Source organism: Aythya fuligula, chromosome 2 (assembly GCF_009819795.1).
Source record: "Aythya fuligula isolate bAytFul2 chromosome 2, bAytFul2.pri, whole genome shotgun sequence".
Classification (NCBI taxonomy): domain Eukaryota; kingdom Metazoa; phylum Chordata; class Aves; order Anseriformes; family Anatidae; genus Aythya; species Aythya fuligula.
Genome location: NC_045560.1, coordinates 69,448,318 through 69,520,178, shown reverse-complemented (window position 1 = coordinate 69,520,178; position 71,861 = coordinate 69,448,318). Strand labels below are relative to the sequence as shown.

At 42.0% G+C, this 71,861-nt stretch overlaps 1 protein-coding gene across 3 annotated transcripts; it reads left to right on the top strand.

The window, feature by feature from the left end:
- Positions 1–32,102: 32,102 nt before the first annotated feature.
- Positions 32,103–70,814, top strand: DSP (desmoplakin). 3 transcript variants are annotated; one of them, XM_032182741.1, is made up of 24 exons: positions 32,103–32,296; positions 40,656–40,758; positions 42,254–42,402; positions 42,756–42,930; positions 45,591–45,719; positions 46,858–46,908; positions 47,912–48,073; positions 49,017–49,121; positions 50,358–50,453; positions 51,001–51,126; positions 52,058–52,210; positions 53,733–53,887; positions 54,462–54,588; positions 54,931–55,135; positions 55,681–55,898; positions 56,686–56,852; positions 57,175–57,313; positions 58,640–58,833; positions 59,644–59,806; positions 60,426–60,509; positions 61,297–61,404; positions 62,061–62,159; positions 63,060–63,557; positions 66,861–70,814. In XM_032182741.1, the coding sequence occupies exons 1-24, from the start codon at positions 32,106–32,108 to the stop codon at positions 70,053–70,055; spliced, it is 6,792 nt and encodes a 2,263-aa protein (XP_032038632.1). In that variant the 5' UTR covers positions 32,103–32,105; the 3' UTR covers positions 70,056–70,814. The 3 variants fall into 3 exon arrangements, with proteins under 3 accessions (XP_032038632.1, XP_032038629.1, XP_032038631.1); XM_032182738.1 differs by having other exon boundaries at positions 32,106–32,296; positions 63,060–65,351; XM_032182740.1 differs by having other exon boundaries at positions 32,182–32,290; positions 63,060–65,351.
- The last annotated feature ends 1,047 nt before the right edge of the window (positions 70,815–71,861 follow it).

Genomic DNA, 71,861 nt, shown 5'->3' with positions numbered 1-71,861 from the left:
ATGGCTTTGGGATGGGATTTTAGACAGTACATGACAAACATGCAGCAGACTTTTTTTTCTTCTTGTATGAATGAAAACCCATGGTAAAAATCTAAAAAATTGTGAAGATGCCACTCTGCAGCTGTCCAAATTCATGGGCATAATCTACATTCTTTTGTGTAATGCAATAGATAGCAACTGCTTTGCCATAAGCACTAGCTCTAAATGCAGTTTAAGTAGTTGACAGTTGCTCTTTTTTCTCTGCCTATGGGTTGTTTATTTTCAAAGAACTGAAAGAAAAAAAGTTTGGCCCTTCTTCCTGACGTGCAACAACCTGCTTCTGATCTCTGCAGCCTGTGTGGACCTGTAAGATCTCCTAAGCAAGAACGTGAACCTAGCCTTCAGCATTGGATTTAAGACACTCTCTTTCTAATCTAGCCCAGAGATCCATGTCTGCTTTGCAGGTTGCAGAGGCCATGAGGCTGAGATTGTTGAGCAGCAATGACAGTAGGCAGCATTGCTTGGTGTTTGGTTTTGGTTGTGTTTTTGTTTTGGCTTTTTTTTTTTTTTTTTAAGATGTGTTTATATTGGGTTGTTACACAGCAAGATGACAGATGGACTCTGACCCTTCTCTTGGCATTAGTGCTGGGCTAAGGGAGTGGTGGAAATATAAAAACAGAAAGCTTGGTTCATGGCTAGCTTCTGGAAGGTCTGCGGGATGCCTAGAGACAGAAGGTTTACTTAGCATTCTTTTTCTTCAGCCTTGCTTTTCACCCCATTACCTAATCTGAGCCCTGACCCTGGAAGTTTGATGTGAACCCCATGTTCCAGGCAGGGAGATGCTTCAGATCTGTTACCAGCATTTTGGCTAGGGATCTTGACATCCAAGTCTGCAATTTCATTTCTTCATAGATTCTTCAACATGCAGGTTGGTGTTTGTAGGATACATGAGTTAAAGTCATCATATTAGTAAAGTTGCTTTTAGCCTATAAATAGTCAAAGCAGGAGAGGGTGGGCTGGGTAAACAGGCTTCTCGCTAGATCTGGTAAGGACTGAGTGTTGAAGTGAGGTCAGATGTGTTGAGACTTTTGGGGTAAGGTTTGCTCTGAGGTGGTAAGCATACCAGTTGTGGTCTGCGTGGCACCAATGATGGGTGGAATACTCAGATCTTGGAGAGCTGTGAGTTGGCAGGAATAGGTGAAGCCTGATGCTGACTAGAAATGCAGAGAGTTTGCTGACTGTTGCTGTTGAAAAGACAAATTTGGCCTAATTTGTGTGTTTAGGATAAGATGTTGCTCTTGATGCTCTTATACTTCTGGTTAGAATAGAAATTTGAGGAGTTGTTTGTCCTCAGTCCTCATCAGTCTTCTCATTCTGCAGTCCCCTGATGTGTGTGAGCTTGCTGAGTACAAGTTTGCACACGTTGTGGAGCGTTGTGTCTCTTTGGGCTACAAATTAGCCTTTGTGTGAGACTTGAGAGCTACTACTATGGGTGGTAGACCTCAGGTCTGTCAAAAATTTGGGCCCTCAAGGAAATGTAAGGGGGCAATATCATATTGCATGAAACACACTTTATATAACTTGTTTTGTTGTAATAGTGGTGAATATGAGAAACAGTTCTTCCTTGGAGATGGTGATAGCTTGAGTGATGGAGCAACAGTCTAGATGGGAAAAGCTAGAGGGGAAAGAACAGTTGAAGTAGGGGCTGCCATTTTGTGGTCCTCCAGCATCTTCTGCACCATCACTTGTTTTGCATGTTGTCACTGGTCTATCTGCAATGCTCGGAGTGCTTTCCAGTTACCCTTCTTTGTTGTTCCAACCTGACCTCAGCTCCTTGCCATCACTATAGACTAAACACTGGCTACTTGAGAGGCAAACCACAGAAACAGCAGGGAGAGCTGGAGACACTTTTCAGGGCCATTTTGACTTGTTTGAAAAGCCACTCCCCGTGAGGGTATGTGGCTGAGGTGGCAGATTTGCAGTGACTTGCCTCCATGACATCAGGAGCATCAGTGCAGCACATGGTGCAATTCATTGTTGGGGATGGGTAGGGACCAGACCAAGGGCTTAATCCTGCTAAAAGCTTGACTCCTGGTGCAACTGATGGGAGTTGAGAGCCATGCTGGATTAAAATAGGCCTGACTAGTTCATATCTTAGTAGGGGTGACAGGGACATAGTTTTCTGAAGATGTCACATTTCTGCTATTCTGACATGTTAGTATTGGAACAGCAGGAGAAAATAAGTAGTTCCTTCAAAGTTGTTACTAAAGCACTCAAAAGAGGAACAGTTCTGAAGAGTCAGTTATGCAGTTTTATTTTTTCAGTGATTAGTACAGCCTGTAAGACCAAGAAAGACTGAAAAGGAAGAAAATACCCTGTTTTTAATGACCTCTTTAAATCACCCGAAGTATTTGCATTAACATCTGTCATGTGCATAATGCTGAACTATGAGTGAAAAGACCCTGTTTTTTTCCTCAAAGTACATCAAACTCCACCCTGCAATGGAGTTACTTATATTTATTTAGAGAAAAAAAAAAAAAGGTGAATTTTGTTATTTTAGAGAGTCAAAAACAATTTGAACCTGACTTCAGTCAAAGCTTTCCAGGTACTTAGACAAATTTAAAACTTTCCTAAGATATTAGCAAGTCCTTGTCAAACATGTTTTATGGGCTATTTCCCCTCCCACATGTGAGCCAGGAACTCCCTCTCTTCTTTTTCATTTGGGGAAACCAGTTGCAATGCCCATAGACGCTACTGCAAAGTGATTTCCACTTAAATAGAAACGAGAAGTCAGCTTTCTGTGACCAACCAGCGTAATTGGTGGACTCCCTATTAAAAGAGCCTATGTACCCTGTGGCTGCCTATGGATTGCACTGTGCAGAATTAAAGGATTACAGTTTGTATTGGATTAACAATATCTGTGTTTGCTTTGCTCTGTATATGGCTTTGAAACATGTTTAATGAGTACATTTTATTGACAGTTGGTGAGCCTGGGTGGTGTGCTGTTCTCTTGCTTTGAGATGCCAGAGGAGTTAGAAATGGGAGCTGAGAGTAATGAAGTGAGTTTGGTGGCGAGGTTTAAGTGAAAAGAAAGCATGTTTTCATTGAGGCCTGAAAGTACCTGTTATTGGCACTGACTTCTATGCAGCCAGGAGAAATTATTCTATGGTTTGCACAGAAAGAAAAGGGGGCAAGTGAGGGAGAAAATTATATAGATTGCACAGAGCTGTCAGCATGCACTGTGCTATCAGCATGCATGCCTTCAGGCTGTTAGGTAGAAATGCATGATAAGAGCACCTTCAGACTTGAGCCAGCTCTTCACTGCTGCTCTTTGCTATCTCACAGTTTTGTCGGTCAGGACAGTGAAGTGATATAAGGTCCCTGACCAACACAGCAGCTCTTGCAAAAGCCTCAAGAGAGTGCTGTCTTCTGGCAGCTTGCTTTGTACGTAAGGGATGGCATGGACAAAAGATGAAAAGGCTTCTGTGGGAAGGAAGCTAATGGCAAGCACATCAAAACTGTAGCTCGTTAGGAGTGGCTTTACCATCCCAGCACTGAGAGTGATTGTTTGCTGATGTAACGGAGTCCACCCTAGGTGTGCTTGGGCAGCATGATACGCTGCTGATTTATGCCGTGAAGCACTCCCAGGGGAGCTGTAGCCTTGCATCACTGAGCGACTCCCAGGCTGCTGGATCTGGCAGCGTCCATCAGGCTGCACAAGGCACGGTGACTGAGCTACCTGAGCTTTGGATGAGTCTGTGATGCCCAAACATCTGCATTCATGCAATTGTGGCCAATGGGTCAGGGATCACGATGCTGTATTGACATGTTTGAAAGAAAAAGCTGCAGAGCTCTTCCAGCCTTTGCCAATGGCAGGACCCAAAAGCTGAATGAAGCACATGGCTAGATGGGCATGGCTGGGAGCAGCTGTGTGGTTTGGGGCCACAAGTGACCTCTGATACAAAATACTTAGAGCTCCAGTTTGGTAGCTGTCAGCATTTGTGAGAGAAATGACAGTAAAAAAGAGGTTTAGAGGAGGACAGGTGTATTGATTGACATCTGGGATCTCCTTCATGCGGGGAGGACTGGTGACTCCTGTGGGCAGGAGATGGGCAGCTGTGGAGGTAGTGCTTCCTCTGCTGTTTCAAAATGGGGATTCTTCTGCGTCCCTCTTGCAAGTCACAGTGAAACCCGTACAAATGCTACTGGCCAAATTCTGTTCTCAGTTACACCCATGCAGCCTTCCTGAAGTCAGCAATTGTCTGTTTTGCAACCGTCGCCTGATGCAATAACTTGAGGGCTGTGCATCCTAAAGGTTTAAGCTGTACTGGCATTCCCAGCTCTGTGACAGTGAGCAGTGCTTGATGTTAAATTGTTGCTGCCTGAGTAATTGGTGAAGAATAACTGAGGTCAGTGGTGTTGCATGGCTGTAGCTAACTGCGCTGGGCCAGGAGTGCTCCTCCTCCGGTATCTGTGAGTGCACTGGGACCCAGAACAGGCCGGCCCTGGCTCTCCCTCACGCCGGAATGCCATTTTCCCACATCAGACACTCCCTGCACTAATTACACCCTTTTTAGACTCGCCCTTCAGCAATTACTTGTCTAAGCCCTGCCTCAAACTGACATCACTGGAAAGTCCAATAAAAATACAGCAAGCTTTCAAACCATCCCAGGAAAGCAGAATACTGTATTATTAGTAGTAGTATTTCAATGCAGCTGTTTGTTGCTGATTTCTTAACCTTATCTCGTAATAGGAAGAGTTTGAGTTCCCTCCCAGCAAACGGCCTCCAGGGTCAGCAAAGTCCTTGTCTATTCTTCAGTGATGTGCTCAAAGCCCAAAGGGCTTTGTGGTGGCTCCTTTCTTTTTCTTCTTTCTAACTCTTCTTTGCAGTGCCAAGCACTTCCTTCTGGAAGGCCCAATCCTAAGCTTCTCAAACCTCAAAATATCAGCCATCCCTATAAGACAATTATTGTTGTCTCTTTTTTTTTTTTTTTTGGGGGGGGGGGGGGAGAAGGGAATAAAGCTGAAACATTTAACCTGAATTAGAGCAAATGTTTTTTTTTTTTTTTTTTTTTTCCATTATGATCCTGTCTGAACTGGCATCCAGTTCACTTGGTTAGCATGGAAGCAGTAGTATAGAAAAGAACATTCCAACCAAATAATAAGAAAGGAAACTACTTGGAAAAAAAAGCCAAGGAAGGTAATTGGAAATTTTTGCAGGGAAAAATTCCTGTTCTGTAACACCTGATGATGGAAGCATGAGGCTTTGCAATTGTAAACATAATTTCTTTCCACCCTGGTTGGCAATCGTATTCATTTTTTGGGTGTAACCCTTTCATGTACACAGCTGCACGCCCCATTCCCACAGCAAGGCACGCCGGGTAAACCTTTTGATCTCACATTCTAGCCTTCGCTTGCTTGCACTGTGTTTATTACAACTTTTTAAAACTCCTCCAGACCAGGGAGTGATGGATGATCCTCAAGGAGCTGCCCTCCAGATCTCTGTGATTATACAGAGCTGATGGTTTCTCCCTGACAGGTGCAGGCAAGCTGATGTAAAAACCAAAACAAATTGTTTTAGTAAAGCCCAGCTTACTTGGTGTTGCCTCTTTCCTCTGCTGTTGCTCTCAGTTCAGGAGAGCAGAGGCTTTGCCACTTCTAAAGCAATGACTTCCACTTTTGCCTCTGGCACAATAACCTCTTTGAATCCCAAATTGCCTTGTACTTGCTGTTGCCATTTGGTACTGGTGGTGGCTGCTCCTCTGGAAACCCTGAGCACAAACCATGGGAGAGACCTTTGGGTCTGCAGAACCTCTTTTTACCTTTTGATTTCTTCCTGGTTTTGTTGCATTTTGTTTTTTCCTATGGTGCTGATGCCCAGTGTGCAGCGGGCTCTGCGGGAAGTGTTAGAGTCCTAAATTCTTTGCATGCTGAAAGCTCTGGTTGGCGTCCGTCCCCAGGCCGTGCCCTGGTATGTGGCGCAGAGTGTGCAGGAGGTACTGCCAGGCTGTCCCGCAGCTCCCTTGCCCCTCAGCTGGTGGGTGATTTGCAAGCGTTCTGCTTGTTTGTAAAACACCATAAGTAAAAACAACTGTCTGCATTTTGCTCTGATTTAAGTAGTGTGAAAACTAGTTACAGAACTCAGCTCCTTGCAAAGCATGGCTGTGTTGCCTTGCTGCTCTGGAGGTTGCAGAATGGCTGTGATCAGGCAGAGCGGACTCTGGAAAGACATTAAGTGCCCTTCTCCATTCCCTGCAGCTTGAGAAACCTTTTAATTTTTGAGATGCTGCACATGTGCTCATATCAGTTTCAGGGAAATGTAAGCGCGATGGTGCACAGGGTGCTGAACTCTCCAATATCAGGGATGGCCAAGTATCTTACCCGTTTGCTTCTGTGCATTGTATTGGCAAATGTTGGTCATCTGTGGTAAGATGACACAAAGCTGTCATCTATGTATGTGATTTGTGAGCAATACAAAAAAGCACATCTCTTAAAAAAAATAAAAAATCTTGAATCTTTATGCAACTTGGAGCATGGCGCTTTCTGTGTTTTTGGGTGTGCACACATCACTTTAAGCTGCACCTTTCACAAAATACATTGTGGATTTTTTTTTTTTTTTTTTTAATAATGGAGGAAAAAACAAATCATGTCCCTAATCCATCATTTGAAGCCTGAGGAGTTTGGATCGAATCTTACTTGAAAGGAGATGATATACAAAGCACATGCGTCAGCTCAGCTACTTTTTAATCTCTGTTTCGTGATTTGTCTGTGCTCAGCAGCTTTTTTTTTTTTTTTTTTTTTTGGCTGCAACAGAAGCCAGCACAGCGCCTGAAGCACAGGCGTCACCCAAGCTACCTCAGCTGATGAAATTGAAGTCGCTTCCTGAGTGTTACTGTCCTGTGTGCTGCTGGGTGAGCCGGCTGTGCATCTGTGGCCAATTTGGGTCTGGGAGTGATTTACTGAGCTCTGAGCTGCGGCTGCTTCGTGTACAGCATCGGCTCTGGGACCACCACCATGAGCCATCACCACCGAAAGAGAGGCAGAGATTAAAGCCAGTTGAGGGGAAAAAAAAAAAAAAGGGATTGTTTGTCTTATGGTACTTCTTGGTAGGCTTTTTTTTTTTTTTTTTTTTTTTTTTTTTCCTCTTCCATTTATTCTTTTATTAAAAGATAGAAGGCTCTAACTCCCCAAAATGTCTGAGCTGGTGGTTTCCTTTTCGTAGTGAGTTACTGGGAGATGACAGGAAGATTCACAGAGGGCTGCTGTTCCAAAGCCCATGTGAGGAATTCCAAAATACAAATACAAAAAGCTATTCTTGGGAGAGCTCAGGGCTGGATTAACAGGGCAAATTCATTAGCATCCATTTGATCTCGATGATTTGAAGGCAGCAGTCCTTCAAAGCATTGGGTAGGGGTGAAACCCTGCAGAAACAATGATTTTAGAGTAGGAATCCTGTCTACTATCCACTGCTCTCTCTTAGCTATCTGGAATGTCCCAACTGTGTATCAGGAAGGTTTAAGCCACAGTAATAGTTGTTGGCGATGGAGTGCGTCTGTGTAAATATACATCAAACCAACTTTTAGTATCAATATTACCAAGGTTCCCCAAAGTGCTACTTAACTATTAGTTGAATAGTAATAGTTACTTGATATAGTAATATTGAGTATGACTAGTGTCACAGACAGATATGGGCAGTCATGCATTAACGTGGGGATATTAAAGGAGGGCTTAATACCATATTTCTTAATTTTAACAAAAACAGATGGTATTTTTCCAACTCTTGAATAACTGTAAGAAGAAAACATCTCTCTTAATGAAAACGATTCTCTGTAAAAATGTGCCATAAATGTCCTTCTCCTTACAACCACAGCTTATTAATGCAGACCTCCTGAGTCTAGTATGTGGGGTGTATTTAGCTATGAATATCTAGACAATTAAAATCTCTTTTGGTATTTTCTCTGTCTGAAAATTGAAGATAATATAAGTAATATTAACACATTTACAAAATTCAACAGTCTTGGCACAAATATGGAAGTATTCAAGAAGAAAAATGCCTGCAAATGCATTTAGTGTGAGAGTTCGCATTTTTGAGAGGAATCAGTATTACAGAATCACAGAATTGTAGGGGTTGGAAGGGACCTCGAAAGATCATCAGGTCCAACCCCACTGCCAAATATAGTACTCTAACAAATTTAAATTTATTCATGAAGATCTGTCCCCCAGTAACATTTGAGACCTGATAATAAGTGTGTAGGGGTATGTACTTAACACAAAGATGTATATTTGCAAACTCTTGAGTCGTGGGGAGGAGGGTGTGTGGAATCTGCATGTCTCTTGTGTATTTCTTGGGCATTAATGTTCCTCTGACCTTTCCTAAACCTGATAACCTTTCCATGGCTGGAGAGCCTGTCTTTTCCATGTGGACTCTGTGCAGACATTGAGTGCCCTAATCCTTGCAGAAGATGAACATTTCTCACCAGATCATAGAAACATTTCATCTGTGGTTCTGCCTGGTATCCCCTTGCAGCTGGTGTTGGGGGTTGAGCAGTAATTGGTCCTGAAATTTTAATGCCTTCAGGATGGTGAAGGCCAGGCCCCCCCTGGGATAGGGCCCTGCCACAGCATGTCAGCCACCACTGCTCTGCTCATCGGTTGCTCTGGGGAAGAGATGAAGTCTGGTGCTGTAATTACAGAAATCACTTAATAGTGACAATGAATGAGTGGAGTGGACTTTGTTTCAGTCATACAGGAGCAGAGCTCACCACTGGCATATTCAACACCAGCAGAATTGTCAGGCATTTAAACCTCTGCACCGGTGGGAGAGTGAGTCCTCCAGGAGCAGTGTGTGGGCTTCTGTGAAGAGCCTCATTGAACTTGGAAGTGATGTGCATGTGTGGATGTAGGTTTGCTTTCTAACACAAGTTAGCGGTTGGGTGAAGTGTATAAGATTTATAGCCACTATGGTGAATCCGTTGTCCCTTATGCCCTTTACAGCCATAAATACCCACACAGTGTAATTATGAAGAGAATGAAGTCAGTTAAAGGGAAGATTAGTGCAATGGTAATTAAAGAATTAGCGGAATTCAAGAAGCCTTCACCAAGTGCTATAAGAGATGTCAGCCTTTGGGGAAGGAAAAGCGGATGGAGAAGCATGGCCATGGAGGGAAGTTCATCAGTGGAGTCTCCTGTGAGTCTGTGCTGTTCAACATAAATGATCTGGGAGAGGGTGAGAAAGATCTGCAGGGGATGCTTAAGTATGAGGATGAGAAGGTTGAGGGTTGATTGTAGAGAGCTGCAGAACAACTTTGTGATGCTGACTAGCTGTGGAAATGGCAAGTTAAAATACAGTACAGAGAAGTGCAAAGTGAGGCACCTGATGAGGAAGGGGGAAATAATCCCCATGCTATGTACAGTAATGGAGACCAAGTTGGTGGTTGCCACTCAGGAAGGAGTTCTACATGTAAGTTTGAAACTGAGATGTGAAATATGCTCAATTCTCATTTTAAAAGAAAAAAAAAAAAAGCCTTATGAAAGATGAGAACAGAAAGGATGGTGTCAATATGTCACAGTGTATGTCCATGGGTCTGGGCTCTCTATATCAAAAGCAAACTGGAGAAAGTAGATTGAAATGTGTTTGGTGCGATGAGAAGTACAGAATAGCCACTCTATGAGAATTTCTTTGATGGCCTAGGATGCATCAGCATGGAAAAGAGGTGTCAGATGGCAGTCTACACCTCAAAAAAAGGAGAAAGTGGATGAGGAATGAAGGTTTACTGTGTCATTTAATGCAAGGTCTAGCAAAAGGCAAAGTTTAAAAGAAATGAATGTTGATACTTATTCACAGTATGTCTAAAGTTTTACACAGAAAAGGAGTGAATAAATTTATGAAAGGAAATCCATTACATCCAAGTCAAATCAGTCATTCTAGTATCTGCCTTAAAGCTCAGTGGATGCTGAAGAAAGATCTGGGCAGGTGTTGCTCTCTGCTTGCCTTGCACCTAAGTGACCCTCTAGGTATGTGCCCTTGAATACCCAGTGGAGTCTGGATGCTGAGGTGGTTGGGCCAGCCTTACATTTCTCATTAGATAAGCTTGTTCCTGTCTGAGCTACTGTAACTCTGCTTCTCAGTCCTTAATACTACAACTGCCATGGATGTAGAGAAAGGAATCAGCCTGAGAACTGGATTAAGTTCCAGCCATTGCCTGCAGTGATACTCCTTGGTCTTTGAAAAGAAGAGCTGTCTTTAAAAAAAAAAAAAAAAAGAAAAAGAAAAAATATCTGTGGCTTCTTACTTATTACCGTGCTTCTCCTCTGAAGACTGGTGGGGAGGAAGCAACTGGAGGGGTTCCCATGCCTCTTGCAGGCAGCAGATAGATCGCTGCTGGAGCTGGCTGCTGGCACCTTTGGCTTCACCAAATCCCACCACCAAGGGAGAAGAGCATGCCCCTGTAGCTCCATTTCAGTGATAAGAACACAGCTGACTGGAAAATGCAGCAGGGCTTGCTCCTTCATTCATACATTTTTGAATATGTAGTTTTGTACTGTAGCAAAGTTTAATGTCTTTGAACAAGTTTGGGGTCCCTTTCAGCTGCAGAGCAGCTTACTGGGAGGCAACCTGCTCCCCAAAGGGTGTATGAGCTTGGTAGCTGTGATAAGCACAATGTGGGGGAAAGGAAGACATATTGCCGCTCCCATGCACTGCTATTCAGGATGCTGTTCATCTGGGACCTGCTGGGAGCTGGGCCACAAAAGGCCTCATGAGAGAATGGCTCAGCATCTTCCCTGACCACGCTTTCAGGTACAAAAATGTAGGAGATAATTCAGGAAATCCAGCAGGGAGCTGCTGCCTGCCATTTTGCACCAGTGGGGAAAAGGAGTCAAAAGGAGAGGGCAGGGCTGGGCTTGTCAAAGCAATGTCCTGATCACACTCGAGGGTAGTGGTTCAGGATCTTGGGTCTTGCAGCAGAAAGGGCTGGACCCTCCTGAAGCCGGCCAGAGATGTGGTCCTTACCCAGGTGGAACATAGCACTGCTTTATTGGCAACCTGACCTAGCAGGTCAGGATGAGTTTTAGAAGTGTATATTTGTCCGCACAAAAATGTAATATGTTAGTGGGGGGAAAAAAAAAAAAAAAAGCAAAAAACAAACAACAACAAAAAACACAAACAAACATTTAAGAGAAATAAAGCTAGGCAGCTTCACATGCAAAATCTGGGCATTACAGTGATCACGTGGGCTTTTCCTCCTTCCCTGTTCGCGGTCTGCTTCTCTCATAATCTCAACAGGCAAAGGACAATGTCTAGCTTTTTATCTTTTCGTGATACAAAGCATTATTCTTTGATCACTATCAGTATTGTTTGCCTGGATAATATTGTCTTTTCAGGGAAAACACACAATACATGGAAAAACACACAGTAATAAAGAAAAGTAGTGGAACTATAAATGTAGTTTGGCCTGCTCCTCAGCTGCCATAAATTGCATGTGCATTGCAACTGTCTGATAAAGTACTGCCTTATTACATGGCAGAGTAAGAGAGATGTATGAGCAGGTTTCTGGAAAGGCATTAATAAGTTAAAACCAAGTGATAGGCTATCACAAAGTTGTTGGAAATGACAAACTTTTGGTAGAGGTGTTCAGTGAGATGGCCTGATGGGTGGTAAAATCCAGCAAGGGCATGATGCCTGTGAGGCAGTGCCGGGGTGGCTGCAGCCACCCTGCACACACAGCTGGTCTCCAAACATCCCTTCAGCCCGTTTGCAGCTGAACCATTGACAAAGCTGTGCTTTGAGAGGAAGGAAAAGGTGGGTTTGGTTTTTAAAGGCCTCGCTTGCGCTAGGCAGCAGGGAGCTTTGTGTGTTCCCTGCACTGATTGTGTGCCATGTGATGGGAAGGGCATGGTCAGGAGAAACACTGGACTGAAACCTGGGCACGTCTGAGAACAGTGCTCAGGGATGACGCTTGTTGGCAGGAGGCATCAACAGATAGCAGCTTGTCACACCATCAAAGGCTGTGCACCGACTGTGTTGTTTCATACTATGCTCCTTGGCATCAGGTAGGGCATACGGGTTGGTCAGTGAGCCCATCCCTGAGCTCCCTGCCCTTTCCCTGCCATGGTATGCTAATAAAAACCCTGGCCTGAATCTTTCATCTTGTCCCATGCGTTCCTTTGCTGAAGTGGAGCTAGGAGCAAGGGCTGGAGAATGAGAGATAAAGCAGGTTTGTTTATGGCTGAGTCAGAGGACAGTCAGATGCAGCGTTTTCCTTGTAACCCAGCAGCTGCATTAATCACTGGGGCTGCAGCTACTCCCAGTGATGGCCAGAAAAGGGGCTGAGTTTCACACTCTTTTGCTGATACCAAAGGATTTCTCTGCAAAGGTTCTCTCCCCAGCAGGTACAATTAGAGTGTTTTAATAGGTACACAGGATGTGGAAAGATTTTTAATTATTGTGTTTTAAACGCAGCCTAACCTCAGCAGGAACAATTGTTCTGTGTAATTTCATGTTAAACGAAACAATTTTGTACTAGCAGTGAGGTAATCAGAGCATCACTGGGCAGCTGGCTAAGAGTGTCTGTTTCTGCAAAGCAGTTATGATCTGCTAATGCTGATGCCTTATCACATTGCATACACTAATGTGGGGCTTGCTGGGGAGTTCATAGCAGTTCAGTATGGCCTGGGTATGATCACAGGTCCAATTTGCAGAAGCCTTTGTATATGCTCAAACATGCTGGGGTCATGTAAATAAGGTGTTTGTGCTTACTTAGAGAAGGAACAAATAAATCCCATGATTGAAGCCTGATGCTCTGATTTCAGCAGAATGGCTTCGGCTCCTTGCTCTGCCACAGACTTGAGGGCACGGAGCAGTTGCTGGCTGCCTCTCTCCTTTTATAGAAAGTGGGAAACAATGTCTCATGAATAGAAGGGTTCCCCTTTTATTCCCTAATGTCCTTTGACAGGTAGAATTTCCCTGTTGAACTATATATCCCAGCAGAATGAAGTTCAGCGCTTTGCCCTTTGGACTTCAGGAGGTTCCTTCTGCTGGAGCTCTCTGAGCTCTCAGCTTTACTATGAACCCATATCCCTTGTTGCTAGGCGGAGGCTTTCTAAGTGGCTGTCTGAGTTACTGTAAATCGCATGAAAAAAATACGGTTTATGATCCTACACCACTATGTCATCTTTCAAAAGCCTCCTCTTAAACCAATAACAAGGTGGATGGATAGTAGTCACAGATTATTCTCGTACAATTCTTACTCTGATAAACGAATAGGGGAAAGTGGGGTAAAAGATCATAAAACCCCAAATTCTTTACTTCTATCTCTCTGCAAAGATACCACTCCTGCTAGACCTATGATATCTGAAATCTCTTCAGAGGACAGAATTACAGAATGGTTTGGGTTGGAAGGGACCTTAAAGACCACCTAGTTCCAACTCCCCTGCCATGGGCAAGGACACTTCACTTCCCACCAGACCAGGCTGCCCAAAGCCCCATCCAGCCTGGCGTTGAACACTTCCAGGGATGTGGCATTCACAGCTTCTCTTGGCAACCTGTGCCAGTGCCTCACCACCCTCTGAATATAGAATTTCTTCCTTATATCTAATCTAAATGTACCCTCTTTAAGTTTAAAGCCATTCCCCTTTGTCCTATCACTGCATTCCCTGACACAGAGTCCCTCCCCAGCTTTCCTGCAGGCCACATGTAGGTATGTGAAGGCTCCTGTAAGGTCTCCCTGGAGCCCTATCTTCTCCAGGCTGAACAACTCCAACTTCCTCAACCTGTCTTCACAGGAGAGGTGCTCCAGCCCCTTGATCATCCTCAAAGCCCTCTTCTGGACTCACTCAATCTAATAGTTTCATGTCCTTCTTGTGCTGGGGGCCCCAGAGCTGAACGCAGGGCTCCAGGTGGGGTCTCACGAGAGCAGAGCAGAGGGGGAGAATCACCTCCCTCACCCTGCCGGCCACAATCCTCTTGGTGCAGCCCAGGACACGGCTGGCTTTCTGAGCTGCAAGTGCAGATTGCTGACTAATGTTGAGCTTCTCATCCACCAACACTCCTGGGTCCTTCTTATCAGGGCTGCTCTCAATCCATTCTCTATCCAGCCTGTATTTGTGCTTGGGATTGCCCCAGCCTGGGATGCACAGCGTCTGCTGGGCTGGTGCGGGACTGTAAGCTCTTGCTGCCCTTTCACCAGGGCATGCCCCCAGTGACGTGTCACAGCTTCTGTCCCTTTGGCTGTGCTCAGCCTCTGCTGTGAGCAGTGGCATGTTCAGCGGCCTCTAACATCAGAGCCACCTTACCGTGCTTGCTGTGGAGCCTCTTGCCAGTACCTGCATGCTCAGCAGGTCACAGCGGTTCCCCCATCCCCTCTTCTTGGGCCTCACCTTACCCTTACAATTTCTGTTCATCCGATTCCCTCATGCACATACTTTTCTTTTTCTTTCTTTCCTTCTTTCTTTCTTTCTTTCTTTTTTTTTTTTTAAAGACCTGCCCTCAAAAGGTTATGTTCCCATAATATTCACAAGTCCCATGTGCGACTGCACCCTCTGCTCCTACCCAGCCTCATTGCTGCAGAGGTCATTGTTGTTTTATTTTTATTTTTCATTGTCAACATGAGTGCCAAGTTGGGGAGTCATTTTCAGTCTTAAAGGCAATGGTGGGGAGGAGCTCAAAGGTGTGAAAATAGGAAAAGGTAAGTATTTTTTGGCACTCTGGTCCAATGCCACAGTGGGATGGACCCACTTCTGATGAGGAAAGAGGGCATTTCCTTGTGTTCAGAGGGTGGAAAGTACTCCACTTACACACGTGGTTGGCTGTGTGGGTTATTTTCAGACTTTATTGTGGTCTGCAGCTTGCTAGACCCATAAAAACAGTACCTCTTGTTTTCTGTACAGCTAACTGCTAATTACCAGCAACCATCACTTACAGAACAAAACCAGGCAGCCGTCCAGACTACATGTTGCTACCTGTGACAGCAAGCAAATCATTTAAAATTCATTGATAGCAAGGGGATGGGAGGGTGGAAGCCACCTGCCTTTCCACACCCATCGCTAAGTACTAGGACAGTCTTGTGGGAGCTGGAAGGTGCATCAAGAATACTAGAGGTAAACTCCTCTCGTACTCCTGAAAAAGGGTGTGCCCTTTGTAAAGCTCAGATCCAGTGCAGCTTTGAAAAGAGTAAATGGGAAATAGCTTCTCCTAGGGGTGCCTGACTCGCACATTGATGTGGCTTCTTGCAAAAGTGAAGATTAAAACTGCTGAGTGGTCAGCTTGAAAATCCTTTGCACTTAAGTGTGCAAAGAAAAGAGCTTTGGACAGTTTCTGCTTTGAGATAAAATTTTGGAATATGTGGAGACTAATAGGTGCCACCTACTTTTCATGCCTTCTTTGCAAGGTTATTCTGTGTCTCCTCAAACATCACCTACCAGAGGTTCTGGAAGATTCCTACCAAAAGATGGATTTCCAGGCAATTATTATTTTTTCCAGATCACTTCTAGTTAGTATAGAAGAGAAAAGGAAAACTATTCCACACCAACCAATTCTTAGTTCTTTCATGCACTGTTACAATCATATTCAGCAGGAATTTTCCTGAGATTCTTTATTGTATTGTATTGTATTTTTTTTTGTCTGAGCTACAGTTGTTTCTGAAGACCACTGTTGGATGGAGAGTGTTGAGGCTAGGTGACAGGACATCTGGACCCTCTATGTTACTTTTATGTATTGTTTTATGTATTGGGTTGATGTTAAATAGTGTTGCTCCAGAATTTGGATAAATAAGAGAGGTGGGCTGAGGCCTGCATAAAATGCCAGGGCATAAAAAATCGCACAACACTTGCAGACAGCAGTCTCTGCTATACAGTGAGTAGCTGCAGTGCAGCAAATGCATCCCTTGTGCACAGCCACTGATATCAATGGATTTAAATAAAAGATGTATTTGGTTTGGCAGGTGGAGTTGAACCCTTACTGATGTGCTCTGTGATCCAGGATCACAGGCTGCAGACAGACACCATCATCTGTGCACGTCCCAGGCAGGCTACAGGACCCTGGGGAGTGGTACAAGGCCCTCAGCTATCCCAGGTGATGCAGGAGCAGGCAGAGGGACAGATTCTTACCCCCCATCTTATCCCTTTTAATTAGTGAGAACTCCAATCAGCTTATTAAGGACTGAGGGATTTCTATTTCAAGTACTGGAGGTGGGGGTCTGCCTGTAGTTTGCAGTTCTCCAAGATGTGTTAAGATGGCAGACACAACCCAGGGCCCCACAAATGGTTCATTCTGTCAGAAGAAGGTAAGTTGTCTTGAGCAGGCTGCAGCACAGAAATGTAGTTACCTTATGATCCCAAAATGGATTTCTGTGACAAATTCTATTTTGCAATCAATGCACCTATTTCACCATGAATTGTTTCTCCAGACTCCATGTTTGTACAAACTGAGGTTGTGTGTCAGTCACTGAAATTAGTCTCCAGGTCTTTTGCATCTCAGGAGCTCTTGGTGCAGCTGTGCAGAAATGGAAGCACTAAAAATTAGGCCTGCAATGTGGAAATGCATTTAAGTTGAGCTTTAAATATAGGAATACATGGCTGATGCCAGACAGTACCTCATCTTGTGGCAAGTCTTCCCAGGTGCTGTAGGTGTGGAGTACTTCTTCACAGGCTGTGAAAGATGGAATTAATTTCCTTTCCTCATATTAAGCAGAGGAGACCAGGTCAAACCATTTCCTCCACGCCACCCTTGACCAAGAGGAGACTGGCTGTGCACCAGCAATGAGCTATTTGCAGCTCATGTAGGAGTTCAGAAGAGGTAGGATTTTACTTTCCACTGAAGGGATGATGAACACAATGGAAAATCATGCTGCGTTAGGTCAGAGGTATTTTATTGCAGAGGAAGATGGACTGTATTGCTGGAGGAACACTGTGAGGATTTCTGGCTCATGGCCGTGCCCCACCTTACCCCTCCTCTTCTCTAAAGGTGAGCTTGGCAAGAGCTGGCTTTCTGATGTGCCAGGACTCCTTCAGGATGCGATGGTTAGCCATGGCTGTGAGGGGAGGGGAAAGGCACGGTCATCCTCAGTTGAAGCAGCTTTGCTGGGATGGAGGATGCCTGGAAAATTCGTAACTGCGGATCTGTTTTTAGCTGCAGCAAGATGAAAGGCATATTTTATGAAAGTAATACATTGCAGTGTTACACGTGCAAGTCAGGAGAGAGACAGCATGCATATGAGTGCAATGCTTGCTTGTTTGTATGAACTATTTTATGTGTATAGGATCAAATGTTTGTTACTTACGCAAAGCTTAATAACAGGTCTCGAGACCATGCTACCTGGCTGTGAGCCAAACAGTGGAGGTATAATATGCTTTGGTATTTTGCTGTGGTTTTCTCTTTTGTTGACATTTTTTTAATGTACACTCTTCTCCAAGGTGAGATGCAGGATGCAGAGGTAGAGCTGTGGTAGTTGAGATGATTTAAGGGTATCAGGGAACCAAGATTTAAGAGACTAAAAATACTCTGTCAGATCAAGTGTCATAGCTGGAAAGTTACCAAGCTTTCCACCTCTTTAACCCTCTGTCTTGTCTTTTTCCCAACTGAGCCTTCCCAGATGGTCCAATACAGGACACCACTTCTCCCAGCTAGTCTTCTGCTCTGCCCACAGCTGGACAGGACTGAGGTGTTTCTGCACTGCTTACAAATCTGGTGACAGAGTAAAGTTAAGATACCAATTTCTTGGATCTGTAATCCAGATTGAGCCTTTAAAAATGATTTTTCCTCTTGAAGCTCATAACCATCCCTGCCACACTATCATCTGAAGTGGAATTGTGACTGCCCGTCTTTCTAAAAGCTACTTTCTAACTCAGCCACAAAACACAGGTTTGATTGCAGATTAGATGCACAAAGTGAGATTATGCAGTCTACCTTGTGCCAGGGACCAATTATATTATCAAAGCAGTCCCTTGTGACTTTTAAAAGTTTGTCTTTGTGGAAAATGGCCAGCTGTTTTTCAATTATGCAGGATGGAATGCGACTTAGAGTATTATTTCTCTGTTACATCTCTTGCAGACACATTACGCTGGCATATCCAACTTGATTGTGCACACAGTTTTCCTGAGAGGCAGTGGCTTGCTGACTTGGACTCTTACGGATGAGAAGAAGTGGAGAGCAGCTCCTTGCATGGTACAGACTACAGACGAGGACGGCTGCAGCTGCAGTGCTGGCAGTTCCCATCTGGATGAACAGTCTGCTCCCTTGTGCTGGGGGCACAAACTGCATGTTTGCAGGGTTCAAGGAGCTCACGTGGGCATCTGAGCCAGAGCCTCAGCTGGGAAAACTGCTCTTTCAGGTAAAGTGTAAAGTCTGCTTTTAGCCATGTGTCTATCCACGTCTTCATTGTCCCTGAAATTTTGACTTGCACTGGGTTTTGACTGCTAAGTATTACACTGTAGCACAGCTTCACTGAAGTTTAAGTCCTTAGTTTGGGGTCAAACTGCCCTCTGCTAAATTAACATTACATTCATAGTGAAGCATGAGCATTGCATGCATAGATACGCTGTTCTACTCCTTCTGGGAGCAGTTATTGTCCTCTTCCTGCAGGTATTATAAAGAGAGATTACTCATTAGGTCAGGGGAGGGCAGTTCTGTATTTCATGCACTTTTCTCAAATCCTTGAAAGAAGAATTAAACATATTCCTTTAACAGAATTCAGCTAAAACTTGTAGGAGAAATTATACAGTTCTTTTCTGTTATCCTCATAAGTCCTTGCCTCCCATCATGGCTCATCCAAAATGCATCTCTGTTCAGTTCAGGCTCCCTTCCTCCCACTGACTCCGTTACACTCCTTCTCCAGATTTTCCTCGCTCTCCGTGCAGGTTGGAGTCTGCCTCCATCACAGGCGATGCCCTGTGTGACCCCCTCTCCCCACACCTCTTCACACATTCCTTTCTTATCTGTTTTTTGCCCTGCTCCAGATTCCCTCCCGACCATAGGCCATGCATGTTTACATATCCCAACTTTATGCCTTCTAACAAAACTGGCATTCATTCTGACACCAAGTCATACGACCTTCATCTTTTTTTTTTTTTTTTTTTTTTTTTACAAAACCCTATGTATATGCATGAAGCCTTTAAACAGTGGCATCTGAAACGTTTCTCCATCTTCTCCATGTTTGTCTGCTTATATGATCAATGTTTATGTTATGTAGTTATTATGTTCTTCTGAATCTGTTCTAGCTGTATTTTGACTAGACTGTGGTGACCTTCAGGCAAAGACTCTGCTCTGCATGTTTATACATCACTAAATACTCTGTTGATGCTCAATAAATAAGAAAATTACACATCTTTGAAATTACTTTTATGTGAGGAAGCAGCTTAATAAAAATTTGCAGAGTGAGAAATTGCCCCCCACCCCTGCCCACCTTTGGAGGGGGGTCAATGGGAACTCAGCCACAGGACATTTAGGGCACAATTTTGCAATTATTGTTGCTGCATTGTAGGTTTAGATTATTAGTTCACTTTGTCCTTTTTATATATATCATGTATTGTCTTTGTAAAGTTCCCTCACTTTCTTAAGCGTTGCAGATCTGAATGACTTTTGGGTTTGTAAACCTGTAAATATCAGTACATTTTTGCCTGTTAAAATGATCTGACCTCAATGAAGCTTATTTTTTATTTTTATTTTTTCCAAAATGGGTCACGTGGGGCAACACCACCCCCTTTTAGGGGCGATACTCAGCTTCTGGGAAAGCAGTTGCTGAAGTACACTGAATGCGTGCTGCCATAGTGCTCATGTTTAATGCCTTGTGCTGTTGCAAACTTCAGGCCTGCAGAAACCCCATTGTTTATTGATGGGAGAGGCCCCACCCCAGCTGTAATTAAAGCCAAACTCATGTCATAAATTTGCTGGCATCCCAAGTGAAGCTGGTGTTCCCTGAGAATGAAGGTTATCTCTTTCTTTTGCTGCTGTTCCTTTGAACTTCCTGTGGTCAGGGAATCCTAGTGTTTTAAACTAGAAAAACAATTATGAAACCATCCCTGCTCATCTGGCCAGAGTTCATGTCTAATTAAATTTAACAGGAGTCATAATTTTAAGAGTGATTTCTCAAAAGCTTTATAACTAAAGACAATTAAGGCTTGAGAGAGTGAGCGCGAGACAGGGAGGGGAGAAAAACAGAGGCACTCCTTGGGGCAGGGCACTCCATGAGTATTAAACAGCCATGACTCATTCCTGCCTCTAGTCCCAGCAGAAGAAATACCTTTTGAATAGGTTCTGCCTGCTAGATAAAAACTTGTTTGCTGGTGCAAAAATCATACAGTGCATGTTAGAACAAGAACCTTGATGGGCTATTCCCATTAAAAACAATTACACAGAAATGGACTTTTTTTTTTTTTTTTTCCGATCTGTTAGTATAAATTGGGTGCTTTTTTTTTTTTTTAATTATTATTTTTTTAGCTGTGTCAAGGTCTGCAAAAAGAGGGGAGAAAGGGGAAGGAAACGCAGACCAAAGAATGAATGAATGAACTCAGTTGTCCTTGTGGAGCAGGATGTTTTTATTTTTATTATGTATGAAATGTATAGTAGTATGTATGGAACAAATCCATCAGCCCATTTGACAGGCAAAATCTGAACTTCTTGAGGACATGTGAAGCTAGAAAGAAGACTGCAGCAATGTAGAACACCACCATGGGGGGACCTCTAGCTCTTACTTGTGTATTTATTCTAAAGCAGCTCTGCATGCAGTACTGAAGCCTGACAGGCATCCTCTGAAGCCAGGGAATCCCACAGGCTTCTCAGAAGCGATGAAACAGAGGACAGTGTCTCTACATGTGAAGGACCCAGCCTTCCATGAACATTCAGAAAATCAGGTTTTATGACAGAGGATTGTAGGGAAACCTCCTGCTGGTACTATGGGGTGACGTGAGGATTGTAGAGGAAACAGTATTTTCACCACAAAATTGGCTCAGAGCAAGGTAGGTTGGAGCAGTGGTTAAAACGGAGCCAGCCAGCCGACACAGGTGTACCGTCATTACAGCGTTGGTGGAGACGGGCTGATGCTAAAGCAGCATTGGAATGCTTCGATGGGAGGCCTCAAGGCCTGCTCTGCACCTACGCAGGGTGATGCAGGCCTGTCGTGCTCCTCGTAAACTCACTCTGGCAGCTGTGTCCACACTGGGGACACGAGATCCTTACAGAGGGTGGGGAGGCGGCGGCAGGACGGATTGCTGACATCATGCGTCCCTTCCATGATTATCATCTGCCAGGCGGAGCGTGCCCACACTGCAGCTGAGGTGCACCTGCAACAGGGGTGGACTCGGCTGGGCTGCTTTCAGTGGAGCCAGCTTGGGTGGTAATGGCAGTGTGACGACAGCAGCACAACATCAGCACGGAGCTGCCCCAGCCTGCTCGAGACCTTGGAAGCATATTTTGGTCACCGACCACGCTAACTCCTTGCTCCTGAAGTTTTGCTGCTCCTGGTATCTGTTCAGAGCTAACGCACAACTCCTGAATGAGCCCACAGCTGGGCAGTCAACCCCAGACAGAGGGTCTAGTAATGGTCCAGTGCAACCACGTGTGGGCCCTGCCTCTTTCTGGTAGTCATCTAGCCAGAAAAGAAACACATGTTCTCCCTTTAAAATAGGACCAGTTGTGGTATATCTGCAGGTTTCTTTGATCACCTCCTTGCAGTACTGTTTTTTCCCTTCCTGAAAAATCAAAGGTTTCAGCCATTCAGTGCTGTAGGTCCTCTGCCTGCTCAGCAGCTTCCCCTGGAGCAGCTTTCCAGCTGCCCTGTAAAAAAAAATGCTTCATCTATTCTAGATGAAGCAACACAGCAAAACGAGTATCTTTGTACGACAAGGCTAAAAGCAAACCTACGTAATCAGTGGGCTGCTGAGGAAGTAAACCCTGATCACCTAGAGAAGAAAAATCTGAGTTGCCATCTGGTAGAGCATCTTGTGTCCTTGCAGCAAGGACTTGGGAATTTTGTGCCCTCTGGGAGGGTGCTCATTGACTTTCTCTGTGCAGGAGCCTGGGGGAAAACCAGTATGTATATGGTATGGACAATGGAGCCCAGGAGTGAAACAGGGAGTGAACCACAATGATATTCTGCATGTATCCTAAGGATGATGCTTGGTAGTTTTACAATGTATATGGTTGTGAATGATGGGATGATGAACATGAATCATAAATTGTGAATCAATTTACTTTTCATTTATTCCTAAGAATGTAGCTTTTTTTTTTTTTTTTTTTTTTTTTTTTTTTTTTTTTTTCCCTCTCCTTGCTAATGTTAGCTTAGCTATTAGGTTGTCTCATATGATTCCATATGATTCCTTGGATATGCTAAAATACAAGGTAGATTTTGGGAAAGTATTTCATCAGTATTCTTTCTGGGAGATTTATGGTGATTTCTAATGTATTAATGTGCTTGAATGTGGAAATAACTAACATGCACACCTACATCCCTTATTCTTCTATTACTGAAACAGTGCTTAACAATGCTGATACCTCCACCTTCTCCTAAAAGCAATTCAGTGAGAATTAACTTAAAAAAATATAAAAAGTCCTAGGGAAAGTATTGCCTTCAGGCATCCAAAAAGCAAAAGTATCGGGATTTCCACTGAGCCAGTTAGAATTGCATGTGTGCTGCTGAATAACGAAGAAGGTGATTTTATGCCCTTTGGAATAAGTAGTATTCCAGGGCATGTATGGTGTTCATGCTTCTATCAAAACTCCATGAAGGACAGTGGTGAATGCTTTGTTACATGAACAAGAAGAGGGTGCTTGGGAATGGCCAACGTGGATCTACCAAGATTAAATCATGAACCACATGAACCACAGGTCATGTAGGCTTTGTGAGACCTCTAGAGGTATCTTGTCCCACCCATGTCCAAGGTAGAAGAGGCTGCCCAGGGCTTTGTCCAGTTGGGAGTTGGGTTTTGAGTATCTCTGAGGTGGAAATTCCACAGTCTCTCTGGGCACCTGCTCCAGTGTTTACTCTTATGGCAGATTTATTTTCTCTAGTATTGAGTGGGAACTCCCCCTGCTTGACCAACCTGTTTTTTTTGGTTTTTTTTTTTTTTTTTTTTTTTTTTTTTTTGATAAGGGAAGAACAGCGGTTGTTATCTGCCTTGGCTTTAACTTAGCTTTAGACATGATCTCCCACAGCATCTTTGTATCCTAGCTGAAACATTCTGGTCTGGACAGATGGATTAATAGATGGGTAAAAAACTGAAAAAACTCTCTTGTTTGCTGAGCTTAAAGAGTTTATGTTGTATTTGGAGGCCTTTACATGCCAGAATAGATACCAGAGAACTCTGCTTGTATCTGATTTATTATCTTTGTTAGTGATGTGTAGGTTGAACAACAACTTGCACTCAGCAAGTCTGCAGCTGACACCAAACTGGGGAGAGCAGTCATCATGCTTCAGGGCAGGGCTGTCACTCAGAGGGACCTGGACAGCTGGGGGAATGGGACACCAGGAACCTTATGAAGTTCTCCAACTGGGAAGGGATAGCTCCTTGCAACAGCTCTGCAGAAAAGGTCTTAAGGATGCTGATGAGCAATAAGCTACACATGAGCCAGCAGTATGCTTTGGCAGCAAGGAAAATCAAGAGCCTGAAGCAGACTGGGCTGTATCAGCAGAGCACAGCCCCTGTACCCAGAGGAGTGGTTATTGTGATTACCCCCCTCTGTGCAGTATTCAATAGATCCCATTTACAGCATTGTATCCAAGTTTCAGCCCTGGTCCAAGAACTAAGTTAGTAAACTTGCTGCTAAGCCCCTCAGATGGTAGGGGTTTGGAGATCAGCCTCATGAGGAAAGGCTGAGGGACCAGTGCTTGTCCAACCTAGAGATGAGACGTCTTCGGGGGGCTAAGAACAGCCTGCCAGTACCTATGAGGCAGTTATCAGAGCCAACAAAGCTCTTCACAGTGGCACAGTGACAACAGATCGTAGGCATAAATTGAAATGAGAGGGTTGAACTGGGTATAAAGAGGAACATTTCTTCACGAGGACAACAAGAAGTGGAACAGGCTGCACAGTTAGGTTGTGCAGGCACTATCCTTTCGGGTTTTCAAGACTTCTCTGGACAAAACCCTGAGCAACCTGGCCTGATCTCATAGTTAATGAGCTTTCTGCAGGAGTTTAACCACAGACCTCCTGAGGCCACTTCCAGCCTGAACCATTCTGTGATTTCTTGCTCAAACTGGGAAGGGAGACTTTATCACTTAAGTTATTCATCACCTAGAAGCCCTGGTGTCGTCCCAGTGAAAGTAAGAACTTCTTGGTGTTGGTCATAGTTTGCACAGAAAACAAAAGTCCTGAAAAACTTACGGTCTGTTGAGATGAGACAGGCAAAGCGTAATAGCAAAAATATAACTGACCCAGGTTCTGGCTGTTACACGAGAGTCCCTTTCTCCTCCTGCCCAGCTCCACCACCCAGGAGCTCCCCTCGGGCACAGTGCATCGCACCACTTCCCACACACCAGAGGCAGGTGGAGTAAGCACCAGGTGCTTCTGCCTCTCTCAAAAGATCCAGGTCATGGTACCTCTGGTTCTTGTGTTAATCAGAGAGTGTTAGCTACAGAAGTACAAGGAAGCACGGTGTTACAGCTACCCAGTTCATAATTACTATTTTATTGCCTTCTTGCAGACAAAACTGGCATTTTTTCAAGGGTATTGCTAGATTCTGTCCTGGAGGAGGGGACATACCTAGCATGAAACTGGCAGCACTGGACTTAGTTTAAATTCACACTGTGTTTAACAGAGTAGTGTGGACAAGTGAAATTTCTGATTCAATTGAGGGAAATCATGTCTACAGTGTATAACACAGTGTGGTCTTCCAGTATCTGTACAGGTGTTTTGAGGACTACTAAAGCACATTTAGTTTGTTAAGATGTGTGCACAAGGAGCCATTGTTACAGTAAGATGATCTTGTTTTGTACAAAGTCATTTGGAGGTGATTTCCCAGGAATCCACGCAGAAAATAAGACCTCAGAATTGTTCCAACAAAATTAATGTTAAACAATCCTTTTTCTTCCCTGTTTCCTGTCAAAGTCTGTATCATGTTGATATTGGTCTTGCTGGCTCTGATGGTGCTAATTATGCAAAAGATTAGCATTTTTATGGAAACAGCTGACTATGTCCTAAATGAATCTAGTTCTTCCTAACACAGAAATGGATCTGAACAGAAAAAGAGTAAATCAAGTAAAAATTTTATTTCCTACATGTCTGTCTCAGAGCTACTTAGAGAGAGAAGATACTTTAGATACCCACAAACCTGTCTAAATCACATGGAGAGCTGTGGAGAAAGCATTAATGCAAAGTAGTTTCTTTAGCATCTCATATCATATTAGGGCTCTAATCCTCTGGTCTTTTTATCAGACTTTTATAATTACATGGAGCAGAGAATGAGAAGGTGGAAAACTAAATGAAATTGATTCTGGTATTTCCACTACAAGGATGGTGTAGGTGTTTGGGGGTAGGAAGTGAAGCGCACCAGCTTCTCAAACACTGAGTAGCTATGCTGGAGCAATAATTGAAGACTGAGAAGGAGAAGAATGTTCCAGTGCAAGTCTGAGTGATATTGAGGTATCACTGGAATTTGGTCTAGACAGGAGAACACTTCCATATTTACACTGTCACATCTTGAGTGGTGTGGTAATCAGAGATGTTTCACGATCCCCAGTGGCTGCCATGTAGTTTTGTGGTTCTGCTGATGGCAACTACTCAAGTTTTAAATGGGTTATAGTGATGTTTGTGCTTTTGCAGTGGAGGAGAATATAGATGTAGTAAAAGACCCTCTCATTTTTGCATTTCTGTTCAACGTGACTCAGCTGGATGGAAGAGAAAGATTGGCTTCAACTTTTCACTTCTGAATTTATCCTTAGGGACTTGTGGATCTGTGTGTGTGGAGGCTGCCTCTCTTTTCCCTTACTTGTAATGCAAACTTTATAGTAACTAATTCCACATTAAATGATCACAATAAAAAAGACTCCTAGGAATCTTTCTTAAGTCAGGTTTTACATGTTTGAAAATGCTTTTACAACACAAAGCAATTCTTAATGCTGCCCTTGCTGAGTAGCCAGAGATTCCTTTGGTTGCATACCCAACGTACTGGTTGGGTATACATGCAAGTACGTCTGGAATACACAATGCTGTGATAACATCTGGAGTTTGTAGAGTGGGAATCTTGGTAAGGAGGTTTCCAATTCTATGAGGAGATAAATCACCCTCTATATAGCCTTGGGGTTTTGGAGAAGAAAATATTCTTGTAAGGATGACACCTCTACTTCTCAGCTGGGAGAAGCAGAGCTTCTGGCACAGCAAAGAACTGAATCTTTATCTTCCCTGTTTGTTATCAAAATAGCTGTGGTATGACCCACAAATTGAACATGAAACGACAAGTCTGCTTGCGAAAACTAATGCAAACTGAGTTAATTGCCATTCTTTTGTATATATTAGATCCAATTCTCCATTGTCCTCCACGGCCTGCAGCTATTATACACCATAAAAGTTCAGTGTAGGGGACATGTGCGTGCAAATCTGTTTAAAAACTCCTATTTTTCTCCATTAATTGGTAAAGATACTTAGGACCTTTATAACTGCTCCGATCTGGTATTCACTCTTACAGGTTACAAAGTATTTTTAATTATGGTGGTAATATTTTAATGAGACCATCAGTGCCTCAAGCCAATACCATAACCCAGTTGTTTGACATGCTGGGATGACAAGCATCTGTTATAATGTGCAACCTTGCTAATGGAAGATTCACGCTAATGAGGGGAAACCATGGGTGTCTACGGGGCGAGTGTAGCAGTCCCATTTGACCCTTTGTTCCCATTTCCAAGAACGAAGGCATAAGCAGAAGAAAGGGATGAGTGTCAATAAAATCATCATGCTCCTCATCCCTTTGGGCTTGCAGATACATGGGTGTAAATTAGAGCAGCCCTGCCTGGTGTGAAGCAACTGTAGATCCCTTGAGAGCTTTCTGTTCCACTTCTCACCTGGTGCTGCGTGCAGCCCAGCTGCACTGTGGTGTCTATAGCCAAATATCAAACCAAATAATGAGGGAGGATGCACCCTGCCAAAAGTTCATGTTTTGTTAAAATAATTCATCTTCACAAATGAATGCATACTGCATGCACATCATGTGGCTGAAAAGACTTTCAACCTACTGCTATAGAATAGTTGGTCAGAAATAGCCTTGTGTTGCTGTCAGCACTATCAAGTATCTTTCTGTAAACTTCTCAAGCTCTGGCAAATGTCAGTGAGCATTGATGAAATAGTGTTGTGAAGTGAGTTTTTAAATGAATGGGAAGAATGTATAATTAAATAATCAACCTTGTACTATCAATACTAGGTAGCTCTGCTTGCAGCAACATGAAAACAAGAGTTGTGTAGAAATATTGTGTCCTTGCTGTCAGTCATGGTGGGACCATGGTGGGAAAAGGCTGTCACATGTTGGTGTCCTCCACCTGAAGCAAAACAGCATCCTGAAACTTTTTGTCTGAGTAGTCAGTCAGGTTTGGCAAGGCTGACACATCCATCACCACACCCTTTACTTCTGCATGGTATAGAAGGAATTGTGCAGTCCTAGGATGCATTTTCCCCTTGAATTAAAATACTTTTTAATTTTTTTATTTATTTTTTATCTTACCAGAAACTGGTAGCATAACACTCCATTGCATGTCTGAAAGGAACACAGATGCTGTTCAGGGCCCTGGGAATGACAGCTCTTGGCAGGCAGTCTGGGCCTTGACAAGTCACAGGTTCACGCTATGAGCTTTGTGTCAGTCACTCCCTGCCTTCCTCAACCCCCTCATGCACTCGTTGGGGCATATCTATTTTTTAAAATGGATTGTGCTGCAGGGTATTATAAATCTGCCCATAATTAGGCACCAGTTGAGTGGATTTAAGATATCTTCCCCATGACAGAGATATCTTTGAGTGAGTTGTCTGAGCCCTCTAGCTTTGTTATTGATGACATTTCAGACCGTCTCTGTAGTTGCTGTAGAGGTGTTGCTACTGGTGCCAGCTGGTGAGCCTCTCTCCCCATTGAGAAGAGCTCAGAGTGAAAACGTGGGAGTGTTAACTGAATTCTTCAGACCGAGTGAAGCGAGGAGGTGGAAATTCCTAGGATTGGCCTTCACTTCCTCAGAAACACGGACTTCACGAATGCTGCCACTCAGTTTAAGCTGTCACTTCCCAGGCAGCTGTTGCACAGGGGTGGTAATGCGCAGCAATCGTGCTACAAAGATGCACAGCTAGATAAGGGGCTTGCACGTGTAAACTTGTCCTTAGTACCCAGAACTGTAGGAGTTAGGAACACATAAGTCACATTGTGTCTTACCTTGATGATTCAATCTTTATTTGGAATTCTAGACCTGATTTTTTGAAAGCAACAATAACAAAAATCAGTTTCATATTCATATGACCATATCAGGTCATATTCACCTTTGTGCTTTGAATGTTAGCTACTATTGGTTATCAGAGTGTTTCAACTATTTCAGATTTATTTGGTTCTCCGTGCAAGGAGGGTATCAAAGAGAGGATGGCATTAAGCATGCTCAGTGCCATGTTGTGTGAAGTAGGAGGGGATAACAGTTCCTGTTAAAAGTTAATTAGCAAGCCATTGAGGGGAATTTCTGCATGCCTTAGGAATTCAGTTTATGAGTTAAAAATAGATCTCTCCATGGTACAGACAGAGACAGTCACCTCAGGAAGCTCCATAAATAATTAAAGAACCACTATCCAGTAGCCTAAGCCAGAAACAAAGATTTTGGGTACATCACTTGGGGTTGGGAGAGCCTTTTACAAAACCTAAAGAAAGACATTATGCCTACCCCCAGTATTATGTATCAAGGAGCTTCTCTCTGTCTGCTAAAGCAATGTTCAAGGCACAAATGTATCATTGCCTCCTTGGAGTTGCTTTCTGCTAACATCCTCTTGGTACATGCAGTTCCAGAGGTGGTGGGTTAGGACACAGTGCTGTAGAAAAGTCCTTGGCTCTGACTTGGTTTAAGGAGCCAGAAAGGAATATTAAGGAATATTACATCTACTTGAGAGTGACTTGCCTAAAGACATTCTCTGGAGACCCAGACAGCTTTCGTGGGATCCATGTCTTAAGAAGCAGAATTTCTGTCCCCTTCTGCTAAGGGACATGAACAAGAAACTCCAAATTACTGCATTTCATTCTCTTCTGCATCGAGTTCTCCTTGGGAGGAAAATGAAACACTGAGGCCTGCAGAGTTTACTGGACATTTGCTCTCAGAAACTCCTTGAAGTAAAGGAAAGGGACTTAGGATGTGGCCTCTGGTATGTCAGGATTGGCCCTTTCCAGAAGTAGGTGAGCAAGGCTGAAGTGGTATCTTCCAGTCATGACAGCAATATTTTCCCACAGTAAGTAGAATTTTAAGCAATACCCATGTGACTTGTTACTTCTTCAAGATAACCAATTCCACCCTGAGTAGGATCCAAGCAAAATTTACTTTGTTTCAGCAAAATACAAATAGTTGTATTTACTTATTTCTATTTCTTATGCATGAAGATAGTTCAGATGGGAGCATCGAGCTGTTCTCAGTATCCATTCAGTCTTATCCTCTCCTCTTAATTTCAGTGGGGTTAATTGTGCGAGTAGGACCAGCAGATTTGCTATTTAAGCACATTTTTCTACATATCCAGGTAACGATGACTCATTCAGACCTCTGGGTGTATCACATACATGCTGTCTCCATCACAAATAATGGAGTGCCTCACTGAGCTGGCACACTAGTCCAAGCTGAAAGGTGGGGCTGTTTGGAGGTGGTGCTAAAACTCAGGAAGAACACTAGATTAACATAATACTTTTGTATTTCTAAATACACATACATTCAAATGGACAACTTTCAAAGAGACCTGCTGAAAAAATGCTTATTGTTTGTATGTCTAAATGCAAGTGTCCAACTTGATACATCACCACTTGAAAAATCTGACCTTTAGGTATGCTGGTAGCACTAATGCTGTCTGTATTTCTGTTTCAAAAAGTTTGAACTGAGTGCCAAGGTACAAATTTCAAGTTTTCTTCAGTCTGCATCTCCCTCCTAGTCTAAATCGCTCCTCTTTCCTACTTTTTTACTTTCTTCTTTATAGCACCAAACCTACGTTTCTTTTTTTTCTTACTCATCCTTACTGCTTTTGTATTCTGCTCCCTAATGACTTGGAATGTAATGTCAAATCATCAACTCGTGCAGATATCATCTTTATTCAAAAAAGCACCCAAGTCCACATATATACACACAGATATATGTATGTATGTATATATATATATATACACTGATATGTAATGATTCATGTTATACATAGTATAGAATGTATATTACAATATAGAAGTCACTGTATGACTTCACAGATAATAGGCAACTTGCATTCTGCTGCTTTGTAGTGCTCCATACAGCTCCAAGCGGTGCTGTCAGCATGCCTTTCAGGACCAGTTTGCTTGGAAGAGCTCTTATGTCTCCACTACGCTGTGCCCACCACCACCTCCAGCAGGAGGCCAGGTTCTCATTCATTCATTCATTTCAGTTTCAGTGGCATTGCAAAGAACTGCTCACTTTCAGTTATTCTTTTCTTTTTGGAATAGTTCAGAAAATCTCGTCCTTTGGTACATTTATGTTGTTTTTGTTTACTGTTCTCTGGTCTGTTGCTCAGATCTAAAATATCAGAAAATTATTCAGTGCAGGAAAGACAGAAGTGGGCCCAAGAACTTAAGAATGATGCGAGCTGCTTGTGATCTTCTACACATTTCAAAACTAACAGCACGTGTTGTTGCAGAGCATTGGGTGACTTACATGACTGGTTGGCTTTACCATGCTTTGGGATGAATGCCGTGGGATTATCTCAGTAAAGCCTGGCAGCTTTATTTGTGGGTGACTACTTAAAATCTGACCACTTTTCCTCTGCCTTCTAACACCACGGTCAAGTGGCCAGAACAACTGAGGTAGTGTAATTTAGTACAGTTAAGAAATTGTTCCTAATTGACCCTTGAGACTGACCCTGTAGTCTATTAGTCTGTGGCTGAGAATGAAGGAACCACTGGGTATCCTATGGCAAACTGCCTTTGCTGACACACTGCACGCAAAAAATAGTAAAACTATTTTTCTCTAGCAACCGGCACTTTTTGTTGTTGTTGTTGTTTTTCACTTTTTAAAAGTAAAGCTTAACTTTTAGGCACCAAAAAAAAACTTGCTAAGTGAAAAAGTCAGTTTAAAAACACATTTCTTGATACCCTCTTTCACAGTCACAGACACAGCACGATACAAGTCACACGTTTCATTCATTTATGTGCAAGTTTCAGGACAGTTGTGGAAATGGATTGGGCTTGGAATATGGACAGTGTTCCCAGCTGTCGGACTCTGTGTGTCTGTGGATTGATTAAAATGAGTATGTGGTAAGAGTTTTGGGCCGGGGGAATGTGGCTGCTGCCTGTGGACCAGAGTCATCCTCGATGTAACCGTGCTGATGTAACTGCTGCTGTCGTTTTTGGGTGCGAGGTGCCTTCTGGAGTTGTAGGGGGCCGGGTGCGTTGTAGCTCCCCTGTGGGAGGCTGAGCGGTGCCTGGAGGTCTGTCTGAAAGAGGAAGGCGGCTGAGCTGACACAAAGTCCACCTGCAGTTTTTAATGGGGCTCCCACCTCCAAACCGAAAACTCGTGCGGGCACCCCGGCAGGTGGACGGCCCGACGAGGGGGGCCGGGGCCACGCCAAGCCGGAGGCCGGGCTAGGGAAGAAGGCAGGAGAGAGGCCGGGGCCGCTGAGGGAGGAGGAGGAGGAGGTGGCGGCTTAAAACCTCCGCCGAAAGGTGTGGCTTCGCCTTTCCTGTGCCGGCGGGGAGGGGACGGGACGGCACCTCTGCTCCTGCCACCACCACCACCACCACCGCCAGCAGTAGCAGCACCAGCACCAGCAGCACCACCAGCAGCACCAGCACCTCCCGCAGCCTCGCTCGGCGGCGCCCCCCGCCCCGCACCTCGCCTCCCCGGCTCCCTGCCCTCGCCCTCCCCGGCTGCCTGCCGCCAGCTGGGGCCCTCCGGGCGGTGAATGCCGCTCCCCCCTCGGGCCCCGGCTCGCCTGTCCCCGCTGTGCCCGCCCGGCCCCCCGTCCCGCCCGCCACCATGAGCATGAACGGCGGCTCCCACCCGCGGCTCAACACGCTGGGCCGCATGGCCAGGGCCGACTCGGGCACCGACCTGCGCTACGAGATGAGCTCCCATGTGGTGAGCGGCGGCGGCGGCGGCACCCACACGCACAAGACCTACTACTACCAGAAGACCTACGGGGGGGACTACGCCTCCGACGGGTACGGGTAGGTGCGGGAGGCTGTGGTTCGCCTCCTCGTTAGGCTCGACTTTGGGAGGGGGGCGATCAGCGGGGTGGGTGACGGGGTGGAGAGCGGAGCGGGGTCTTGGTGTCGCTGCTTGGCACAACTGAGCCATCCTGGCATGTAAAACGCCTTGTTCAGCCTCCGCTTTGGTTCGAGGCTGGGCAAGGGCGAGGCCGGCCTCCGCCTTCTGCCTCCCCTCTTGGCACCAGCACGGCGGAGACCTGGCGGGGAAGACGCCAGCCTGCGCGGATGAAGTTTTGGCAAAGCCTTTCTGGAGCCAAGAGGTGCTCCAAACCTATGAAAACCAACCATGGCAGTTATGAAGACCTGGCCGTGAATCCCCTTGGCCAGGAGCTCATAGGACTGGAAATAGGTGCCAGTCGCTGAAGGAAATGACATCGGTGTCTGATAGCCACCTATACTACTGCTGGCCGTTAGGCTTTATTTATTTATTTATTTATTTTTAACACATGGAACGGTTCTGTTAAACCTATAGCTCTGGTTATCGATGCCACTGATTTGGGAAGTGATTTGGAAGTGCTGTCATGTAATTTGTGTTAAGTTACAAGCCCTAACTGTACTGACATCCTGATCAGGTTGCAGAAGGATGAGCGTTAAACACATACAGCAAGTAAACAGCAGATGAGAACTTGCAGGCTTTATGAAATAAGCGTACCTGTAAGTGGCTGTTGAGAATTAGGATAACCCTAGTCAGTGCCGAGAGCTCCGTTTAGGTGTTTCAGATCTGTTGCCAGAGGACCACTGAATGCAGGACATAACTTGCATTCTGCCTATGTTTGTTTATTACTTTGCACAGTTCTTAGTTCTTCATTTCATTCTTGGTTTGCTGTGTGCATTATGATTAGCTGCTGCTGTAACATGCCTACCCACTGCTGCAGTCAGTATGAGAATACCCCGTCTGTTGAGGTATAATGAGATCAATTCAATACCTTACCAAGGGAGACTGCACATGCTAGGATTCCAAAACACTAGCTGTGTTGCATTTTTGAGGGTCTGTTTTGCTAGTGGTGCTCCGCTGCAAATACCTTTACTGCTTTTAAGAGACAGGCATGAAAAATAAATGGCGGAGCATGCTAATTTTTCCCTGGTCTTTTTCCAGTCTTCACTCTGGTGCAGCTACAGTGGATTCACTGGCGTGCCTTCCCTATTAGTCCTGACTTTCACTAGAGGAGAAATACTTCAATTTAGCATTCTTTGGGTTTTGTTACGTATTTTAAACTAGCTTGCAGTCTGTTAGGCTCTTATTTCTTTACCTTTCAGTGGTATCATAGCAAAAACAGAGAGGATAGGCCTGGTGAAGAGGTTAAGGATCTTCTGTCAACATAGTTTCATTTATTCTCTGTAATATAATGTTCATATCTCCTTTTCGGGAAAGTGTAACTGGCAAGGATGTTACAATGAAAGTTCCCTTTCCGTTTATTTCAAGGTCTCTGCATGTTACTAACTTCCCCTGTTAATCAGACTGAAAACCATATATGTATTTTACATACAATCTTCTCGTATGTGTAAAGGTCTCACCATTCAAAGCATTTTGAATAAGTATTTGAAAAATGTATGTGCTTGCACATTACTGAGTTGCACAGGCTTATTTTAGATTGGTGCTGATTTGAATTACAGTATGTCCCCATGTAGAAAATGAGGGATTTTTTGCCATTTGATGAAAAACGCAGTCAAGTCTGGTTTTGCACATGTGGTGCGTGCGGAAAATCCACAAAATCCTGTGCTGGTTGTGCTTGCAGGATCTTGCATCTGTTACTACCTTGCATAGTCTGTGGAATTGGTTTTAATATTTGTGTTACGTCTGATACGTTTAGTGACACATTTTAGTGGCAGTTGCTGAACTGAAAAAACAGAGGCTTCTTTTTTTCAATGGAGAAAATTACTGTACCTTAATTTTCAATGCAGTAGGATTTAGCTTAGGGTCTAGTCTTGTAAGTTTTGGGGCGTATTCTGCCAAACAAGTCTGTGCTGAGTATTACATTAGTCACAGAGCAATATAAGACGCTCCCTACCCTTAGGGCTCAGCAAGGTGCTTTTACAACATTCCCGGTTTCTTCTGGCTTGGGAACTCAGGATGAGCTTGGCCCTGAGTAGAGATACTCAGCTTGATGTTGAGTCATGCACTCCTAAACTGCCAATTAATCAGTCAAATATTTATCAATGTCTTTGCTATGAGAGATAAAATCTGATCAGTTGGGAGAGAAGACAAAAAGACAGCGGCAAGTTCAGCAGTTTTATTAAGATTTGGGGAGAAAAGAGGTCATAAGATTCATGGTTGCCAAGTGACACATTGTTGCAAAAACTAATTTATGCACAAGATTTGCTTAAAGGCTAATGGAACGCCAGCACCTTAAACTAGGAAAGGATCTAGATATTCAGATCCCAAGTCTTGACGTTACTGGCAGGGACTGCTGGAGAGGCTTAGAGGAAACAGGTCCAAAGCTGCATTTTTGCCCGTCCGATTGTCCTCGCAGTGGTCTGCAGGGTCCTGGCCAAGATGAATCACGGTGTCATGCTGGGCATGACAACTGCCCTAGTGACAAACAAAACTATCTGAAGACGGAGAGTAAAGAATGTGTCTGAACTGCCAAATGCCTGCTGTGCTCGCAAAGCGTGCCCCGCGGTCGAGCCAGCACGGAAATACCTCTTAACAGCAGCTGGTAGTGCTGCACAAGATAAGAAGGAAACCAGCTTGCACCCCTCCTAACTCACCTTTTTATAGGTACCTGTCTGAGATCGGTTCCATTGCAAGCTATTCTATGTGTCTTTGAAAGCACGAAAACGTTTGCCAGATGTATTTCAGGTGGCTGTTGTTGGAGGAGCCGTGTTGCCTCGTCTCCCCGCCTCGCCATGCTGGCTGGGCGCTGGGTCCTGCACCTCCCTCTTGCAGAGCTGGTGCTGGGAGAGGCAGCGCAGGCTGTGCGGACGTGCCTGCAGCTGGCAGGTCCTGCCCCTGCAAGCAGCGGCCTCGCTGCTGGTGATTCATACTGGTGGCAGAAGTCCCGCTCAGGGGTGTGAGAATTTTCTTCAAACAGGTGTGGCAGGGCCCCTTGTGAAACCCTGCTTCCATCGAGCTCACGTGGCCGTGGCAGTTTTAAGATTTCACTGGTGACTTTTTTTTTTTTTTTTTTTGGGCACATTTCTGAAGGGATTAAGAGCCCGATCATGCACGATGATAAACTTCAAAAGATAGCTTTATCGTGTAATGGCCTATGTACATGACCTATGCTTCCAAATATGAAGGTGTCTGAAGATGCACTGTGCCAAAGCTGATCCTAGTAGGAACACAGATGCAAAGAGAAAAGCCCATTATCAAATTATTGGTGTTTTCTGACACTTGCATTCACTGTCTTTAAGGGGTAAAGAAACCTTCTGTTATGTAGTAGTTTAATTTCTGGTTATATTTTTACAGATAGTTGATTGCTCACCTGTTAGTTGTTTCTCTCCAGAGATTATCTATTTGTCATACATCTCCTGTTGTGTTAAAACCAATTTTTTAATACTTGGATTTCCAGGTGTGCACATGCAGCTAGCAGATGGTGGGTGCGAGGTGGCTCAGCCGATAGTGTGTGCAGCATGCGTGCTGGGGATTTCCGTTCCAGTTCAGGTTTTCCTTTTAACTCACCTAGCCTGGGCATACCGGGTAATCCCTTGATGAATCTATTGCTTGTTCAAACAAGTTTCTGTGTATGAAAAAAAAAAAAAAAAGAGAGGTGCTATTGTTTTGCTCAGCTTCAGACTCTGTGTTGAGTTATGGGAGTTTTGATACTTTGGATCTGCAAAAAGACCTTTGTCAGTGGAAAAAAATGCTTCAGATTTTTAAAAGTATAAATATTTTGTGGAGCCAAAAAAATTAACAGACACTATTTTGACTCGATGTGGGCCCTCTTAAAACAGATCTTTGGGCTGAGAGTATCCTCTTTCTGTGCTTCTAAAGCATTAAGGAATCGTGAAACAGTTTCCACAGCACTGCTGGACGGATGTTCTTCTGCGTGTCCCCTGCTCCTCTGGACCCTCGCTGCCCCCCAGGTGACACAGCAGCTTCTGGATGCTGATGGAGGCAGAGACTAGAGCAGCCCCCATGTGTTTGTGGGTTTTTAACAGCAGTACGCAATGATGAAGCAGAGCATAGTTGGCTTTCCTCCTCGCCTTGTGCATCCTGTGTTAGCAACAGCCCAGTTGGACCTGCCAGGTTGGAAGCTGATTGTTTACAGAGGGTCTATCATTTATTCAAAACATGTCATTTGAGAAATATTGTTACTTCTTAAATATGTTGGTGATGGTGATAGCCACCCATGGTGTGCTTGAGGGACATAGGCACAGGTGTGCTTGAATCACTGATCGCCATACTCACAACACGTTGTGTGGCCTTGAGGGTGTCTCTCAGTCCTGCTAAAACAAGCAGAAATAGTTATTTCTTCTTTCTGTGGAGCAATGTCTCACAAGCATACCACTTCACAGTGAAGTGCAACCTCGCTCAGAAATTCAGGACTCACCAGTGTGGCAATAGCCAAGCTTGGCTCAGCAGGTATATTGCAGCAGGGAGGTGTCTCAAATATTGCCCCGTACAAAACCTGCTTGCAGCAGGGTATGGGAACAACACATTTTGCCCTGACAGGGAGCAAGCCTTTTGCTTCCTATGCAGAATGATGGCAACATGATGATGCTGTCTCTTTTTGAGTGCTCTTCTGGCAGTAGAGAGCTGCAGGGCCACATCTGAAGATCTGTAGCCTTTCCCAAATCAAAAGTGATTCTTCTGTGTTTTGAAGTATTCTCCTAGTTTTAAAACAAAGACACTATCCCCCTATTTGTTCCTTTAATAGTTAATGACTATTAAAATGAAGTCATTTTAATAATGAATTCAGTTTAATAGCGTTGTTTTGAAATTCATGACTTGCCTGCAAAATACCTGTCACAGCCTAAAATTTTTTTGAGTTGCTGGTAGAAGTAGGTTACCAGCTCAGGTCTGAAGCAGCCTAGGCTGTTTGGCTCAGCCCTGTTCCACAGGGATTGAAGATCCAAAGCAGTATGGCCATTAGTCAGGTTTTTACAAAGGTGTTTTTTTATTAGTAGGAGTCCTGGCACTTTTGTGCTATAAGTCTGGCTAAAAGTTCCAAGCTCCAGTTGGGTCCCTTTCTGCACAGGTACATGGAAGGGTTCAAAACGCTGAAAACTATTTACAGGGCGCGCTAAATCAAGCGGAAAAACTGGCCCGTGCTTTCACTGTGTGCAGTGTTTGGTGCAGCAGGTTCCCATTCACAGATTTGAGCTTTAGATGTTGCCAGAGTTAAAATCAAATCAAAATGTCATCATCATAGCACCAGTAGTTGTTGCAATGACCAAAATGTTACTTTATTCTCATTCAGTTTCATGTAAGCAAAATGAGATGAAAGGACAGATTACCAATAAATAGTCCTTTGACAATCCACTAAATCTGCCTCGTGTGAGGATTGTCAGGGTCCTACATCTTTCCGAGGGTCACAAATGTATTTTTACGTAGGATCTAGGCTACAGGGTTGTACTTTGAAAATCCAGGTTCTTTTGTGCCTTCGCATTATGATGCCACCTAGCATGTTCGTGGGTTGGGTTTTGCCTAAGTTTCTCTGTATGCCGTTGTGTTGGATATGGCATTCCTTTGTCTGGATTTTTCCTTCTGCCTGCAGGTTGGATGTCTGCTTACTCTGCGTTAGGGTTTCTGCTTTGATCTGCTGTTCCCATTGCAGGCCTGTTGTTTCCCCTGGCTGGGAACGCCATTAGTTCTCCCATTGTCATCAGCTACATTTAACAGGACACTGCCTTCTCATCCACTATCCTAGCATCACTCTCAGTATTTTGACGAACAAAATAGTTAAAATAATTAACTAACAACAATAAAAAAAAATTGCATACAGGGTGTTAAAAGCTACATTGCTGAACTACCGTGCTCTTTCTTATTTCAGTTTGTATTGCTCCAGCTTCTGCCATTATTTTTTTGTTAAGTCTTTATCTGCTAGATTGGAGAGCCTCAAACACTTTCTGCTTTCTCCTTGTGAAGGGTCCCATGAACTCTAAACAAGGAACTTACAGATCTTTATTTGAAGATCTAATTAGGGCATATTAAAGCTTCCCAGTGCAAGGCATTTGCTCCTCCCTTTAAAACACTTCTGTGGATCTGTATTCAACTATCTACAGCTTTCCAACTTTTTTATTATCTGGACAATAATGTTGGATGTAGTGTTTTAATATCATTGGGATGAACACAGAGTACTTGTAATTCTATTTTTCCTGCCGTGTAAATTATTCTAGGAGTTGGATTTATTTGAAAACACCTTTTCTCCACAATTTCTTATTCTGTTAACTGTGGCAGTCCTTGTTTAGACCTCGTCTCAGTGTAAAGTGAACTAATTCACTACCACTAAAGTGACCTTTGAGGTCAGTTGAGTTACACTGAACTCAGCAGAGATGCACTGATTTACTACAGTAGGGGTCTGATCCTCATCTATAGTTCCTTTGGCTTCAATGGACATCAGGTATTTGTAGCTGTCAGGAGATGATTAAAAAAGCAATTGAAGAAAAAAGTACTCTTCTCATGTTCTAAAAAGAGAAAATTACTTGTAAGATTCCTCTCTCTTCCTTACTATGTTTCATTAATGAGGATAATTGTGGGTATAATTAATGTAAATTTTAGATGCAGTTGGATGCTTCTAGATCCAAACACAACAGCTATGCCTAAGGAGAAGGAAGGATTTTAAAAAGGAAGCTGATGGGGGAAGCCTGGCATAAAATGAGTTGTGCAGTTTTCTTTAAGGTGTTTCCAAGGCATATGGGCATGCGTAGCACAGTACGGTGTGATGTTTATGCAGCCAAAGGGTTACAGTGCAAGTGAGGAGTTGTGTGTGTACAGCTTGTTTTAAGCCACTCAGTGATTTTTCAGTCCTGTCTCTTTGTCTTCAAAGGTTTATTCCCAGGTATTGACAGAAGCAGCTTAAAGACTTGCTCAAACTTTTTCCATTTGCTCAAGAAGAGCTGGTACGAGAATGGCAGGCTGCTGAACGACAAACTACACACGCAGCAAAAGTTCTCTTAAAGGATGCTGGTGAACGTTTCCCTTCATTGCAGTGCTTGTTCCCAAGGACAGCTCTGCTGTGTGTCATGGCTCCTTTTACCAAGTATGATCAGAGGCTGCTGAAGTCAGTTGAAAGATTCCCACTGAATCCAGATGATGTGCTGGTTCTGCTGAGTTGGGCAGGTTTGCACAGAGGCTTTTTGCTGTTAGTGCTCTGTGGAAGGCTTGGGCCTTGAGTGATTTGTAATGGAAAAGGTTACCTGCTGTGAGCATTGCAGTTAGAAAGCTAGGTAAGGCTTGGAAGTGTCCTAGTTTCTTACCGTCTCTTAGTAGTGGTTTATTTTAGTTTCACTGGCAAGTGCTTGGGTTTGGGAGCTGCCTGAGCTTGCTTGGGAGCTCTGATTCCATCAGCAGGGAATGATTCCTAGCTTCAAGCACCTCACCCACATTCAACTAGCAGTGGCTCGCTTTGGTGGCAGGGTCCCAGGATGAGCAAATGCAGGAATGACAGCCTTCTGGCGGGATGGATGCAGGAGATTATGTGCAACACAACAATAACGACCCTACTATCTACCTTGGCTTTTTACCCCACCAGTGATTTTGGTTCGGGAGTTTACCTGGAACCCCCAAACTCCCCTTTTACTTCTGAATTCAACTCCTACATCTGTTTTTGTAATAGCTTAAGCATCTTGTAATGCCTTTTTAAGACACTGCACTAGTCTTTTATTATTTCCGCTGATAAAAGGGCCCTTTGAATACTTGCATAGACTTGTGTGCTCATGTGCTTGAAGAGCAGAGGAGCCTGCTCTCCTTTTACAGTCTTAAGTTCAGTGGCTTGTGTGACAGCATGTATGATAATGTAATGTAAAGATTACATTCTAATTTATGGACTCCAAGAAAGATCATGAATAATTTATTTGTACTGTAATACTGTCAAAGTTTCATTTATCAAAGCTGCAAATACCAGTATTGGAGGAAAACCTTTCTCTTAACCACATGTGAGGTTCCATCTTCTGCTCAATCCAATGGTGAAGTTATTCCATGTCTGCTACTGCAGAATTGTGAATCTGCTGATGTGGAATCAGCATTGAACTGCAACGAAGGTGTGTGTGTATAGGGACACACAGATCAAGCACATTCGTCTCCATGAAGCTTGACTGGATTTATTATTTCATGTCACTTCCTGTAGCTGTTGGGAATTTCTACTTCACATTTCTCTTTATGATGTGTGGTTACTTTGTACTTACTTCATCTTATTCTTCTCCCCACCAACAGTCAGAATGGGACCTGTACAGTTTCCAGACGTCAGAACACCATTCAAGAGCTTTTGCAAAACTGTTCGGATTGCCTGATGCGAGCTGAACTCATAGTGCAACCTGTGAGTGCTTTTTGTTCTTAGAAGAAGTGATTTTAAATGTCACATGGAATAAATGCTGCATTGTTATCTGAACACACAGACTGTGGTTCTTCACCTCTTTTCTGTTATATCAGCTGTTTTTCTGAGGGAGCTGCCACCTTACCCTTTGAGTGGAATAACATATATCCTTTCTAGGTGTCCTCTTCTGTCTACAGTCAGTGTTCAGTAAAACTGACTGAAATGTAACTGGTTAAGAAAAGGGAGCATTTTGATTCAAAAAAAAAAAACAAAACAAAAAACCAACCAAAAAAAAACCAAAAACAATCACCACTACCAACAAAACTCCCTTTGGATTCTACTCTTTTTTTTCATTTTTAGGCCAGTGGTTGCTAATAATGTTATGGCCAATAATGTATGTGGAATGTCCTTGTTTCCTGCTGAAGTCAAAGGAAGTGTGGGGTGGTGGGCGTATCCTGCTGTTGAAGCTACAGAAATCCAGAATCCATTTGTAGTTCTTGCAGTAGAAGTGATTTAATGCACACTTTTTGACCCTCTGTAGACAGAAAATTCATGTAGGAATGAACTCTGTGGTTAGCAGTTTATTTCCTTTACAGAATATGTGAGCATGTTTATATAAAAATCAATGCCATAGTAAATACTGCCTCTTGGTAAGGATTAATATTATTCCAGTGAAGTTAAAAGGAAGCAATGTTTAATTCCAGCATGGTGCCACAACGTACATTGCTTGTTTTTCTTTTTTTTTCTGTTTTTGTGGGGGACAAAGTAACGAAGCCCATCATCATTTTCTTTGCAAAATGAAACCACAGCTGGATTATGTTTAGCTCATCATGGCTGTGTCAGTGCACGATGAGATCAAAAAGCCTTGTCTTTCTGCTGGAACCACCATGACCATGCTGGTTCACTGCACTGAGAAGACGCACAGAGAATTTGCCTAGAACTTTGGACTATGAGATAGGATGCAAGAAAATGTGACTGTGCAAGGAGCTAGTCCCAGGCAGATGGGGTGCATTCTGCATTTTACAAGGAGAGAAGCTATGGCTGTGACTCTTGGAATCTCAGAGGAACTTGTGTAAAATCAGCAGCAATATTCGCCAGCTCCAGCAAGGACACAGTGTCTGTTTCTTGTCCTCTAAACACAAAAGCTGTTCTTGCTATGTAAGATCTTAAAAATTCATCACACTGAGTACATCCTTGGCTCCACTGAAATAAAACTCCATCAGGACCTGTTATTCTTTATGGAAATGTTTTGTTGGTATTATATTTTAATAACTTCCTTGTGTATTTTATTCATAATAATGACTTTCAAATTACTATGAATCATTTATTAAATGGCCTTCTGCCAGGTAAAACTGTCAATTGGCGACCTAGCAGTTGAAACCTTTTACACTTCTTAAAAATACTTGGTCCTCATAACATCTCTTTAAATAATCATTGTATAAGCTTCAGATTGTTTTATTTAATCTCCTCCTCTTTTTTTTTTTTTTTTTAATTTTAGGAATTGAAATATGGGGATGGTGTCCAGATTAGAGGAAACAGAGATCTGGAAGAATGTTTTGCGCAGGCAAATGACCAAATGGACATCCTTGATGGGCTGATCAGGGAGCTAAGGCAGATGAACCAGCCCTGTGAAATGTATCAGAAAAGGTACTGAAAGGCCCTAAGGAAGGGCTGGGGGAGGGAATGTGACAGATAAAATTCTGTAGTGTCTGGAGTGCTCACGTTCTCTGGTGTTGCAGGCTGTGGCAGAAATCAATAAAGTGGAATGAAATCAGTTTGGTTTGGGCATGCTAATATGGAGAAAGGTTGTGCAGTGATTTCACACAGAACTTCACATCCTGGTTGTCTCCATGAAATTTCAGTCACTGTAGTTTTTCCACAGCCTATGCTGTCAGCATTTCTTTCTGAATACCTGATGATTCAGCAGGAGATACGAATTGTGTTGTTCCCATGTTTTCTGTGTTTTCCTCATAGAAACCAACTGTTACCTTCCCTTTCAGGCTGCTTCAACTTCAAGAGCAAATGCGTGCCTTATACAAAGCTATCAGCGTTCCCCGCGCCAGGAGGGCCAGCTCCAAAGGTGGTGGTTGTTATTCCTCTCAGAGTGGTTCAGGCTGGGATGAGTATACAAAACGTGTCACAAGTGAATGTTTGAACTGGATGAGACAGCAGAAGGTAAATTTCTCCAAAACCTAAAGACAATGCTAAGACCTGATTTTGCTGATAAATGTCACCTTACATGCAATAATGTTCTGACTGCCACTAGAACATTAAAAGTACAAATAAATGGTAGTAGATTGTTCCAAATTCCTCCCTCCCTCCTTTTTTTCCCTCTTATATTTGAAGCATTGTACATATAGTGTTTCCACTGAAATAGAAAAATGGATTTTGGGGTCTTCTTTTGCAGGGAAAAATTTGAAAACAAAAACAAGACACAGCTGTTAACAAAAGGCATTGGCATGTTTGCGTTGGAGATTATCACATTCAATATTTCCTTCCTTCCTTCCACAGATTTCCTTTATGCTTCATATTTATTTTAACCCTTTTAACAGATAAGACCAGCTTCACAGATCTAACCATTGTCCAGTATTTTGCAGTTGTCCTCCCTCTAATCTATTCTTATCACAATAGGATCCAGAAGGTACAGTTGATTGCCACAGGACTAGACTTTCATAAGTCAGCTTCATCATTTTCATGTGTATCTCTTGCATGCACAGAATAAATTTGCCTATCCACAGCTGTTGATGGTGTAACCTGGAGTAGAAACACACACTCAGAGCTTGTAGTGCTCTCATGCTGCTGGGGTAGAAGTTCTGTGTTTGTAGTTGGACACCACTTTGACAGACAGGGGAGGAGCAAGGAGGCCCAAGTTACAATTTGCTGACTCTCTGTAATTTGAAATTGCATTATTTTTATCTCTCTTTATTAGGTTGTTGCTTAGTGATCCTGTCATTGTTATCTGCATGTGGTGTTTACCAGGTGGCTGCTATGCAAACCAGATGAGCAGGGGAGAGCTCCGTATAGTTCCCATACTTTTATGTGAGTGTCAGTTGTAGTCTAGTCTTCCAGTGGCCTCCCATATCGTGGCATGTTTTAGAGGAAGGGGAAGTGGAGATGCACTTGAGTGCTAACATTTACAGGCATTGTGCCAGTAAAGCAACAGCAAATATGATTGCCCTTCACATACTGTGGGAGAGCAGGCTATCTGTTAGACCTGCCATGGTTTGAGGAGTGATATTGGACAGACACTGGGCCTTCTTCCAGTGAAGAAAGATGAGGAACATGTACCTCCCAGAGATGCCACGTGACTCCCAGCTGAGACACCCCTCGCTAAGCATAGGAAGCATGAGCAAACTGTGTTCACACACAATAGCTCCTATGAAAGAAAAAGGATTGTTCTCTCTCCCTTTCAGTCCCTAAAGCAAAGTGGAGGTGAGGCCAGTAAGTGCTTAGCTTCCTATTGGGCTTTTGAGTTTTATTTATATATATATATATATTCAGTGCAAAGTTCAAAATAAATTTTCCCTATACCTTTTCTTCCCATTGTATCTCACTATCTGCTCACATTGGGGCTGAGATAACATTCCTTCTAGTAGCATAATGAGATGTTAAACAGTCTGAACAGCTGTGTTTTTCTGCTGGTGTTTTTGTGTCCTCTATATCCGGATGGTTCGCTGACAGGAGAATCAGGTGGTAGGAAGGTTGGTCAAATTTCCATTGCAGAATTAGGGAAGGTGAACTGAAATCCAGACAGCCTTTGTTCACATATTGGCAGTCATCCAAGATTGCTGCTGTTGCTACAGTCTAGCTAGACTGTATAAATATAATGAGAAGGGTCAAAGTCCTGTAACTTTTAGATGTCTGAATGTAAAACGTTTCATTTCTTGGAACATTTTCAGCCTTGCCTTTGAACCCTTATGCTTGAGTGTGGTTCAGGCTTTATTGACATCTGTTGACTCAGAGATTTGGCTTCAGGCTGGTAATTATTAAATTCAGTCCCAACCCAGGAATAAGATATCGAATCCTCTATGGCGTGTGTGTGCACAATGGCATTCATACAGAGATGGATTGCGATTGTGTCTTCACACTATAAAAGGTGCTTTGGAATTTGAGGAATTGGGTTGTGAATTCAGTGGAATTTTAGATTTGCAAATAATGAAGCAGAGAATTGCAGTCAGATAGTTCTCAAGTTAGTAATTATCCAGTTGTATTACTGTTCTTTCTAAGGCTGTTCCTAGAGATTTGTACTGAATGTCCTATAATAAACCCTGCCAAAATGCAAAACAAACATATTCTATAGCCCTTTCAGCTTATCTAATACATTGGTAGGCTTCTTTTTTCCTTTTTTTTTTTTTTTTTTTTTCATTTTGTTGGACTACATTTAACTGAAGTCAGTGGAGCTGCATGAGTGTAATTAAAATGGAATGTAGTATACTGGGCTACAGAACTGTGCATTTTCACATAAGTTGCATGAGTAGCATTTGAAGTCACAATTTGTTTTCAGAGTGATAAGGATGTAACTGTACTATAGAACATAAGAGCACAGTTTAGTCCAAAGTAAACATGAAATACACTACTGAGTGTGCTTCGTCTTGTCTAATTTTAAGCAACTTAAATATTTTCTGTACTTTGTTTCTTCTACTTCGGGAGCCTGTCACACGGTTTAAGCAAGGGCAATTTTAAGAAATTTTTAACCCCTGATCTGAACTTCCCTTTGTTTAGTTTTACTCTTTATTGTATGGTCACATTTCTTTCAATTCAATTCCTTGATGCTCTGATTTAGATGATAATGTCTTTTTGGAAATGAAAGTACAAATACTGTCTCTTTTTCCTAGTCTGAAATGGAGCTAGTGAAATGGGGGTTTGATGCAGCGTCCATCGAGCAACAGATTAGTGACCATAGGAGAACTCATAACGCCATTGGAGACTATCGCTGGCACTTGGACAAAGTCAAAACAGACCTGGTAATTACTGTCTTCCCTTATACATTGCTTAATCTAGATTTGTGTCCTTGGCTTGCCAGTGTTTGACTACAGCAAGTAATGCTGAACAGCTCAGCTTTTCTTCAGAAAGCACTGATGTCATAACAACTGCTTTCCACCCTAGTATTTATTACTTCATGATTATTCAGCGTTCTGTTTCTTTCCCCAGAATTTTGTAATGAGAATTTAGTAGTTATTTAACATTTTGTTGTTCTGTACCTGGCAAATAAATATCGGGATATTTTTGGTGAGAAGAATAGCTAAGAATGATTGTTCTCACTTTTTTTAAGACAAGAAAGTTAAAGGAGAATGTGGGTAAAATACAGCCTTGAGTAATGAGGGAGTTTCTGTGAAAAAAGACCAAACTCTGGGCTAAATTTAGGGCTTTTTTTTTCTTCTCCCTCTCTTCTGAGACTTCTGGTCCACTCTGGGTTTTGTGATTGGAATAAAGAAGTCAGTGAAAGTGCAGTGGTTAACCTCTGCTGTCACCCTAACAACTAGATATTGGAGGAATGTTTACTTCATCTCCATTCTTTTCTGTTAATTCCTCAAGTGGATGAGAGGAGAGAGAGTTGGATCTAAAGAAAAGGGATTCAGTTTTGAAGCTTTGTTTTCTCAAACAAGCTGAAAAGCTGAAGCGTTGTTATTTTCTTTTCTCTTCTGTTTATAAGAAAGTTAATAATGTAGCCCTATCAAACACTAGTTCCAAGGTTGTGCAGGTTCCCAGTTAAAGAAATGGGAATAAAAATTGGAGCATGCTGCTCAGGATCACAGTTTGTATTACTTCAGTCTTCATAAAGCTTGCTTTAGGGCTAGGTGGTTCCCCACAAGCTATCTAGGAGTTTGGTAAAGAGATCAAATTTTGGAAGCTGTTTTTGTGTTACAGGGGTTATGTTCAACCTGGTTTATAACATTGTCGTGAGAAATAAGTTTGTCCAAGCCTTAGTTTTATACTTCTGGCCCTCCAGTGGTACAGATCTGCTGCTCACTGATGTCCCTTGCAGGCATCTCCAAAATACCACATGAAATTATAACATCATGGTACTGGCATTGTAAAGGAAGTACCCACAGGTAGATAACTCGTAGAAGGCACGCTAAATATTTGCTGTCTCTGTTTCAGCGTGAGAAGGCCGCTGTTCATCAGCTGGAAGAAGAATACGAAGGACTGCTGGTGAGCACAAGATGCGCTCATATGTGATACCCTCAATGATAAATGCCTTTTGCTTTCTTAACACTGGTGTGATAGTCAAGGGACACTTCAAGCTTCGACAAAATGATAGATGCATGTATAACTAATTCCATTCAAGAGTGTTTTGTCGTTTAGATGAGACTTATTTTGAGGCATGAATTTGAGATTAATTCATTACCTAGTTTATAATTGACTTACCAGGAAGTTTCTAGTTTGCAACGGGTAAAGGAGGTTGGTCACTAAGCAGGTGAAGAGTAGAACTCTACCTCCTTAATGGGAGTGAATGTGGCAGTAGAGTTAGTTTATATTAGAAGCTTAAAAAATGACTCAAATTTGTATTTAGAACCAAATTCTGTTTAGGGCTGTGCATCTTGTCCATGTTGGGTCTTCATGTAAAACACTAAGAATCTTGTGCAAAGGGTAGATGTAACCCTTAGAATTGGAAGCTGCTTCCTGTACACATTTCAAATAACAGGATATTTATTATCATACAAGGACAGAGAAGGAATCTTTTCATGAAGCATCATCTGCGCAAAAGGTGCTGCTACAACATCAAGGATATACTGTCAGCAGCAAATGCGAGTAAAAGTGATGTTAAATTTTCAGTCATTTTCTTGTATTTCCCCCCATGTCTTTTTGCTTGCTTGCCAACATGTCTGCTACGCTTGTGTTTGAAATGGCTTTAGGAAGCTGGTGACTTCAGATTGCCATTATTTTTTAAATCCAGGCACGTTATCCACTATCCATTGCCAACAAGTTTCATAGCTCTGTAGATGAAGGCATGTTATCCACTATCCATTGCCAACAGATTTTATAGCTGTGTGGTTTTGAATATTATTAGTTCAAAAAAACAAACAAACAAAAAAAAAACACACACACAAAAAAACCCACCATACATATGCATGCTATGCTTTTGTCTACCCCTTCTCCACCCAGCACACACTTTTCTGTGTTTATTGTTTCTCATTTCTGGAATTCCTTGTAGAAATACTCATTTGAGAGAATGGATCAGCTCCGTCAATTCCAGAACCTCATCCAAGCCACCAGCAGAGAGATCATGTGGATCAATGACTGTGAGGAAGAGGAGCTTCTCTATGACTGGAGTGACAGGAACACAGATATCGCCAGGAAGCAGGAGGCCTTCTCTGTAAGACAGCACAACCCCCCCGTGCTTTCTGTGGAATCTCTTTTGGCATATTTAGGGAGGAGCAGGGCAGGCATTTCTTCTCTCTAAGTACCTTTTTTTTCTTTTTTTGTCAAAACACTGTTGGATTAAGTACTGTGTGACAACCTTTTGAATCAAGATTGTACGTGAACTGGAAGATTGTGCTCACTCAACCACTTGTGGATTCTTTTGACCTTGGAAACTGACCTTATCAGTACAGTTCACTGAGAACCAGTAATCACATGTAGCTTGTGCACACAGTCATTCTGTTGACATGCTAAAGTAGGGGACTTGAATCAAGCAGTTCAGTTCTCCCTGTTATGACTACTCAGGGGCTAGGGATCTCTGTATGTGGTCCTGATCTCTTCACCAGGAACTAGGGCCATGCTGGAGGGAATTGCTCTCTCTTCCCATGATGGTCTTGCCAGCAATGCATTGAGAGCACTGTCAGAGGTGGTTTGCACTGATCCTTGTTGTCTTCTGTGGGTACAAAAGGAAATTGAGCATGTGTGTTTCTTAAGCCTATGTTGGTGTTGATTACCAAAGTAAAAAGGGAATGAAAGTTCACACCATTAAGGGGATTCTCTAATTTTTTTATTTTTTATTTTTTTACTATTTTTAAGTTCAGTTGTTCTGGATGTTGCAAGATGCAATCATTCTTGCTTCTGTCATTCCGTTTTGACAGGAAAGGCTAAATTTTGCATGCTTTGCTCTGTGAAGCATCAAGTGTAGAGACTAGAACTGAAAGGCTACATTCTTTGATTCTGCTATCTTCATGTTTAGCTTCAGTGCACTGAGTAGAATTAATATTTAATGTTAGCATGGATAATTTCATAGAGTCATAAATATCTGGAAAATTTTAAGTAAATTATTCTAAGCACTGTGCTTTTGGAGGCTTGTTTAATGCTGTGTTTTGGTTGTTTAGAAACGTATGAGTGAACTGGAACTTAAAGAAAAAGAACTCAACAAGCTAAAGCAGGAAAGTGACCAGCTAGTTCTCAACCAGCACCCTGCTTCAGACAAAATTGAGGTGAGTTAGACTTACGTGATTGAACTTGCTCCTGTAGTTACTATGTGGGAAAACTTCTCAGTGGAAGTCCACAAACGAAATGCTGCATTTGGACCTGAGAAGGATTTGCTTGCCAAAAATCGTGTCCCTTTTCATCCAGTTGTATGAACTGCTCTAATAAACATTACTGCTTTCCTCTACAAACCTGGCCACACAACGACTGCAGCTTTCTTAACAGCTTGGGGGAGATCTTGTTGCTACCAAATTTGATGATAGATGTATATAAAAATTAATACAGGGGCTTAAGGACTTGTCTAAATGTATTGAAATTGCTGTACCTCATGTGAGTTAACTTCAGTGCAGCAGAATTTATGGTAGGAAGGCATGTCATTCTTCTTCTGTTATCTTAGAAGGCATGTTTTGAAGATAGCCACACCCTTTGAGAGTTTATGTTTAATCCGGGTGCAAATACTTTCTGCAACTGAAATTTACAGTGCATTTCTACAGCTTAGCCAAGATATTTTTGCTATCATGGCTTGTTATATGCTTACATTTCAATTACAAAGGCTGTAACAATTTGGAAAATCTCATCCTATTAGGATATGCTGTAGTTGTAGTTTTAAGTGTGCATAAGAACCCTGAAGCTGAAAGAAGCTAATAGGAAAAAAACTGAGTTCTTTCCACTTTTCAATGTGTTTACTTTGTAATTTGTTATCATATTGTGTAGAATCACCATTCATAATACCCTCTGTGGTCCTTTTCTGCCTTAAAGGAAAGATCCTTGTAAGCTCCAGTAGTGAAGTAAAAAGTTGTGTGTACTTTTCTAAAGAACTTACATGAGCAGTATGCGAGAAGTTCTGATTTAAAAGTAGCCATCATAAACAATTGTGTTTGACACTGCTCCTTGGAAGGAGAACATGACAATTTGCAATTGAAATACTTTGTTTGCACTACAATTTTGTGCATTTCACCCCTTTGCTCATGAACTTCAGGCTTTATGTTGATCAAACAAAATTCACATCATGAACAAATTTCTCTCCACATCCCACAAATGTGTATTTTACTCTCTTCAGTTAGGTAGACACTTATAAGTTGGGGAACTATTTGCATGAGTTGCATTATTCTGGTCTGCATGAATTTGTTTTAGCAGACATTTCATTTGCATTTATGTAAAGCATAAATAATTATACTTGAGTCTAGGTATGGGAGAGAGATCTCTGTGAAGATTTGAGTTCTGTATATTTTTATTTTTCTTAGGCCTACATGGATACATTACAAACTCAGTGGAGCTGGATCCTTCAGATCACCAAATGCATTGATGTACATCTGAAAGAGAATGCAGCTTACTTTCAGGTGAGTAGTGATGTGGAGAATTCACACTTACTTTGAATTATACTGAATTATACTAGATTAACATTCATGAATTATTAATTTAATAAAAAAATCTTTGTATTCCAGCATTTAAGCAGTTTTCTTTTAAAAAAAGAATTTACAAATTTCAAAAAGCTCATTTCACTTGCTAACATTATTAAGTAACAAAAAACTGTATTTGCTGTTTTCAGTGTGTAAGAATTTCCAGGGCTTTCAACACATGCTGAAGTAAGAGCTTTCAGAATTTAGTTTATGGATTGTGAATGATGTGATGAGTAGTTCATAGGAGATCTGTCATGTTCCTCACAACTTTTGTTAAAAGTGGGAATCCCACCACAGGTATTTTTCTTGTGTCAAAATCTTCCTAAATCTATGCACAATTAGACATAACAGTGTTATCATGCTGTTGAAAATGCTGCTGTCCTGGCAGATGTGAGCTGGGATTTCTCATTAAAGGAATTCAGTGTTTTTAGCGGACATTTTTGTGAGAGCTGTGTGCAACTGAAATCACGTCCATTTTTTCTTGTAGTTCTTTGAAGAGGCCCAAGCCACAGAGTGTTATCTGAAGAATTTACAAGACTCCATCAGAAAGAAGTTCATGTGTGATAAGAGCATGTCGCTGCAATGCTTGCTGGAGCAGATCAAAGAGCTGGAGGTACTGTTCCACCCAACTCATAGGTTATGTTCTGTCTTGCATGGAAATCGGTTGCCCTCTTCAGATACCAAATATTAAGCCATGTGTACTACTATGGTAATAAACAGTACTGCGTGAACTTGCAACATTAATGGTATGTTCATGCCCATTTCTTAGGATAGCCTACAAATGGATCAGTATTAGTTAAATTGTGCAATGTTGTTTAGGAACTGTTGATTTTTATTTTATTTATTTATTTATTTATTTAAATCTGGAATGAGCCTACCGAATTTCAAAATTTCTGACCTTCTAACAAATTAAAAAAAAATGAAAGATTATTGTTCATAGGTGGTAGAATAGATTTTTGCCTCAAAGGATGAGTGCATTTAATAAATGATTCATCATCGTGTTATTTTATATCTCTGTAATCTCTTTGAAAGGACTGAACTCAAAGTTTTTTTGTTTTTACCAATTTGCTCAGCAAGAGTTAGCTCCTGCAATTCCAAATTGAATTTATATGAGGAAAAATAGGTTAGTGATATAAAGGGCAATTGATGAAGTCAGGGTTGAGATGTAGTTGCTATTTTTTTTTTTTAACATTCATATTACAATAATTCCTTATATTTATTCCTGTTTCTTACACCTCACTTTAACCATCTTATAGATCTGTATGAAGATCAACATAGTCTTTGCTGGAGTTACGAAGATACTTATTTTGTTGTTTCTCTTCTCTTCTTTTTTTTTTTTTTTTTTTTTTTTTTTAAAACAAACAAACAAAAAAGAAACCAAAAACCTGCAGTTTCACATTATAGGCCAAAGACTCATCCCACTGGAGCTAAAGGAAGTTTTGCCAACAGTGAGCTCCAGATGTATGCTTCTTGTAATAAACCATTGGGAACTAAATGTGGTTTATTTTTAGAATGAGTTTTTAACATACAATTAATCTTTGCAGAATGAACGAGAGAGAATTCTTGAATACAAGAGGCAAGTGCAGAGTTTGGTGAATAAATCCAAGAAGATTGTGCAGCTGAAGCCACGTAACCCAGACTACCGGAGTAACAAGCCCATTATCCTTAAGGCTTTGTGTGACTACAAACAGGATCTGGTAATGTGTTCTCCTTTTGGCTGAAATGAACGTCATATAAACTAAAACGTGGCAAATAATTTAGTAATCAAGCTACTGAGTTGATAGGTGTAACGTTTCTGTCTGCTTTTGGTCAGCATTTAAGTTTTTTCAGGAAAACAAACAAACAAACTTGGATTCTCATACATTGTTTGAGTATGTCTAGTCAAAATGATGATTATTATTGCAGTTTAAATAGCGTTATGTCTAGTCAAAATGATTATTATTACTCCGGTTTAAATGGTGTTAGCATTCATGGTTCAAATTAGCACAAGACAGGCTTATTATTAATAGGGTTAAAATTGTAATACAGATGCTTCCCAGCATCTTTCCCTTTCCTTTGATTTTCTTAAGGTTAGCACTTCATCTAACAAAAGGTGGAGGAATGTTCAATCAGTCATTTGCATACCCAACGCTTTGCAGGGGGGAGTATTAAGTTAAAGGTGGTGGTTTCTTCCGCTTTGGTACTGGAGATGCTTGGGTTTACATGTATTTCTGCATTGTTTCTTAACACCGTGCTTAGGTGCATTTTCTGCTTACGTGCTCTTTTTCTGCTCTTTTTCTTTGCTGTTTCCCAATTACCTAGTTTTTCTGCTCTTTATCTGTAAAACTTGTTTTACCTGATTCACTAGGCTGCACTCCTATAGTGACCGCTAATTGACCATTGTGATTTGCGTTTACAGTCCGGGGTTTGTGCTGTGTTCTGTACCACATTTATTCTGCAGTCACAGAAGCACACAAAGTAACTACTTGTTGCTACTGTAAGCAAAGCTAAACAAATGTAGTCAGTGGTTACCTGGCTGCTTGGCAATTGTCCTCACAGTTAAACAAGCTAAAATCTGCTCAGGTGAAGATAAGCCCAGACAAAACCAGAGATCCTGCATGGTTAGGTCAAAGCAAAGCCCGAGGCCTTTTGCTAGTAATGTCAAAAATTTGCTGGCTGTAGAGGTATGATGCAGTGAGGGACTTCTGCCATGATAAATGACATGAGGAGCTTTCCCCTCTTGGATGTGTGTGGGTTGTAAGCTGCACCATGACCACACCTGTGGCCTCAGGGTGTCAGAATTTCTGGCAGATGTAGCTGGTAGATCTAGCTCTGCAGCATTCGCTCCCAGTCCCTTCACAAGTATGGATGCATCCTTTTGCTTACATCTTGCTATGGAGTGGCTTACGAACATAAATGATTGTGTAGCTTACAGTGCCCCTGTGTCCACTCTGTATGTCACGGCAAGCCACAAGTCTGATGATCAGGTGGCGACTGCCTAGTGTTCTGTGGCTCCCACTTGGTCTTCCAGGATTTTCTTTTTATGGAAACCGAATTCGGGGGGATTGGTTAAGCTCTACTGATCTCTTGCACTAATATGAAGCCACGATTCACACCTGCACCTGGCAGCTGTGAAGCATTCCCGATTCTGTGATCTACATGCATCTTTCTTGTCTTTTCTCCTAGAAACCCCATCTTGTTTAACTAAAGGAAAAAAATGTTCTTCTGTATTTCTTACAGAAAACAGTGCGCAAAGGAGATGAATGCATCCTGAAGGACAATAACGAACGCAGCAAGTGGTTAGTGACTGGCCCTGGAGGAGTGGATATGCTGGTGCCATCTGTTAGTCTTATCATCCCACCACCCAATCCACTAGCAGTGGATCTTGCTACAAAGTGAGTTGCTGCCTGGGTTTGCGCATCTGCCGCTGGGGGTAGATAGAGTTTGCTCAAAATAGCAGCTGACCACAAAACTCAGTCTGTGTCCTAATCATAGTGCCCCCAACCTTTATAGGGTGGGGGGAGTAAAGGATTAATTTAGGGTGTGCTGTATTGTGCAAATCTACGAGCCAATTTGACATATGGGAACCAGCTCAGGTGGTGTGCTCATGCCATAGTCTCGTCCTGATTGCTCAAAGTTCTGTCTGAAAGCCTGGTTTGTCTTGTAGTTAATACTTTTTGATGTCTTTTGGTATTTAGAATTATGTGCATAATGTGCGTAATATTACTTCAGGCCCTGGTTAGCAGCAATACCTGTGTTCTTAAGCAAATTACTGGAGAGAGTTTGGAATTTTAGCTGTATATTCAATAGTATACTATTTATTCATCTGAAAGTTAAGGATATTTGCATATTTTTTTTTTTTTTCTAGTAGAGAGCAAACTAACACACTCAACCTCTAGTGGATGTTTCTTGCGATGTTTTGTAGCTATGCTATAGGTTTTGACTATGGAATTTCTTTTCCCATCTCAGAATTGAACAATACTATGAAGCTATTCTGGCTCTGTGGAATCAGCTGTACATCAACATGAAGAGCCTGGTATCTTGGCATTATTGTATGATTGACATTGAGAAAATCAGAGCGATGACTATTGCTAAGGTAAGACTCTATCAGGCCTTAGCTGTGGACCAAGGACATCATCACTGACCTATCCTTACCACATACTTGCCGTACTAGTTCCCACAATGCAAGGGCATGGATAGACACAGTAAAAGGCAAAGTTGCAATATTCTTAGGTTGTGAAATGTTTCTTTGTAGGAATAGATTAGCTCAAAAGGCACTTTGTGCACCATGCTTGTGGAGGCAGCAGGTGTAGGTTTTATTCTAAAATGAGGTTCCTCTGCTGTTCTGTAGGTAAATTAGTATGTTCCTTAATAATTCACTAGTCATATACCTTCTTCAGTTGCTGCCTTTTTTCAAAACTCCTCTTCTTTATTTCAGCTGAAAACAATGCGTAAGGAAGATTACCAGAAAATAATAACTGACCTAGAGATCCATTATCAAGAATTCCTCAGGAACAGCCAAGGCTCAGAGATGTTTGGTGATGAAGACAAACGGAAGATGCAGACTCAGTTCACTGATGCTCAGAAGCACTACCAAACCTTGATTATACAACTACCAAATCAACCGCGGCAGCCGCAGCCAGGTCTGTTGTCCTTGCAAAAAAAAAAAAAAAAACAAAACTTGTTTTCTTGCAGAGATTGTACTGCTTGGGTTTCTTTCTTTGGAGTGGAAGAGAAGGGGCTGCATTTTCACTTTGTGAAAATGTTCTCATAAACATATGGATAGAAACATGTCCAAGAACTGTAACTGCTGTCTACCAGTAAAACAAAACTGGCCATGTACAGGGAGGGGTACGTTTTCCTTTCTTCCTTCTATAGCTGTGAATCTGGGAATAGTCCTCTGAAGTTCATGGAACTTGGTGGGAAAAGGAGAGGGTTTTAATCTGTCTGTTATGTTTTCAGTTGTTAGGAAGCAAAACCTCACTACTGCATTTGAGGAAGCAAGTTTATTTTTTTCTGAAGGGGAAATTTAATTAGTTTAAACATCTGTCTACTGGTTCAGATCTCCTGTGTGTTCTCAGTTCTACAAATCAAATCAGTATTTAGGTCAGTTTGGCACTTCATTGGCTTTCTGTTGTGTAGGAGGTCAGTTCTCTGGCAGATGACATTTACACAACTAATTTTACAGTGATCCCAACTGAGACCTGTCCAGTGGGTTCCTCAAACACCATTATAGTTAATGAGAGAAACCGGGAACATGATAAACAGGAGGCCTGGCTGCTGATGGAGCTTCAGAAACTTCGGCGTCAGATCGAATCTTCAGAGATACGGATGGTTCAAAGAGCTCCACTTGGAGTGGATCAAGGGGCACTGCATGACTTTTCAGTCAGAATACAGGAATTAGAGGTAACTATGTATGTTTTTAATTGAGCTTCTTAAAGTCATCGTGACTGTCCTGCAGAGCATACTGCAATTGTATTCCTGATCATCTGGGAAAGACACACCTGCACCCTGTGCCTAGATTTTTCAATTGGAAGCTAACCATGATATTTGGATCTGTGTTTGGCTCCTTATCTGGGTGCCCAAGTAGAAAAAGTTGACTCTTGTATTTTAGAAGACTAATTCTGGCAAGCTAAGAGTACAAAAAGCCCGATGTCAAGTGGACATAAGCTCATGTTAAGCCTCATCTAGGTTAAATATCTGTTAACATCCTTTTTTAAGGACCCCACGTTGCCAGCTACTGTTGAAGTGCTGTCTGTGGGATGCGAGTGCATACTTGAGGCTTACAGACTCTCTCCCCCTTCCAACTCTTCTTAAGAGTTATTGAAGGAGACTGGAAAGAGAAGATTAGTAAGAAAAGGGAACAGATTCAGTCTGAGAAATTCTTCTGGGGGCAGTGAGGTTGCAAGAAGGCATGTTCGCTGAGAGTAGCTGGCAATAAGGCATTCTGTGACCTGCTTTCTACAGAGCTGAGTTCTAGAGTGGAAGAGGTGCTTAAAAAGAGGTATTACCTGTTATGGACAGTACAAAATAGAAACTGCAGAATGTTAATTATCTGAGGCACTGCTTCATTCTTCAATCCAGCTGGTTAGTTAAGACCAGACTATTTGGATAAGGAGACCAATAGCTTATGTGTTGTAGAATGATCATTCAGACACCAAAAACGTGTTAATCAGGCATTCTCTTTCCTTAGGGTGTGCAGAATGACTCTCAAATAATGGCTGAAACCCTCAATAAGCATAAGGACTTGCTGCCTAACTTCAGGGGCTGTGAAAAGTATGTGTACTTGCAATCAGAGATAAATGCCTTATTTCAAAAACTGGAGAATATTAATGGTGTTTCTGCTGGCTACTTAGACAGGTAAGAAAATTGAGGTTATATCAATAAATCGTTCACTTTTCATAATTCTTAGTCCATAAATCTGCGTTTTGTTATCAGTGGTATAAAATTACACCTTCTTTCCTACAAATGCTCTCCACGTAGGTAGAAACAGATACTTAAGTGAATTTCTTCTCTTTTCTGGATGACTTTTTTTTTAAAAAGAGAGAGAGAGAGAATCATGGGTATTGCTGAATTTTCTTCTGTGTTGTCTTTTCTCTTTAATGACTTCCAATTAATTAGTTAGCACCTTTCCTGTTTCAGTCCATAATGGATTTGTCTTGTGTTTTATTATTTATTGTAGCTTGAACGTACTGAGGTGTCTGCTCCAGCTTATTCTACAAACAGAGGATGTGATCAGAGTTTTTGAAGTCAGACTGTCTGAAGAGGAGACTGTTCCTTTGGATCTTGATAAAGTGGAGGCTTATCGAGCTTGTCTAAAGGTGAGAAGTGAAGACCCAAGGACATAGCAAGGCAGAATTTGTAGCCGTCATCACTAGTTGAGCTGGATGGAAACCTCCTGAAATGGAAGGATCAAACCTTCCACCTCCTAACATATTCTGACATAGATGTATGATGTTTTTGCAAATTATTGGAGGGAACATACAGTTTACTACTTTCATCCCCTGGGTGTTTCTGGCCCCATAGCAAAGCCAGGAGCATGGAAGGTCTCCATAAACCATTTCTGAACAAGATTATCTTTGTTTATTCATGTCACTTATGAAGCTAGATTTGAAGGCAATTTTTCCTTTATTGCAGAAAAGCTTGTTCTAACAAGTGACAAGTAAATGAGTGTGTTATTGCGTCCTGTTTTTGCTGTAGAGTCCATTTCAAATCTTACAGTGAGAACTTCTCATCCTAGATAAGGCAAGGAGTAATTACTTTGCTGTTCACAAAGATGGTTTGCAGAAGCAATCTTTATCTGGCATTGAGATGGTCCTTTTTTGCACTGAGTGACTTTAGTTGGAATAATTGCTCCTCCTTCCTTTTCTCTTCTTCGGTGAAGTAGGGAAAAGGTGTGTAGGTAGCACAAATGGAGCACAGCCAGGTTATTCTTCTACCATATTACCTGAAAGCTGCAAATTCAGTTGCTGGGAGTTGTTTTTAACACAAAAATAAATGCTTGAGCATATTATCAAAGGATGTAGTCATCCCCATGTCTGGGGGATCCAGTGGAGAGCACTGCCTGCATTGTTTGGCGTTACCCAACAGTATGCAAGTTTGTGAACACATACCACTATGTGTGTGTAGAGCAACATCTCTGTGTAAGATATTTATGAAAATGCAAATCAGGAAAGGAAAAAAAAAACACAACATAAACAATCCGTGCAGATCTTTAGCTAATATTAAAAAAATAAAAAAGTATTTTAAAAACTGTGTATGGCAATTCTGAGTCTTGATCCTACAGCTATGATCCTACTGCAATGAAATTTTCTAGTCATTTGCTTCTAGGAACAAGCAAGGCAGGGTATTTTTTGGGAACTGCTCAAATAGCTCTGAGAAACTGAAATGATGGCATGATGCCATCTGAAACTGAAATGATGGAAAAGTATAGCATGAGAGGGCTTTGGTTCTGTAAACTATTTGAGAATAAGTACCAAAGGGTATATTTCACTTTAAATAAGTTAACTCCAGTTCGCATCAACATACATACTATGCTGAATTAGAAACAGAGTATTTAGATCCCAACACACTGTACATGCTGTTGATAATTAAGTTTGAGTATCCTCTGAAGAAAAAAAGTATGATGTTATTATTTTTTCCTCCAGAAAATGAAAGCTGATCTAAACATGAAGAAGTCGCTGTTGAATGCCCTTGAAAATGAACTGCAGAAAATGCTTCAGATTCACTCTCAGTCTTGCCAGTCATATACCTTGTATGATATGGACATTGGAAAGTTTTCTGACAAAGTTACCCAACTAATAGACCGCTGGCAGAGGGCTGAAAAGCAGATAGATAACAGGTTTGCTCAAATTTCCTAGTAGCTTCTTCCTTATTGCTATCACTACTAAGATCATCTTAACAGTAAGTCTAAAAGAACTAATGTCTTCTGGAAGTGAAGTTGTACAAATGATGATTTGGGGGCAGTAAGACTAGTAAATTGTAAATAGTAATTGTGAATAAGTTGAACATGCTTTATAAGAAATTATGTAAGACCAAGCAAGAAAATGTAGAGCCTATGTAAGCAATCAGGCTTATTCCTAAATACCCTTTACCTGAGGGGTAAAAAAAATAAAGCACAAAAACTGAGAACTAAGAGAAAAAAATAAATATATAACTTTACTGAACTGAAGGCATATTCTGATATATATATATATATATATATATATATATTTTAATTCATATTTATATATATTTTAATATATATATATTTTAATTCAGACCAAATCTGGTCCTAGTGATAAAAATTGAGTAGTTGCTACTTGTTTTGGTGAAAATTGGGAACGAGTGTACTGAAGTCAGTTACCTTGGTTCTTACCTCTGCAAAATTTTTTTCATCCCCTACTTAATTGACAGAAAGTGCCAACCTCTGTATATTGCAAAATATTCAAAATTAAGGGACTAAAAACCCTTATTAGGTGACCATTAACAAGTACAATACTCTTCTGCGTAATATTCTTGTTCAGAATCTCCTTTTAGAGCTGCCCATTGTTTTACTTAGTTTATTACTATATTTATCAAGGTGTCTTACTACTGAAAAATGTTTAAAGAAAGAGAATGTGCTTCCCATTTTGACAGTTTTCCCTGTTTTTTTTTTTTTTTTTTTCTCTAGATCATGGGATTTAGAAAGGCAGATCAAACAGCTGAAAACTTACCGAGATCTATATCAGGCTCTTTGCAAATGGATATGTGATGCCAAGCGCAGGCAGGATTCTATTGAGTCCATGAAGCTGTGCGATTCCAACACTATCATGAGATATCTACATGACCAGAAGGTATGCAACACCTGACTGAGTTGTCTGCAATGAACTGGACTTTAAATTGCTTTGCTATTCAGAAACTACCACTATCAGTGCAGTCCTCAACACAGTGGCCTGTTTTGAATTACAATGTGCAAGCTACTAAAAAACACCACATGTAGAAGTTAGGAAAGAGAAAATATTATTATACTTGTTATTTTCTGTCAGTACTGCTACAGATTATGAACAAGACTGTACTTGTCTCCTGCACAATGACTGACACTTATACACAGCAGCTTTGAATTAATTCAAGGAACAGTATGATTTTGCAATTTATGGGACAGATTATAGCCCCCAAATAAAATTAAAAATGGGGTAAATATGTGTAAGTTAGAGTCAAGCAACTGTCCCTCCCCACCTCAACAACCTAGGTTGTTCAGTTGGTAGGCATTCTTTTGGAGAACAGCTTTCTCATATGCAATGTGCTTGCCTTTGTGGAAATGGCATTGCTACACATCATTTCAGGTCTAAACCTCTGGGTTTGCAGTGGTCTCACACTGCAGATACCTTCTGGTGGAGGCAGTGCGTAGAGGAGAGGAAATGCTGGCAAATCTGAGGGAATGCTTCACAGCTCACTTTTTTTTTTTCTTGACAGAACTTGCACAGTGAAATCTGTGGGAAGCGAGACAAAGTTGAGGAGCTTCTCAAGCATGCAGATCAGTGCTCAGCTGCAATTAAGGTACTTGGATTTCAGCTTTTTTACAGGGTGTGGTTTCTCATGGTCAGGCACATCCCCTTGTCTCTGCTCTTCTGGCAGGTGAAATGTTAGTTCTTTGGTCTGTGTGTATGCAGAAGTCGCTGGGGTAAAACACTTCTGTGTACAAAACATAAGGAAAGTAATCAAGTGTACTTGCCATTTGAAAATGGCAGGATGATTTGGGAGATATCAATGAAAGCTTCTCTTCAGGAGAATTGAAACATCCTTCTAGCCAGACCAACCTTTCCAGTTCACATCTTAAAAATAAGCTACCCATCTGTTCTCTACTCTTAGAAAGTAGGTCTCATTAGGATCTGGTCTAGGAGGCAAGATAAATGCAGATTAGCAGGAGGAATGGTCTTTGTTTCTGTGAGAAGGATCTTTCTATATATGATGTGACAAAAATGATATGGAAGAGACACAGAGACAGTCTCTGAAGTTTTGTTTGATAACACTACCTAGACTAGTTGCTCCCATGAATTTTTCCACCTCTGGAAGGATAGCCCTCAATTAACGGACCACGTATCTTGCTGTTTTTGCAAAATGCTTATGTTGTGTCATTCCCCTCTATGAGCCTTGAACTGATGAGCCTTTGTGACAGAGGTCACAAATGAGAGGGTCATTTGTACACGTCCAGAAATAAACAAGGGAGAATGTAGCTATTTAAACAAAAGAATCCCCATACAACCCTTTATTTGCATTTGCAGATCCCCAGAGAGTTCTTTGGCAGTTGCTAAATGGTTCTTAACTTTTCCCTGCTGTTTTACAGGATTATGAGCTTCAGGTTGCTTCCTACAGTTCTGGATTAGAAACATTGCTCAACATACCTATCAAGAAGTGTGTGGTTCAGTCTCCTGCAGTGCTGATTCTGCAAGAGGTATCTTTCCTTCCTCCCCCACCAGTCTTTTGAATTTACATTTATTCATTCATCAGCATGAGCAGATTTATTCATCATTGTGAGTCATATCCAGCTATATACTAATAATTAGCACTGTCATTGCTAATGTGTACTAAGCACATATGCAAAAGTAATTACTGCAGAATAGTTGCTGCAGTGCAAAATCATACTTGGGCTCATTTAGACAGTAGAATGGCCCTCAGGGATTTACCTCTTTCCTACTCAATGTCCATTATATACATGTTGTGAGAAAGTAAGATTCATGCCCCAAGTGATTTAGTCATTTTCAACCTGGGAATTAACCACTATTAAAGTTTAACTTAGGTTACTTGTGACTGTCAGACAGGAAGAGCATGAAGAACCAGGGGATGGAGCCTTGCATTTAATATCATATGCACCGTGGGGGAAAATAATATTGAAAAAGGTGTGGGTATATCAGAAGGGAGAATATGTGTACTTGGGATCCTCAGAAAGTCATGTGGAGTTGTGAGGAGGAGACTTAGTTAGCTTTTTTACTTTGTTAAGTAGCATGCGCTGTCAAGTGGACTGGAATTCTTTAAATGGTCTGAGACATAGGTATGCTCATATCTAACTCTCTAATACAAGCTGATAACAATTCCCTTTTTCTTTTCAAGGCTAGTGAGGCTCAGGCTCGCTACATAGAGCTTCTTACAAGATCAGGAGATTATTACAAATTCTTAAGTGAAATGTTAAAAAGCATGGAGGACTTGAAGGTAATCTGCTTCTTTTATTTCCTTTCTTTCTATTTTTGTCACAGGTTAGCGCTATCACTGATTGAAGACTTTATGCTTTAGTACAGTGCTAAACAGTTCACAAAACTAAACCCTGGGCTTTCTCAAGCAACAGGAGGCTCAGTGGTATGCCACAGGAGGCATGTGAGCAGTTTCATGCAACTTTTTTCAAAGAGCACAGTGTCTCGTAGAGTTACCTCCAAGGTCACACGTGAGGTGAAGAACAAAAGCCTTTGTGGTAAATAGGAGGTGCTTGATAAAGCATGCAGGAGGTTCTTCTCCTCCCAGAGTGTTGACCTCAGTAAGAATACAGTTATCTCAGTGCTGAAAGCTTACGCCTCGTGGTTAAGGGGCCACACCTCATTTTAGGCCATATCTACAGTGTTGGTATCTAATGTTTTAAATGGAGTAACTCCATTCAGCTTAGAGGAAACAGGGAAGACTGTTTAAGATGTGATATACAGGTGATTTGCATCCCCTAGTTGAAAAAGATGGAGATTGTAACTGAGGCTATTTAATATTTTGCTGGTGAACTCTTTGTACATCAGATTTTACTAACTGTATTGCATCTCCCTCCTCCATTAAGTATTGTTTCCCTCTGAAATTCATCATGTTGTTTTCTGAATAAGATCTGAATCTGGATAAATAATGAATTTTCCAGAAATTGCTTGGATGACTTTAAGTAAAAAAAGACTTTGAGCTATTACTGAAGCAAAGAAAAAACATCTTTAGACATATCTTGTAAGTTGTTAGATTCGTGACTATATATTGTATTGCTTTTGATAACTTTGAAACAGTTGTCACATGACTGTGTTTTTTGTTTTTTTTTTTTCCCTCTCTCCCCCCTCCCCCCCCCCTTCTTTTTCTGTTATTGTTTTGCAGATGAAAGCCACCAAAATTGAACTCTTGGAAGAAGAACTCAGACTTGCCAGGGATTCGAATTCAGAGACAAACAACAAACATAAATTCCTGGAACAAAATCTACAGAAGTACCAGATGGACATTTCTCAGCTCAAAGCAAAGCTGATGAGTTTGGAGGAGATGAAAAGGCAGGCTGAAATGGATGGAAATTCTGCTAAGCAAAACCTGGACAAATGCTATGCTCAAATAAAGGATCTAAATGACAGAATAACCAGGTTGACTTATGAGACTGAAGATGAGAAAAGGAAAAGGAAGTTGCTGGAGGACAGATACGAGCAGCAGAAGAATGACTATGACCAGCTGCAGAAAACAAGACAAAATGAGAAAGACAGCCTTGGTTGGCAAAAATTAGAGTCTGAGAAGGTCATCAAGGAGAAGGAGTACGAGATAGAAAGATTAAGGGTTCTTCTTCAGGATGAAGGCACACGGAAGAGGGAATATGAAAATGAGCTGGCTAAGGTAAGGAACCAGTTTAGCGAGGAGATGAGTAATTTAAAGAACAAGTATGAAACTGAAATTAATATTAAGAAGACCACAATCCAGCAGATAGCTGCACAGAAAGATGATGATGCAAAAGGTCTCAGAGCCCAGGTTGACAGACTGACAAGAGAAAACAGAGACCTTAAGGATGAGATTGTGAGGCTGAATGATGCCATTCTGCAAACCACAGATCAGCGGAGGAGGGCAGAGGAAGATGCTCTTCAGCACAAGGCTTGCAGTTCAGAGGTGTCACAGCAAAAGCACCAGTTAGAGCTGGAGCTGAAACAAATCATTCAGCTTCGTGGTGAAGACAACTCAAGGTACAAGCAGGCTCTTGAAGAGGCTGCCTCTACTATTCAGGATAAAACTAAGGAGCTGGAAAGGCTAAAGGTTCAGCTTCAGGAAGAGGCTAAAAGCCGATGGGAACTTGAAAATGAATTGGCTAAGGTAAGGAACAGTTATGATGAGGAAATAATTAGCTTAAAGAACAAATATGAAACTGAGATCAATATCACAAAGACCACAATTCACCAGGTTACCATGCAAAAGGAAGAGGACACTAATAATTATAGAACACAGCTTGATAATGCCATGAGAGAAAATAGGAATTTGTGTGAGGAAATCAGGAGACTGAAGAATACAATAAGTCAAACAACAGATAATCTACGGAAAATAGAAGAGAATGCTCAGCAACAGAAGGCAGCTGGCTCAGAGCTTTCTCAGAAGAAACAGCAGCTGGAGATTGAGCTAAAACAAGTTATTCAAAGGCACTCTGATGAAAGCATGCGATACAAACAGTCACTTGATGATGCTTCTAAGACCATTAAAGAGAGAAACAAAGAGATTGAAAGGCTAAGAAAGTTGTTGGATGTAGAAACAAGTCAAAGAAAAGAACTAGAGGATGAGAACAGTCAGTTAAAAAGAGTCCAGTTTGACCTGCAGAAAGCAAACACGAGTGCTACTGAGACAATTAACAAGCTGAGGATCCAAGAGCAGGAGCTGGCCAGATTGAAAATTGACTATGAAAGAGTTTCGCAAGAGAAAAAAGGCAGGGATCAAGAAAGTGCAAAGTTCCAAAGCACTGTAAAAGACTTGCAGATCCAGAAACATAAGCTGGAAGAGGAACTTTGCAGACAGAATAAAAGTGTAATGGAAGAGACAGCCAGGAGGAAGAAACTGGAAGAGGAAATAGAAAGCATGAGGAGATCTCTGAGAGAGCAATCAGTTAAAATAACTAATCTCACACAGCAGATAGAGGAAGTGTCTATTGTAAAGAAGAGGAATGAAGATGACCTTAGACACCAAAGAGAAGTATTAGATGGTCATGTGAGAGAGAAGCAGAGATACATGGAGGAGATAAGAAAATACACATCTGATATTGAGACTTTACGCCGTCAGTTGGTCCAAGAACAGGAGCAATTAAAGCAGGCTCACCTACGATATGAGCACTTACAGAAAACCTCTGAGGAGAAGAGCAAAAACTTGAATGAGTGCAAAATAGAAATTGAAAGGCTTCAGTCTCTCACTGAGAACCTAACCAAGGAACACTTGTTACTGGAAGAAGAGCTGCGAAATGTTAGATTGGAGTACGATGATCTCAGAATGGTCAGAAGTGAAGTTGATGAGAAAAATACCACCATTGCTGAACTAAAGAATCAGCTTCAGACAAGCAGCAAGCAAACCCTGGAACTTCAGGGGTTGATTAATGATTTACAGAAAGAAAGGGAAAAATTGAGACAGGAAATTGAAAAATTCCAAAAGCAGGCTCTAGAGGTATTCACACATATTTTGATCCCAGCTTTACTATCTCTCCAATATATAATTAATTGCAATGTCCGTTTGAACCAACTTACTTCACCCCTTACTGTTTGAGTTCACTGTATTTGTGACTAATATCCCTTTTATGGCCCCTCTCCTTGTTAACTTTAAAAGACAAATAGCAGGATTTGGCCACTCTCTTAGCCTCTTTACTCCCTGGGAACTGTGATAGGAAGCTTTAAACTGTCTCTGTCACCTAGTTGGGCTTTGCCCTCAGCTTGAAGGAAACCCTAGGTATTTACCCCAGTTTCCACAAAACCATCCTAAGGGAAAATAAGAATAGATGGAGTACGACTGTGCTTTGGCTGTGTGCTTCCCAGAGCTGTTTTGGCCAGCTCCATTTGGATGGGTTAAAGCCATCCTTTGAGGCTGACATGAGTTGTATCATGAAGTAAACCACAACAAACAAGCTGTCACAGTGCTGCTTAGCTGTGTAAAGTGTTGACTAAGTGGAAGAATGAAAGGTGGTGTAGTCATCTGTACCTAAAATACTTAAAACCTAAATTTCTGTTGGCACTTCAGTCCTAACGGCACTTGTAAATTTCACTATTGGCCCTTGTTCCTTAGGCTTGAGATGACAGTATAGATAGGTTAAAGAAAACATTTTTTTTGTTCTGTCATTCTTCTGCCTTGTTCAAAGAGCTACTGTTTAAATATACAAAAGTAAGAACTTGTGAAAATACTTTTTTTCTTTACTTTTTTTTCCTGTACTTTCCCTCCATACAGTCTTTCTCGTATCAGTTCTCAGCTATTTCCTTTACTAAGTTTTTATTTTCTTTATTTTTATAATCTTAATACTGATTAAAAAATATTAATATGTAGCATTGTCTGACGTGTACATATATACGCATGTGATACAAATTATGTAAACTTGCATTCCATTTAATATGGACTGCATTTGAATGTGCATGTGCATACACGCCTGTAGGTGTTTTGTGTATATATATATACATATATGAAGAACTAAAGGAAATTAAAATGTAAAGGGACACAAGTAAAATTGTTTGGAGTAACGTGAAACTAATAGTAAAGGAAAAAGTGAGTCATATATTTCCTTTTTATCCACTTATGGCCAGTCCTTAGCTGATGTAAATTCACCCAGGTTAGTAGAACTATGTCAGCGTACACCTACTGGTCATCTCTTACTGAATCTTGAATGCTTGGTGCATATGTAGGTGCACTATAAGAAGTACTAAAAAGCCATGAAGAACTAACTAAATCAACAGAAAATGTCGACTAAAGGTAACAGAATGCAGTCTCTTGTACTAGAGACACTGTCAGTGAAGGGACAGATGTACCTTCACTGCTTCATCTGTGTGTCCATGGTCTTGGATAAGGCACTACTGTGACTAGAACATTTTCCAGTGGCAGATTGCTGCAGGTTAAATGACAGGCTGAAGAGTACTGTAAATAGAGAACATAACTCTAACCATCCTCTTTTGGTTTATTTCTTTAAAATTTTAGGCTTCCAATAGGATTCAAGAATCCAAAAATCAGTATAGTCACATTATGCAAGAAAGAGAAACCTTGCTGATAAAAATGAGTGCTTTGGAGCAAGACAAAGCGAGGCTGCAGAGATTAGAAGAGGAGCTGAACCGTTTGAAAGTTAGCCTGGAATCAGAGTCTCGTTTGAAGCAACGCCTGGAAAGTGAAAAACAACAAATCCTGAATGACCTCAATCAGTGGAAGAGCCAGCACTCTCGGACAGAAGAATCCATAAGGAAGATCCAGTGTGAGAGAGAGAAGAGCGAGAGGGAGAAGAACACCCTGAGGACTGAGATAGAAAGGCTGCAAATGGAGATTAAACGGATTGAGGAGAGATACCGGTGCAGACTAGAAGAGACTGCTGTCAAAAACCAGTCAGAGTTGGAGTCTGAGCGTCTCAGGCTGCAACGGGAGATTGAGAAACTTAAGCAACGCCCATATGGGTCTCACAGGTCTACGCAGACTGAGGAAGACTTCTGTATTGATGCCTCCAAGTTGCTGTTCAGTGGGCTGCGGAAGAAGATTACAGCAATGCAGCTGTATGAGTGTCAAATTATAGACAAAGTCACATTGGATAAACTGCTGAAGGGGCAGAGGTCAGTGGAAGAAGTTGCTGCTGACATTGAACCCTATCTCAAAGGGGCAGGTGCTATTGCAGGAGTGTCTGTTTTGCCCAGACAGAAGTACTCCTTTGTTGAGGCCAAAAGGAACCAGCTACTTACAGCAGAGAATGCAGTTCTGCTCTTGGAAGCCCAGGCAGCAACAGGAGGTGTTATAGACCCACACCGCAATGAGGTATTAACTGTAGACAGTGCTATTGCAAGGGATCTGATTGATTTTGATGACAGAGAACAAATTTACACTGCAGAAAAGGCTATTACAGGATTTAAAGATCCTTTCTCGGGCAAAACTGTGCCACTATCTGAAGCCATCAAGAAAAACTTAGTTGACAGAGAAACTGGGATTCGTCTGCTCGAAGCCCAGCTGGCTGTAGGAGGGATTGTTGATCCTGTCAACAGTGTCTTCTTACCCAAAGATATAGCTTTATCTCGTGGGTTGATTGACAAAGACCTGTACAGGATTCTAAACAACTGCCAAAGCGCTACAAAGAACTTCATCGATCCCACCACCAAAAAGGCAGTCACTTACATGCAGCTGAAAGAAAAATGCAGGATTGAGCCACATACTGGCTTGCTCCTCCTCCCGGTGCAGAAGAGAAGTATGTCATTCCAAGGGATCAGGCAGCCTGTCTCAGCAGATGCATTGCTTGAGGCTGGAATTATTAAGGAGTCAACAAGGAATGACTTGGAAAGAGGTGCAATTACAGTGGAAGAAGTGAGTGAGAGAATTATTGATTTCCTTCAGGGCTCTAGTTGTATTGCAGGTATCTACAATGAGGCTACTAAAGAGAAACTTGGCATTTACCAGGCTATGAAAATAGGCTTGGTTAGACCAGGGACAGCCCTTGAACTCCTGGAAGCCCAGGCAGCCACAGGGTTCATAGTGGATCCTGTCAGCAATGTGAGGTTGCCTGTTGAAGAAGCTTACAAAAGAGGTCTTGTTGGAATTGAATTTAAAGAGAAACTTCTCTCTGCTGAAAGAGCTGTCACTGGGTACAAAGACCCAGAAACTGGAAACATCATTTCTCTGTTTCAAGCAATGAACAAAGAGCTCATAGAGAGAGGCCATGGCATTCGTTTGCTGGAGGCCCAGATTGCTACTGGCGGAATCATTGACCCCAAAGAAAGCTACCGCTTGCCAGTAGAGACGGCCTACAAGCGTGGCTACTTCAACGAGGAGCTCAACCAGATCCTCAGTGATCCAAGCGATGACACCAAAGGGTTTTTTGATCCCAATACAGAAGAGAACTTGACCTACTTGCAGCTGAAAGAAAGATGCATAAAGGATGAAGCAACAGGTCTCTGCCTTCTACCCTTGAGAGAAAAGAAGAAGGTGGTGCACACCTCACAGAAGAACACCCTTAGGAAGCGCCGGGTTGTCATTGTAGATCCAGAAACAAACAGGGAAATGTCAGTGCAGGAGGCGTACAGCAAAGGCCTCATAGATTATGACACCTATACAGAGCTAGCTGAACAAGAGTGTGAGTGGGAAGAAATAACTATTACAGGATCAGATGGTAGCAGTAGAGTAGTCCTTGTTGACAGGAAAACAGGTAGCCAGTATGATATACAAGATGCTATTGATAAAGGTCTGGTGGAGAGGAAGTTTTTTGACCAGTACCGTTCTGGCAGTTTAAGCCTGACACAGTTTGCAGACATGATTTCCTGTCGTAATGGCACTGATGAGGTGTTTCGGCATGAGTCAGTGACTCGGTCTCCCACGGTGCTGAGTGTCAGGAGTTCTTCCTCGATGATAAGGAGTGGTTCATTCTCAGAGACCACGGAGGAGTGCAGTCCCATTGCAGCCATATTTGACACCGAAAACTTGGAGAAAATCTCCATTTCAGAAGCTATACAGCGGGGCATTGTGGACAGCATTACTGGACAACGGTTGCTTGAAGCCCAGGCCTGCACTGGGGGCATAATATGCCCTACCACAGGCCAGAGGCTTTCCCTTCAGGAAGCTACCAGTCAAGGTATTGTTGATCAGGATATGGCCACACGGCTCAAACCAGCGCAGAAGGCCTTCCTAGGTTTTGAAGGCATAAAGGGTGGACGCAAGAGGATGTCAGCAGCTGAAGCGGTGAAGGAAAAATGGTTGCCTTATGAGGCTGGGCAGCGGTTCCTGGAATTCCAGTACCTCACTGGAGGTCTTGTGGACCCAGAAGTACGTGGAAGAATAAGCACTGAAGAAGCCATTAGGAATGGATTGATTGATGGTCGTGCTGCCCAGAAGTTGCAAGACACCAATAGCTATCCCAAAATTCTGACCTGCCCCAAGACTAAGCTGAAAATATCCTACAAAGATGCAATGAATAGGTCAATGGTGGAAGACATCACTGGTCTTAAACTCTTGGAAGCAGCCTCTGTTTCATCTAAAGGTATATCCAGTCCCTACAATGTCTCCTCAGCACCTGGCTCTCGCTCTGGCTCTCGCTCTGGCTCACGTTCAGGCTCACGCAGTGGGTCTAGGAGGGGAAGTTTTGATGCATCGGCAACCTCTTCTTATTCTTACTCATACTCAACCTTCAGCAGTGGGTCTATTGGGCGCTAGTAAATGAGGCAATGGGTCTGCATTTTAATATCATCTAGATTAATCTGTGTCCCCTTTCCTAGAGCAACAACAATAGAAGAACCCAAAGCAAAACCCAAAGCAATATGGTTTGTGGTCCTATTGTTACTTGCCCAAGCAAAATCATGTTGCTGAAACAAAAGAAATACAGACATGGCCAAAACAAACTTTAAGTCTTTCCTGGGTGTGTTCAACTTTTCTTCTGAAAAAGCTGTAAAATGCTTGAATGCAGATTTCTGGAGTACAGATTACGGAAATGCAGGAAGTCATATTTGTGAATTTGGACTTTCAGTTGCCATTTCCTTCTAGTGTTTGGATTTTTAATGGGTCTCTGTATATTTTAAATACTCTATCACTTGCCGCCTTCTGTTAACTGCAACTGTCAACCCATAAGCTGATAACTAAGGTTTTAAAGTCTTGAAATTTTTTGTTTTTTCCTCAACATAGGTCTTTCTCAATTTCCTATTGTGAAGAAAAAATACTAACAATATGGACAGAAAATACCTTTAATACTGCTGTAGAATCTATACTATAACTTGAAAGGCTCTGTCTTCCAGATGTTCTACTTCTGTATGTTTGGCTAGCCATTTTCTTAAGCATAACTTGGGCTATTTCTTAAGCATAAAGGGCTATTATTAGGCTGGGCTTTTGTTTTACTGTTACCTCTATGTTTTCGACTGTTTTGCTTGATTTCCATGTAACAACAAAAAATATAAATCTAACTGCACCAAGTCAGCTATTCTGGGCAATAAACTTTTGAAGTTGTAAAGTATTTGTTGTGTGCTTATTAAATTTAGCTTATGGATATTCTTAGATGTAAGAATTAAAGAATGAACCATTAAAAGAGCAGTAAATCCATCATTTCTATATTTTTGATGAATATAGACTTCTGATTCTGTATTTCAGTAGGAAAATGTAAGATAGCACCGATAATAGAAACTATGCCCTCGAAGCAGAAAGCCAGTCTCCACAGTTGTTTATAGGCTTTATGATGACCAGAATCATATTTCTTCTGCTCATGATCAGGCCCATTGTCTGCAGCTGTGAGAGACTGTGTGTCAGATTTTCCCATGTTCACCATGCAATTTTGGACAATGAGCAGAACAAAGATAAAGTGACAGAGCTTAACCAAGCAGTACGGTGGGGTAGGAGGATCTTTTAAAACCTGGATGGTCACCTCCTGTAATACCACCCTAAAAGCCTAGGTTGAGAAAAGGACAAGAAGATACTGTTCACGTGATGGCTTGCTGTTGCCTGTTGTGCACTGGCTGCTGGCCGCCTACTGTCTCCTTTTATCTGAGATTTTGTCTGAAAGAAGTGCACAGGATTAGAGGACACGAGCATGGTCTGAAACTTTTTTTTTTTTTTTTGCCATGACTATTCCTCAGCCCATAGCAGAAAATGTTCTGTATAGGTTGAGACTGTCCTGTCCTCTCCCATTCACAGTACAATGCGGTTCCTTGGGGTAGGCATTGTGTACTTAACTGTGTGATCACTTACAAGAATTTAGGATGGTTTTAGACAACTGCTGCTACAGAGCTTTATTTGTAGGAGCTTTACCTGTCTTATGAATGTTATCAGTTACTACAGATAAAAAGAGGGAACTGATAGGCACAAATGCTAATCACTGTTAATGACGCTGCCCGTATTTTGCAACATGTTCCCTTTCTGGGGTGAGGAATAGATGGGGTTATGGTAATTTTGTTTCCAGCTGAAGTGAAGCTCCTAACCTGAAAAGCATTTCCAATGTTTTCTGAAGATTGAAACAGTGTCTAAACACTCTGCTAT

Coding starts and splice junctions, on each gene's coding strand:
- DSP (XM_032182738.1), top strand. CDS start 32,106: ATGAGCATGAACGGCGGCTCCCACCCGCGGCTCAACACGCTGGGCCGC. Junction 49,122..50,357: donor CTGCTTCAGACAAAATTGAG/GTGAGTTAGACT, acceptor TATTTTTCTTAG/GCCTACATGGATACATTACA. Junction 58,834..59,643: donor GAAAAGCAGATAGATAACAG/GTTTGCTCAAAT, acceptor TTTTTTCTCTAG/ATCATGGGATTTAGAAAGGC.